Source organism: Eurosta solidaginis, chromosome X, assembly GCF_040869045.1.
Source record: "Eurosta solidaginis isolate ZX-2024a chromosome X, ASM4086904v1, whole genome shotgun sequence".
Classification (NCBI taxonomy): Eukaryota; Metazoa; Arthropoda; class Insecta; order Diptera; family Tephritidae; genus Eurosta; species Eurosta solidaginis.
Window position 1 is genome coordinate 132,363,874 of NC_090324.1, and position 72,089 is coordinate 132,435,962.

Below are 72,089 nucleotides of genomic sequence, written 5' to 3' on the forward strand. Positions count from 1 at the left end.
CCGATTGTTCAGATAAGAAACTTTTCGCAATTTCTACCCCATTTTAACAGCTATAAGCTTCAAATTTCACTGATTGCTTACGTATATAGCATATATTGTTGTCTGAAAAAATCATAGATTTCGGTTCTATATATAGTATATATCTCATACAACCGATTGTTCAGATAAGAAACTTTTCGCAATTTCTACCCCATTTTAACAGCTAGAAGCTTCAAATTTCACCAACTGCTTACGTGTATAGCATATATTGATGTCTGAAAAAATCATTGAGATCGGTGATATACATAGTATATATCTCATACAACCGATTGTTCAGATAAGAAACTTTGCGCAATTTCTGCCCCGTTTTAACAGTTAGAAGCTTCAAATTTCACAAAATGCTTTCGTATATAGCATATATTGTTGTCTGAAAAAATCATAGAGATCGGTGGTATATATATTATATACTTCATATAAACTGTCTATTGACCCCTTTTTTACGGCTAGAAGCTTCAAGATTCATCAAATTTCATCAAATAGTTACGTTTACGTCATATATTTTTGAAATACGTGATTCGTAGCCATAGTTTTTACATGCAGACCACAAAAAACGTGAAGCTTTGCATCCTCACACAGATTACCTACCTATTTTTATACCTTTCATGAAAATGAAATGGTATATTAATTTCGTCACGAAACCGAAAATTGTAAGTCCTTAAAGGAAAATTGATAGACCCACCATTAAGAATACCGAAATAATCAGGTTGAAGAGCTGAGTTGTTTTAGCCATGTCCGTCTGTCCGTCTGTCCGTCTGTCTGTTTGTATGCAAACTAGTCCCTCAATTTTTGAGATATCTTGATAAAATTTGGTGAGCAGGTGTATTTGGGTGTCCGATTAGACATTTGTCGGAACCGACCGGATCGGACCACTATAGCAATTATCCTCCATACAACCGATTTTTCAGAAAAAGAGGATTTTTGTAATATCTTACCCAATTTAACAGATTGAAGCTTCAAACTTCACCATATACTTTCGTATATTGAACATATTGTTGCCTGAAAAAATTTATGAGATCGGTCATATATATAGTATATATCCCCCACAACCGATTGTTCAGATAAGGAACTTTTCGTAATTACTGCCCTATTTTAAGAGCTAGAGGCTTCAAATTTCAGCGAATGCTTACGTATATAGCATATATTGTTGTCTGAAAAAATCATAGAGATCGGTTGTATATATAGTATATATCTCATACAACCGGTTGTTCAGATAAGAAACTTTTCGCAATTTCTACCCCATTTTAACAGCTAGAAGCTTCAAATTTCACCAACTGCTTACGTGTATAGCATATATTGATGTCTGAAAAAATCATTGAGATCGGTGATACACATAGTATATATCTCATACAACCGATTGTTCAGATAAGAAACTTTGCGCAATTTCTACCCCATTTTAACAGCTATAAGCTTCAAATTTCACCGATTGCTTACGTATATAGCATTTATTGTTGTGTGAAAAAATCATAGAGATCGGTTTTATATATAGTATATATCTCATACAACCGATTGTTCAGATAAGAAACTTTTCGCAATTTCTACCCCATTTTAACAGCTAGAAGCTTCAAATTTCACCAACTGCTTACGTGTATAGCATATATTGATGTCTGAAAAAATCATTGAGATCGGTGATACACATAGTATATATCTCATACAACCGATTGTTCAGATAAGAAACTTTGCGCAATTTCTACCCCATTTTAACAGCTATAAGCTTCAAATTTCACCGATTGCTTACGTATATAGCATTTATTGTTGTGTGAAAAAATCATAGAGATCGGTTGTATATATAGTATATATCTCATACAACCGATTGTTCAGATAAGAAACTTTTCGCAATTTCTACCCCATTTTAACAGCTATAAGCTTCAAATTTCACCGATTGCTTACGTATATATCATTTATTGTTGTGTGAAAAAATCATAGAGATCGGTTGTATATATAGTATATATCTCATACAACCGATTGTTCAGATAAGAAACTTTTCGCAATTTCTACCCCATTTTAACAGCTATAAGCTTCAAATTTCACTGATTGCTTACGTATATAGCATATATTGTTGTCTGAAAAAATCATAGAGATCGGTTCTATATATAGTATATATCTCATACAACCGATTGTTCAGATAACAAACTTTTCGCAATTTCTACCCCATTTTAACAGCTAGAAGCTTCAAATTTCACCAACTGCTTACGTGTATAGCATATATTGATGTCTGAAAAAATCATTGAGATCGGTGATACACATAGTATATATCTCATACAACCGATTGTTCAGATAAGAAACTTTGCGCAATTTCTGCCCCGTTTTAACAGTTAGAAGCTTCAAATTTCACAAAATGCTTTCGTATATAGCATATATTGTTGTCTGAAAAAATCATAGAGATCGGTGGTATATATATTATATACTTCATATAAACTGTCTATTGACCCCTTTTTTACGGCTAGAAGCTTCAAGATTCATCAAATTTCATCAAATAGTTACGTTTACGTCATATATTTTTGAAATACGTGATTCGTAGCCATAGTTTTTACATGCAGACCACAAAAAACGTGAAGCTTTGCATCCTCACACAGATTACCTACCTATTTTTATACCTTTCATGAAAATGAAATGGTATATTAATTTCGTCACGAAACCGAAAATTGTAAGTCCTTAAAGGAAAATAGATAGACCCACCATTAAGTATACCGAAATAATCAGGTTGAAGAGCTGAGTTGTTTTAGCCATGTCCGTCTGTCCGTCTGTCCGTCTGTAGGTCTGTCTGTTTGTATGCAAACTAGTCCCTCAATTTTTGAGATATCTTGATAAAATTTGGTGAGCAGGTGTATTTGGGTGTCCGATTAGACATTTGTCGGAACCGACCGGATCGGACCACTATAGCATATATCCTCCATACAACCGATTTTTCAGAAAAAGAGGATTTTTGTAATATCTTACCCAATTTAACAGATTGAAGCTTCAAACTTCACCATATACTTTCGTATATTGAACATATTGTTGCCTGAAAAAATTTATGAGATCGGTCGTATATATAGTATATATCCCCCACAACCGATTGTTCAGATAAGGAACTTTTCGTAATTACTGCCCTATTTTAAGAGCTAGAGGCTTCAAATTTCAGCGAATGCTTACGTATATAGCATATATTGTTGTCTGAAAAAATCATAAAGATCGGTGGTATATATAGTATATATATGGTGGTATATATAGTATATATATATAGTATATATATATATATTTTCGCAAATTTTAGCCCCATTTTAACAGCTAGAAGCTTCAAATTTCACCGAATATTTACTTATATAGCATATATTGTTGTCTGAAAAAATCATAGAGATCGGTTGTATATATAGTATATATCTCATACAACCGATTGTTCAGATAAGAAACTTTTCGCAATTTCTACCCCATTTTAACAGCTATAAGCTTCAAATTTCACCAATTGCTTACGTATATAGCATATATTGTTGTCTGAAAAAATCATAGAGATCGGTTGTATATATAGTATATATCTCATACAACCGATTGTTCAGATAAGAAACTTTTCGCAATTTCTGCCCCGTTTTAACAGTTAGAAGCTTCAAATTTCACAAAATGCTTTCGTATATAGCATATATTGTTGTCTGAAAAAATCATAGAGATCGGTGGTATATATATTATATACTTCATATAAACTGTCTATTGACCCCTTTTTTACGGCTAGAAGCTTCAAGATTCATCAAATTTCATCAAATAGTTACGTTTACGTCATATATTTTTGAAATACGTGATTCGTAGCCATAGTTTTTACATGCAGACCACAAAAAACGTGAAGCTTTGCATCCTCACACAGATTACCTACCTATTTTTATACCTTTCATGAAAATGAAATGGTATATTAATTTCGTCACGAAACCGAAAATTGTAAGTCCTTAAAGGAAAATAGATAGACCCACCATTAAGAATACCGAAATAATCAGGTTGAAGGGCTGAGTTGTTTTAGCCATGTCCGTCTGTCCGTCTGTCCGTCTGTCTGTTTGTATGCAAACTAGTCCCTCAATTTTTGAGATATCTTGATAAAATTTGGTGAGCAGGTGTATTTGGGTGTCCGATTAGACATTTGTCGGAACCGACCGGATCGGACCACTATAGCATATATCCTCCATACAACCGATTTTTCAGAAAAAGAGGATTTTTGTAATATCTTACCCAATTTAACAGATTGAAGCTTCAAACTTCACCATATACTTTCGTATATTGAACATATTGTTGCCTGAAAAAATTTATGAGATCGGTCGTATATATAGTATATATCCCCCACAACCGATTGTTCAGATAAGGAACTTTTCGTAATTACTGCCCTATTTTAAGAGCTAGAGGCTTCAAATTTCAGCGAATGCTTACGTATATAGCATATATTGTTGTCTGAAAAAATCATAGAGATCGGTTGTATATATAGTATATATCTCATACAACCGGTTGTTCAGATAAGAAACTTTTCGCAATTTCTACCCCATTTTAACAGCTAGAAGCTTCAAATTTCACCAACTGCTTACGTGTATAGCATATATTGATGTCTGAAAAAATCATTGAGATCGGTGATACACATAGTATATATCTCATACAACCGATTGTTCAGATAAGAAACTTTGCGCAATTTCTACCCCATTTTAACAGCTATAAGCTTCAAATTTCACCGATTGCTTACGTATATAGCATATATTGTTGTGTGAAAAAATCATAGAGATCGGTTGTATATATAGTATATATCTCATACAACCGATTGTTCAGATAAGAAACTTTTCGCAATTTCTACCCCATTTTAACAGCTATAAGCTTCAAATTTCACCGATTGCTTACGTATATAGCATACATTGTTGTGTGAAAAAATCATAGAGATCGGTTGTATATATAGTATATATCTCATACAACCGATTGTTCAGATAAGAAACTTTTCGCAATTTCTACCCCATTTTAACAGCTATAAGCTTCAAATTTCACTGATTGCTTACGTATATAGCATATATTGTTGTCTGAAAAAATCATAGAGATCGGTTCTATATATAGTATATATCTCATACAACCGATTGTTCAGATAACAAACTTTTCGCAATTTCTACCCCATTTTAACAGCTAGAAGCTTCAAATTTCACCAACTGCTTACGTGTATAGCATATATTGATGTCTGAAAAAATCATTGAGATCGGTGATACACATAGTATATATCTCATACAACCGATTGTTCAGATAAGAAACTTTGCGCAATTTCTGCCCCGTTTTAACAGTTAGAAGCTTCAAATTTCACAAAATGCTTTCGTATATAGCATATATTGTTGTCTGAAAAAATCATAGAGATCGGTGGTATATATATTATATACTTCATATAAACTGTCTATTGACCCCTTTTTTACGGCTAGAAGCTTCAAGATTCATCAAATTTCATCAAATAGTTACGTTTACGTCATATATTTTTGAAATACGTGATTCGTAGCCATAGTTTTTACATGCAGACCACAAAAAACGTGAAGCTTTGCATCCTCACACAGATTACCTACCTATTTTTATACCTTTCATGAAAATGAAATGGTATATTAATTTCGTCACGAAACCGAAAATTGTAAGTCCTTAAAGGAAAATAGATAGACCCACCATTAAGTATACCGAAATAATCAGGTTGAAGAGCTGAGTTGTTTTAGCCATGTCCGTCTGTCCGTCTGTCCGTCTGTCTGTTTGTATGCAAACTAGTCCCTCAATTTTTGAGATATCCTGATAAAATTTGGTGAGCAGGTGTAGCAGGAACCGACCGGATCGGACCACTATAGCATATATCCTCCATACAACCGATTTTTCAGAAAAAGAGGATTTTTGTAATATCTTACCCAATTTAACAGATTGAAACTTCAAACTTCACCATATACTTTCGTATATTGAACATATTGTTGCCTGAAAAAATTTATGAGATCGGTCGTATATATAGTATATATCCCCCACAACCGATTGTTCAGATAAGGAACTTTTCGTAATTACTGCCCTATTTTAAGAGCTAGAGGCTTCAAATTTCAGCGAATGCTTACGTATATAGCATATATTGTTGTCTGAAAAAATCATAAAGATCGGTGGTATATATAGTATATATATGGTGGTATATATAGTATATATATATAGTATATATATATATTTTCGCAAATTTTAGCCCCATTTTAACAGCTAGAAGCTTCAAATTTCAGCGAATGCTTACGTATATAGCATATATTGTTGTCTGAAAAAATCATAAAGATCGGTGGTATATATAGTATATATATGGTGGTATATATAGTATATATATATAGTATATATATATATATTTTCGCTAATTTTAGCCCCATTTTAACAGCTAGAAGCTTCAAATTTCACCGAATATTTACTTATATAGCATATATTGTTGTCTGAAAAAATCATAGAGATCGGTTGTATATATAGTATATATCTCATACAACCGATTGTTCAGATAAGAAACTTTTCGCAATTACTACCCCATTTTAACAGCTATAAGCTTCAAATTTCACCGATTGCTTACGTATATAGCATATATTGTTGTCTGAAAAAATCATAGAGATCGGTTCTATATATAGTATATATCTCATACAACCGATTGTTCAGATAAGAAACTTTGCGCAATTTCTGCCCCGTTTTAACAGTTAGAAGCTTCAAATTTCACAAAATGCTTTCGTATATAGCATATATTGTTGTCTGAAAAAATCATAGAGATCGGTGGTATATATATTATATACTTCATATAAACTGTCATATTGACCCCTTTTTTACGGCTAGAAGCTTCAAGATTCATCAAATTTCATCAAATAGTTACGTTTACGTCATATATTTTTGAAATACGTGATTCGTAGCCATAGTTTTTACATGCAGACCACAAAAAACGTGAAGCTTTGCATCCTCACACAGATTACCTACCTATTTTTATACCTTTCATGAAAATGAAATGGTATATTAATTTCGTCACGAAACCGAAAATTGTAAGTCCTTAAAGGAAAATAGATAGACCCACCATTAAGTATACCGAAATAATCAGGTTGAAGAGCTGAGTTGTTTTAGCCATGTCCGTCTGTCCGTCTGTCCGTCTGTCTGTTTGTATGCAAACTAGTCCCTCAGTTTTTGAGATATCTTGATAAAATTTGGTGAGCAGGTGTATTTGGGTGTCCGATTAGACATTTGTCGGAACCGACCGGATCGGACCACTATAGCATATATTCTCCATACAACCGATTTTTCAGAAAAAGAGGATTTTTGTAATATCTTACCCAATTTAACAGATTGAAGCTTCAAACTTCACCATATACTTTCGTATATTGAACATATTGTTGCCTGAAAAAATTTATGAGATCGGTCGTATATATAGTATATATCCCCCACAACCGATTGTTCAGATAAGGAACTTTTCGTAATTACTGCCCTATTTTAAGAGCTAGAGGCTTCAAATTTCAGCGAATGCTTACGTATATAGCATATATTGTTGTCTGAAAAAATCATAAAGATCGGTGGTATATATAGTATATATATGGTGGTATATATAGTATATATATATAGTATATATATATATATTTTCGCAAATTTTAGCCCCATTTTAACAGCTAGAAGCTTCAAATTTCACCGAATATTTACTTATATAGCATATATTGTTGTCTGAAAAAATCATAGAGATCGGTTGTATATATAGTATATATCTCATACAACCGATTGTTCAGATAAGAAACTTTTCGCAATTTCTACCCCATTTTAACAGTTATAAGCTTCAAATTTCACTGATTGCTTACGTATATAGCATATATTGTTGTCTGAAAAAATCATAGAGATCGGTTCTATATATAGTATATATCTCATACAACCGATTGTTCAGATAAGAAACTTTTCGCAATTTCTACCCCATTTTAACAGCTAGAAGCTTCAAATTTCACCAACTGCTTACGTGTATAGCATATATTGATGTCTGAAAAAATCATTGAGATCGGTGATATACATAGTATATATCTCATACAACCGATTGTTCAGATAAGAAACTTTGCGCAATTTCTGCCCCGTTTTAACAGTTAGAAGCTTAAAATTTCACAAAATGCTTTCGTATATAGCATATATTGTTGTCTGAAAAAATGATAGAGATCGGTGGTATATATATTATATACTTCATATAAACTGTCTATTGACCCCTTTTTTACGGCTAGAAGCTTCAAGATTCATCAAATTTCATCAAATAGTTACGTTTACGTCATATATTTTTGAAATACGTGATTCGTAGCCATAGTTTTTACATGCAGACCACAACAAACGTGAAGCTTTGCATCCTCACACAGATTACCTACCTATTTTTATACCTTTCATGAAAATGAAATGGTATATTAATTTCGTCACGAAACCGAAAATTGTAAGTCCTTAAAGGAAAATAGATAGACCCACCATTAAGTATACCGAAATAATCAGGTTGAAGAGCTGAGTTGTTTTAGCCATGTCCGTCTGTCCGTCTGTCCGTCTGTCTGTTTCTATGCAAACTAGTCCCTCAATTTTTGAGATATCTTGATAAAATTTGGTGAGCAGGTGTATTTGGGTGTCCGATTAGACATTTGTCGGAACCGACCGGATCGGACCACTATAGCATATATCCTCCATACAACCGATTTTTCAGAAAAAGAGGATTTTTGTAATATCTTACCCAATTTAACAGATTGAAGCTTCAAACTTCACCATATACTTTCGTATATTGAACATATAGTTGCCTGAAAAAATTTATGAGATCGGTCGTATATATAGTATATATCCCCCACAACCGATTGTTCAGATAAGGAACTTTTCGTAATTACTGCCCTATTTTAAGAGCTAGAGGCTTCAAATTTCAGCGAATGCTTACGTATATAGCATATATTGTTGTCTGAAAAAATCATAAAGATCGGTGGTATATATAGTATATATATGGTGGTATATATAGTATATATATATAGTATATATATATATATTTTCGCAAATTTTAGCCCCATTTTAACAGCTAGAAGCTTCAAATTTCACCGAATATTTACTTATATAGCATATATTGTTGTCTGAAAAAATCATAGAGATCGGTTCTATATATAGTATATATCTCATACAACCGATTGTTCAGATAAGAAACTTTTCGCAATTTCTACCCCATTTTAACAGCTATAAGCTTCAAATTTCACCGATTGCTTACGTATATAGCATATATTGGTGTCTGAAAAAATCATAGAGATCGGTTCTATATATAGTATATATCTCATACAACCGATTGTTCAGATAAGAAACTTTTCGCAATTTCTACCCCATTTTAACAGCTAGAAGCTTCAAATTTCACCAACTGCTTACGTGTATAGCATATATTGATGTCTGAAAAAATCATTGAGATCGGTGATATACATAGTATATATCTCATACAACCGATTATTCAGATAAGAAACTTTGCGCAATTTCTGCCCCGTTTTAACAGTTAGAAGCTTCAAATTTCACAAAATGCTTTCGTATATAGCATATATTGTTGTCTGAAAAAATCATAGAGATCGGTGGTATATATATTATATACTTCATATAAACTGTCATATTGACCCCTTTTTTACGGCTAGAAGCTTCAATATTCATCAAATTTCATCAAATAGTTACGCTTACGTCATATATTTTTGAAATACGTGATTCGTAGCCTTAGTTTTTACATGCAGACCACAAAAAACGTGAAGCTTTGCATCCTCACACAGATTACCTACCTATTTTTTATTTTATATTTATCTTAAAAATCGTTTAGATATGTTCAAATTTCACCAAATGCTTACGTGTATAGCATATATTGTTGTCTGAGAAAGTCATAGATACCGGTGGTATATATAGTATATATCCCATACAACCGATTGTTCAGATAAGAAACTTTGCGCAATTTCTTCCCCATTTTAACAGTTATAAGCTTCAAATTTCACCGATTGCTTACGTATATAGTATGTATTGTTGTGTCAAAAAATCATAGAGATCGGTGATATATATAATATATATATGATGGTATATATAGTATATATATATAGTATATATATATTTTTTTTACGATTTCGGCCCCATTTTAACAGCTAGAAGCTTCAAATTTCACCAACTGCTTACGTGTATAGCATATATTGATGTCTGAAAAAATCATTGAGATCGGTGGTACACATAGTATATATCTCATACAACCGATTGTTCAGATAAGAAACTTTGCGCAATTTCTGCCCCGTTTTAACAGTTAGAAGCTTCAAATTTCACAAAATGCTTACGTATATAGCATATATTGTTGTCTGAAAAAATCATAGAGATCGGTCGTATATATATTATATACTTCATATAAACTGTCATTTTGACCCCTTTTTTACGGCTAGAATCTTCAAAATTCATCAAATTTCATCAAATAGTTAAGTTTTCGTCATATATTTTTGAAATACGTGATTCGTAGTCATAGTTTTTACACGCAGACCACAAAAAAACCTGAAACTTTGCATCCTCACACAAAGTACCTACCTGTTTTTTATTTTATATTTATCTTAAAAATCGTTAAGGTATGTAGATCTGTTCACTATATATTTCTTATCTTATACATCCGATTATTCGGAGATTACGAACGGGATAAGATTATTGTTCAGCCCCATTCATGAAAGGTATGAAGTCTTCGGCACAGCCGAAGACAGTCCCGTTCTTACTTGTTTATTTTATGTTTATCTTAAAAATCGTTTAGATATGTTCAAATTTCACCAAATGCTTACGTGTATAGCAAATATTGTTATCTGAGAAAATCATAGATACCGGTGGTATATATAGTATATATCCCATACAACCGATTGTTCAGATAAGAAACTTTGCGCAATTTCTTCCCCATTTTAACAGTTATAAGCTTCAAATTTCACCGATTGCTTACGTATATAGTATGTATTGTTGTGTCAAAAAATCATAGAGATCGGTGATATATATAAGATATATATGATGGTATATATAGTATATATATATAGTATATATATATTTTTTTTACGATTTCGGCCCCATTTTAACAGCTAGAAGCTTCAAATTTCACCAACTGTTTACGTATATAGCATATATTATATACTTCATATAAACTGTCATTTTGACCCCTTTTTTACGGCTAGAATCTTCAAAATTCATCAAATTTCATCAAATAGTTACGTTTTCGTCATATATTTTTGAAATACGTGATTCGTAGTCATAGTTTTTACACGCAGACCACAAAAAACCTGAAACTTTGCATCCTCACACAAAGTACCTACCTGTTTTTATAACTTTCATGAAAATGAAATGGTATATTAATTTCGTCACGAAACCGAAAATTGTAAGTCCTTAAAGGAAAATAGATAGACCCACCATTAAGTATACCGAAATAATCAGGTTGAAGAGCTGAGTTGTTTTAGCCATGTCCGTCTGTCCGTCTGTCTGTTTGTATGCAAACTAGTCCCTCAATTTTTGAGATATCTTGATAAAATTTGGTGAGCAGGTGTATTTGGGTGTCCGATTAGACATTTGTCGGAACCGACCGGATCGGACCACTATAGCATATATCCTCCATACAACCGATTTTTCAGAAAAAGAGGATTTTTGTAATATCTTACCCAATTTAACAGATTGAAGCTTCAAACTTCATCATATACTTTCTTATATTGAACATATTGTTGCCTGAAAAAATTTATGAGATCGTTCGTATATATAGTATATATCCCCCACAACCGATTGTTCAGATAAGGAACTTTTCGTAATTACTGCCCTATTTTAAGAGCTAGAGGCTTCAAATTTCAGCGAATGCTTACGTATATAGCATATATTGTTGTCTGAAAAAATCATAAAGATAGGTTGTATATATAGTATATATATGGTGGTATATATAGTATATATAGTATATATATATATATATTCGCAAATTTTAGCCCCATTTTAACAGCTAGAAGCTTCAAATTTCACCGAATATTTACTTATATAGCATATATTGTTGTCTGAAAAAATCATAGAGATCGGTTGTATATATAGTATATATCTCATACAACCGATTGTTCAGATAAGAAACTTTTCGCAATTTCTACCCCATTTTAACAGCTATAAGCTTCAAATTTCACCGATTGCTTACGTATATAGCATATATTGTTGTCTGAAAAAATCATAGAGATCGGTTGTATATATAGTGTATATCTCATACAACCGATTGTTCAGATAAGAAACTTTTCGCAATTTCTACCCCATTTTAACAGCTATAAGCTTCAAATTTCACTGATTGCTTACGTATATAGCATATATTGTTGTCTGAAAAAATCATAGAGATCGGTTCTATATATAGTATATATCTCATACAACCGATTGTTCAGATAAGAAACTTTTCGCAATTTCTACCCCATTTTAACAGCTAGAAGCTTCAAATTTCACCAACTGCTTACGTGTATAGCATATATTGATGTCTGAAAAAATCATTGAGATCGGTGATATACATAGTATATATCTCATACAACCGATTGTTCAGATAAGAAACTTTGCGCAATTTCTGCCCCGTTTTAACAGTTAGAAGCTTCAAATTTCACAAAATGCTTTCGTATATAGCATATATTGTTGTCTGAAAAAATCATAGAGATCGGTGGTATATATATTATATACTTCATATAAACTGTCATATTGACCCCTTTTTTACGGCTAGAAGCTTCAAGATTCATCAAATTTCATCAAATAGTTACGTTTACGTCATATATTTTTGAAATACGTGATTCGTAGCCTTAGTTTTTACATGCAGACCACAAAAAACGTGAAGCTTTGCATCCTCACACAGATTACCTACCTATTTTTATACCTTTCATGAAAATGAAATGGTATATTAATTTCGTCACGAAACCGAAAATTGTAAGTCCTTAAAGGAAAATAGATAGACCCACCATTAAGTATACCGAAATAATCAGGTTGAAGAGCTGAGTTGTTTTAGCCATGTCCGTCTGTCCGTCTGTCCGTCTGTCTGTTTGTATGCAAACTAGTCCCTCAATTTTTGAGATATCTTGATAAAATTTGGTGAGCAGGTGTATTTGGGTGTCCGATTAGACATTTGTCGGAACCGACCGGATCAGACCACTATAGCATATATCCTCCATACAACCGATTTTTCAGAAAAAGAGGATTTTTGTAATATCTTACCCAATTTAACAGATTGAAGCTTCAAACTTCACCATATACTTTCGTATATTGAACATATTGTTGCCTGAAAAAATTTATGAGATCGGTCGTATATATAGTATATATCCCCCACAACCGATTGTTCAGATAAGGAACTTTTCGTAATTACTGCCCTATTTTAAGAGCTAGAGGCTTCAAATTTCAGCGAATGCTTACGTATATAGCATATATTGTTGTCTGAAAAAATCATAAAGATCGGTGGTATATATAGTATATATATGGTGGTATATATAGTATATATATATAGTATATATATATATATTTTCGCAAATTTTAGCCCCATTTTAACAGCTAGAAGCTTCAAATTTCACCGAATATTTACTTATATAGCATATATTGTTGTCTGAAAAACTCATAGAGATCGGTTGTATATATAGTATATATCTCATACAACCGATTGTTCAGATAAGAAACTTTTCGCAATTTCTACCCCATTTTAACAGCTATAAGCTTCAAATTTCACCAATTGCTTACATATATAGCATATATTGTTGTCTGAAAAAATCATAGAGATCGGTTGTATATATAGTATATATCTCATACAACCGATTGTTCAGATAAGAAACTTTTCGCAATTTCTACCCCATTTTAACAGCTATAAGCTTCAAATTTCACTGATTGCTTACGTATATAGCATATATTGTTGTCTGAAAAAATCATAGATTTCGGTTCTATATATAGTATATATCTCATACAACCGATTGTTCAGATAAGACACTTTTCGCAATTTCTACCCCATTTTAACAGCTAGAAGCTTCAAATTTCACCAACTGCTTACGTGTATAGCATATATTGATGTCTGAAAAAATCATTGAGATCGGTGATATACATAGTATATATCTCATACAACCGATTGTTCAGATAAGAAACTTTGCGCAATTTCTGCCCCGTTTTAACAGTTAGAAGCTTCAAATTTCACAAAATGCTTTCGTATATAGCATATATTGTTGTCTGAAAAAATCATAGAGATCGGTGGTATATATATTATATACTTCATATAAACTGTCTATTGACCCCTTTTTTACGGCTAGAAGCTTCAAGATTCATCAAATTTCATCAAATAGTTACGTTTACGTCATATATTTTTGAAATACGTGATTCGTAGCCATAGTGTTTACATGCAGACCACAAAAAACGTGAAGCTTTGCATCCTCACACAGATTACCTACCTATTTTTATACCTTTCATGAAAATGAAATGGTATATTAATTTCGTCACGAAACCGAAAATTGTAAGTCCTTAAAGGAAAATAGATAGACCCACCATTAAGAATACCGAAATAATCAGGTTGAAGAGCTGAGTTGTTTTAGCCATGTCCGTCTGTCCGTCTGTCCGTCTGTCTGTTTGTATGCAAACTAGTCCCTCAATTTTTGAGATATCTTGATAAAATTTGGTGAGCAGGTGTATTTGGGTGTCCGATTAGACATTTGTCGGAACCGACCGGATCGGACCACTATAGCATATATCCTCCATACAACCGATTTTTCAGAAAAAGAGGATTTTTGTAATATCTTACCCAATTTAACAGATTGAAGCTTCAAACTTCACCATATACTTTCGTATATTGAACATATTGTTGCCTGAAAAAATTTATGAGATCGGTCGTATATATAGTATATATCCCCCACAACCGATTGTTCAGATAAGGAACTTTTCGTAATTACTGCCCTATTTTAAGAGCTAGAGGCTTCAAATTTCAGCGAATGCTTACGTATATAGCATATATTGTTGTCTGAAAAAATCATAGAGATCGGTTGTATATATAGTATATATCTCATACAACCGGTTGTTCAGATAAGAAACTTTTCGCAATTTCTACCCCATTTTAACAGCTAGAAGCTTCAAATTTCACCAACTGCTTACGTGTATAGCATATATTGATGTCTGAAAAAATCATTGAGATCGGTGATACACATAGTATATATCTCATACAACCGATTGTTCAGATAAGAAACTTTGCGCAATTTCTACCCCATTTTAACAGCTATAAGCTTCAAATTTCACCGATTGCTTACGTATATAGCATATATTGTTGTGTGAAAAAATCATAGAGATCGGTTGTATATATAGTATATATCTCATACAACCGATTGTTCAGATAAGAAACTTTTCGCAATTTCTACCCCATTTTAACAGCTATAAGCTTCAAATTTCACCGATTGCTTACGTATATAGCATATATTGTTGTGTGATAAAATCATAGAGATCGGTTGTATATATAGTATATATCTCATACAACCGATTGTTCAGATAAGAAACTTTTCGCAATTTCTACCCCATTTTAACAGCTATAAGCTTCAAATTTCACTGATTGCTTACGTATATAGCATATATTGTTGTCTGAAAAAATCATAGAGATCGGTTCTATATATAGTATATATCTCATACAACCGATTGTTCAGATAACAAACTTTTCGCAATTTCTACCCCATTTTAACAGCTAGAAGCTTCAAATTTCACCAACTGCTTACGTGTATAGCATATATTGATGTCTGAAAAAATCATTGAGATCGGTGATACACATAGTATATATCTCATACAACCGATTGTTCAGATAAGAAACTTTGCGCAATTTCTGCCCCGTTTTAACAGTTAGAAGCTTCAAATTTCACAAAATGCTTTCGTATATAGCATATATTGTTGTCTGAAAAAATCATAGAGATCGGTGGTATATATATTATATACTTCATATAAACTGTCTATTGACCCCTTTTTTACGGCTAGAAGCTTCAAGATTCATCAAATTTCATCAAATAGTTACGTTTACGTCATATATTTTTGAAATACGTGATTCGTAGCCATAGTTTTTACATGCAGACCACAAAAAACGTGAAGCTTTGCATCCTCACACAGATTACCTACCTATTTTTATACCTTTCATGAAAATGAAATGGTATATTAATTTCGTCACGAAACCGAAAATTGTAAGTCCTTAAAGGAAAATAGATAGACCCACCATTAAGTATACCGAAATAATCAGGTTGAAGAGCTGAGTTGTTTTAGCCATGTCCGTCTGTCCGTCTGTCCGTCTGTCTGTTTGTATGCAAACTAGTCCCTCAATTTTTGAGATATCCTGATAAAATTTGGTGAGCAGGTGTAGCAGGAACCGACCGGATCGGACCACTATAGCATATATCCTCCATACAACCGATTTTTCAGAAAAAGAGGATTTTTGTAATATCTTACCCAAGTTAACAGATTGAAACTTCAAACTTCACCATATACTTTCGTATATTGAACATATTGTTGCCTGAAAAAATTTATGAGATCGGTCGTATATATAGTATATATCCCCCACAACCGATTGTTCAGATAAGGAACTTTTCGTAATTACTGCCCTATTTTAAGAGCTAGAGGCTTCAAATTTCAGCGAATGCTTACGTATATAGCATATATTGTTGTCTGAAAAAATCATAAAGATCGGTGGTATATATAGTATATATATGGTGGTATATATAGTATATATATATAGTATATATATATATTTTCGCAAATTTTAGCCCCATTTTAACAGCTAGAAGCTTCAAATTTCAGCGAATGCTTACGTATATAGCATATATTGTTGTCTGAAAAAATCATAAAGATCGGTGGTATATATAGTATATATATGGTGGTATATATAGTATATATATATAGTATATATATATATATTTTCGCTAATTTTAGCCCCATTTTAACAGCTAGAAGCTTCAAATTTCACCGAATATTTACTTATATAGCATATATTGTTGTCTGAAAAAATCATAGAGATCGGTTGTATATATAGTATATATCTCATACAACCGATTGTTCAGATAAGAAACTTTTCGCAATTACTACCCCATTTTAACAGCTATAAGCTTCAAATTTCACCGATTGCTTACGTATATAGCATATATTGTTGTCTGAAAAAATCATAGAGATCGGTTCTATATATAGTATATATCTCATACAACCGATTGTTCAGATAAGAAACTTTGCGCAATTTCTGCCCCGTTTTAACAGTTAGAAGCTTCAAATTTCACAAAATGCTTTCGTATATAGCATATATTGTTGTCTGAAAAAATCATAGAGATCGGTGGTATATATATTATATACTTCATATAAACTGTCATATTGACCCCTTTTTTATGGCTAGAAGCTTCAAGATTCATCAAATTTCATCAAATAGTTACGTTTACGTCATATATTTTTGAAATACGTGATTCGTAGCCATAGTTTTTACATGCAGACCACAAAAAACGTGAAGCTTTGCATCCTCACACAGATTACCTACCTATTTTTATACCTTTCATGAAAATGAAATGGTATATTAATTTCGTCACGAAACCGAAAATTGTAAGTCCTTAAAGGAAAATAGATAGACCCACCATTAAGTATACCGAAATAATCAGGTTGAAGAGCTGAGTTGTTTTAGCCATGTCCGTCTGTCCGTCTGTCTGTTTGTATGCAAACTAGTCCCTCAGTTTTTGAGATATCTTGATAAAATTTGGTGAGCAGGTGTATTTGGGTGTCCGATTAGACATTTGTCGGAACCGACCGGATCGGACCACTATAGCATATATTCTCCATACAACCGATTTTTCAGAAAAAGAGGATTTTTGTAATATCTTACCCAATTTAACAGATTGAAGCTTCAAACTTCACCATATACTTTCGTATATTGAACATATTGTTGCCTGAAAAAATTTATGAGATCGGTCGTATATATAGTATATATCCCCCACAACCGATTGTTCAGATAAGGAACTTTTCGTAATTACTGCCCTATTTTAAGAGCTAGAGGCTTCAAATTTCAGCGAATGCTTACGTATATAGCATATATTGTTGTCTGAAAAAATCATAAAGATCGGTGGTATATATACGTATATATATGGTGGTATATATATATATATTTTCGCAAATTTTAGCCCCATTTTAACAGCTAGAAGCTTCAAATTTCACCGAATATTTACTTATATAGCATATATTGTTGTCTGAAAAAATCATAGAGATCGGTTGTATATATAGTATATATCTCATACAACCGATTGTTCAGATAAGAAACTTTTCGCAATTTCTACCCCATTTTAACAGCTATAAGCTTCAAATTTCACTGATTGCTTACGTATATAGCATATATTGTTGTCTGAAAAAATCATAGAGATCGGTTCTATATATAGTATATATCTCATACAACCGATTGTTCAGATAAGAAACTTTTCGCAATTTCTACCCCATTTTAACAGCTAGAAGCTTCAAATTTCACCAACTGCTTACGTGTATAGCATATATTGATGTCTGAAAAAATCATTGAGATCGGTGATATACATAGTATATATCTCATACAACCGATTGTTCAGATAAGAAACTTTGCGCAATTTCTGCCCCGTTTTAACAGTTAGAAGCTTAAAATTTCACAAAATGCTTTCGTATATAGCATATATTGTTGTCTGAAAAAATGATAGAGATCGGTGGTATATATATTATATACTTCATATAAACTGTCTATTGACCCCTTTTTTACGGCTAGAAGCTTCAAGATTCATCAAATTTCATCAAATAGTTACGTTTACGTCATATATTTTTGAAATACGTGATTCCTAGCCATAGTTTTTACATGCAGACCACAAAAAACGTGAAGCTTTGCATCCTCACACAGATTACCTACCTATTTTTATACCTTTCATGAAAATGAAATGGTATATTAATTTCGTCACGAAACCGAAAATTGTAAGTCCTTAAAGGAAAATAGATAGACCCACCATTAAGTATACCGAAATAATCAGGTTGAAGAGCTGAGTTGTTTTAGCCATGTCCGTCTGTCCGTCTGTCCGTCTGTCTGTTTGTATGCAAACTAGTCCCTCAATTTTTGAGATATCTTGATAAAATTTGGTGAGCAGGTGTATTTGGGTGTCCGATTAGACATTTGTCGGAACCGACCGGATCGGACCACTATAGCATATATCCTCCATACAACCGATTTTTCAGAAAAAGAGGATTTTTGTAATATCTTACCAATTTAACAGATTGAAGCTTCAAACTTCACCATATACTTTCGTATATTGAACATATAGTTGCCTGAAAAAATTTATGAGATCGGTCGTATATATAGTATATATCCCCCACAACCGATTGTTCAGATAAGGAACTTTTCGTAATTACTGCCCTATTTTAAGAGCTAGAGGCTTCAAATTTCAGCGAATGCTTACGTATATAGCATATATTGTTGTCTGAAAAAATCATAAAGATCGGTGGTATATATAGTATATATATGGTGGTATATATAGTATATATATATAGTATATATATATATATTTTCGCAAATTTTAGCCCCATTTTAACAGCTAGAAGCTTCAAATTTCACCGAATATTTACTTATATAGCATATATTGTTGTCTGAAAAAATCATAGAGATCGGTTCTATATATAATATATATCTCATACAACCGATTGTTCAGATAAGAAACTTTTCGCAATTTCTACCCCATTTTAACAGCTATAAGCTTCAAATTTCACCGATTGCTTACGTATATAGCATATATTGTTGTCTGAAAAAATCATAGAGATCGGTTGTATATATAGTGTATATCTCATACAGCCGATTGTTCAAATAAGAAACTTTTCGCAATTTCTACCCCATTTTAACAGCTATAAGCTTCAAATTTCACTGATTGCTTACGTATATAGCATATATTGTTGTCTGAAAAAATCATAGAGATCGGTTCTATATATAGTATATATCTCATACAACCGATTGTTCAGATAAGAAACTTTTCGCAATTTCTACCCCATTTTAACAGCTAGAAGCTTCAAATTTCACCAACTGCTTATGTGTATAGCATATATTGATGTCTGAAAAAATCATTGAGATCGGTGATATACATAGTATATATCTCATACAACCGATTATTCAGATAAGAAACTTTGCGCAATTTCTGCCCCGTTTTAACAGTTAGAAGCTTCTAATTTCACAAAATGCTTTCGTATATAGCATATATTGTTGTCTGAAAAAATCATAGAGATCGGTGGTATATATATTATATACTTCATATAAACTGTTATATTGACCCCTTTTTTACGGCTAGAAGCTTCAAGATTCATCAAATTTCATCAAATAGTTACGCTTACGTCATATATTTTTGAAATACGTGATTCGTAGCCTTAGTTTTTACATGCAGACCACAAAAAAACGTGAAGCTTTGCATCCTCACACAGATTACCTATCTATTTTTTATTTTATATTTATCTTAAAAATCGTTTAGATATGTTCAAATTTCACCAAATGCTTACGTGTATAGCATATATTGTTGTCTGAGAAAGTCATAGATACCGGTGGTATATATAGTATATATCCCATACAACCGATTGTTCAGATAAGAAACTTTGCGCAATTTCTTCCCCATTTTAACAGTTATAAGCTTCAAATTTCACCGATTGCTTACGTATATAGTATGTATTGTTGTGTCAAAAAATCATAGAGATCGGTGATATATATAATATATATATGATGGTATATATAGTATATATATATAGTATATATATATTTTTTTTACGATTTCGGCCCCATTTTAACAGCTAGAAGCTTCAAATTTCACCAACTGCTTACGTGTATAGCATATATTGATGTCTGAAAAAATCATTGAGATCGGTGGTACACATAGTATATATCTCATACAACCGATTGTTCAGATAAGAAACTTTGCGCAATTTCTGCCCCGTTTTAACAGTTAGAAGCTTCAAATTTCACAAAATGCTTACGTATATAGCATATATTGTTGTCCGAAAAAATCATAGAGATCGGTCGTATATATATTATATACTTCATATAAACTGTCATTTTGACCCCTTTTTTACGGCTAGAATCTTCAAAATTCATTAAATTTCATCAAATAGTTAAGTTTTCGTCATATATTTTTGAAATACGTGATTCGTAGTCATAGTTTTTACACGCAGACCACAAAAAACCTGAAACTTTGCATCCTCACACAAAGTACCTACCTGTTTTTTATTTTATATTTATCTTAAAAATCGTTAAGGTATGTAGATCTGTTCACTATATATTTCTTATCTTATACATCCGATTATTCGGAGATTACGAACGGGATAAGATTATTGTTCAGCCCCATTCATGAAAGGTATGAAGTCTTCGGCACAGCCGAAGACAGTCCCGTTCTTACTTGTTTATTTTATATTTATCTTAAAAATCGTTTAGATATGTTCAAATTTCACCAAATGCTTACGTGTATAGCATATATTGTTATCTGAGAAAATCATAGATACCGGTGGTATATATAGTATATATCCCATACAACCGATTGTTCAGATAAGAAACTTTGCGCAATTTCTTCCCCATTTTAACAGTTATAAGCTTCAAATTTCACCGATTGCTTACGTATATAGTATGTATTGTTGTGTCAAAAAAATCATAGAGATCGGTGATATATATAAGATATATATGATGGTATATATAGTATATATATATAGTATATATATATTTTTTTACGATTTCGGCCCCATTTTAACAGCTAGAAGCTTCAAATTTCACCAACTGTTTACGTATATAGCATATATTATATACTTCATATAAACTGTCATTTTGACCCCTTTTTTACGGCTAGAATCTTCAAAATTCATCAAATTTCATCAAATAGTTACGTTTTCGTCATATATTTTTGAAATACGTGATTCGTAGTCATAGTTTTTACACGCAGACCACAAAAAACCTGAAACTTTGCATCCTCACACAAAGTACCTACCTGTTTTTATAACTTTCATGAAAATGAAATGGTATATTAATTTCGTCACGAAACCGAAAATTGTAAGTCCTTAAAGGAAAATAGATAGACCCACCATTAAGTATACCGAAATAATCAGGTTGAAGAGCTGAGTTGTTTTAGCCATGTCCGTCTGTCCGTCTGTCCGTCTGTCTGTTTGTATGCAAACTAGTCCCTCAATTTTTGAGATATCTTGATAAAATTTGGTGAGCAGGTGTATTTGGGTGTCCGATTAGACATTTGTCGGAACCGACCGGATCGGACCACTATAGCATATATCCTCCATACAACCGATTTTTCAGAAAAAGAGGATTTTTGTAATATCTTACCCAATTTAACAGATTGAAGCTTCAAACTTCATCATATACTTTCTTATATTGAACATATTGTTGCCTGAAAAAATTTATGAGATCGGTCGTATATATAGTATATATCCCCCACAACCGATTGTTCAGATAAGGAACTTTTCGTAATTACTGCCCTATTTTAAGAGCTAGAGGCTTCAAATTTCAGCGAATGCTTACGTATATAGCATATATTGTTGTCTGAAAAAATCATAAAGATAGGTTGTATATATAGTATATATATGGTGGTATATATAGTATATATAGTATATATATATATATATTCGCAAATTTTAGCCCCATTTTAACAGCTAGAAGCTTCAAATTTCACCGAATATTTACTTATATAGCATATATTGTTGTCTGAAAAAATCATAGAGATCGGTTGTATATATAGTATATATCTCATACAACCGATTGTTCAGATAAGAAACTTTTCGCAATTTCTACCCCATTTTAACAGCTATAAGCTTCAAATTTCACCGATTGCTTACGTATATAGCATATATTGTTGTCTGAAAAAATCATAGAGATCGGTTGTATATATAGTGTATATCTCATACAACCGATTGTTCAGATAAGAAACTTTTCGCAATTTCTACCCCATTTTAACAGCTATAAGCTTCAAATTTCACTGATTGCTTACGTATATAGCATATATTGTTGTCTGAAAAAATCATAGAGATCGGTTCTATATATAGTATATATCTCATACAACCGATTGTTCAGATAAGAAACTTTTCGCAATTTCTACCCCATTTTAACAGCTATAAGCTTCAAATTTCACTGATTGCTTACGTATATAGCATATATTGTTGTCTGAAAAAATCATAGAGATCGGTTCTATATATAGTATATATCTCATACAACCGATTGTTCAGATAAGAAACTTTTCGCAATTTCTACCCCATTTTAACAGCTATAAGCTTCAAATTTCACTGATTGCTTACGTATATAGCATATATTGTTGTCTGAAAAAATCATAGAGATCGGTTGTATATATAGTGTATATCTCATACAACCGATTGTTCAGATAAGAAACTTTGCGCAATTTCTGCCCCGTTTTAACAGTTAGAAGCTTCAAATTTCACAAAATGTTTTCGTATATAGCATATATTGTTGTCTGAAAAAATCATAGAGATCGGTGGTATATATATTATATACTTCATATAAACTGTCATATTGACCCCTTTTTTACGGCTAGAAGCTTCAAGATTCATCAAATTTCATCAAATAGTTACGTTTACGTCATATATTTTTGAAATACGTGATTCGTAGCCTTAGTTTTTACATGCAGACCACAAAAAACGTGAAGCTTTGCATCCTCACACAGATTACCTACCTATTTTTATACCTTTCATGAAAATGAAATGGTATATTAATTTCGTCACGAAACCGAAAATTGTAAGTCCTTAAAGGAAAATAGATAGACCCACCATTAAGTATACCGAAATAATCAGGTTGAAGAGCTGAGTTGTTTTAGCCATGTCCGTCTGTCCGTCTGTCCGTCTGTCTGTTTGTATGCAAACTAGTCCCTCAATTTTTGAGATATCTTGATAAAATTTGGTGAGCAGGTGTATTTGGGTGTCCGATTAGACATTTGTCGGAACCGACCGGATCAGACCACTATAGCATATATCCTCCATACAACCGATTTTTCAGAAAAAGAGGATTTTTGTAATATCTTACCCAATTTAACAGATTGAAGCTTCAAACTTCACCATATACTTTCGTATATTGAACATATTGTTGCCTGAAAAAATTTATGAGATCGGTCGTATATATAGTATATATTCCCCACAACCGATTGTTCAGATAAGGAACTTTTCGTAATTACTGCCCTATTTTAAGAGCTAGAGGCTTCAAATTTCAGCGAATGCTTACGTATATAGCATATATTGTTGTCTGAAAAAATCATAAAGATCGGTGGTATATATAGTATATATATGGTGGTATATATAGTATATATATATAGTATATATATATATATTTTCGCAAATTTTAGCCCCATTTTAACAGCTAGAAGCTTCAAATTTCACCGAATATTTACTTATATAGCATATATTGTTGTCTGAAAAAATCATAGAGATCGGTTGTATATATAGTATATATCTCATACAACCGATTGTTCAGATAAGAAACTTTTCGCAATTTCTACCCCATTTTAACAGCTATAAGCTTCAAATTTCACCAATTGCTTACATATATAGCATATATTGTTGTCTGAAAAAATCATAGAGATCGGTTGTATATATAGTATATATCTCATACAACCGATTGTTCAGATAAGAAACTTTTCGCAATTTCTACCCCATTTTAACAGCTATAAGCTTCAAATTTCACTGATTGCTTACGTATATAGCATATATTGTTGTCTGAAAAAATCATAGATTTCGGTTCTATATATAGTATATATCTCATACAACCGATTGTTCAGATAAGAAACTTTTCGCAATTTCTACCCCATTTTAACAGCTAGAAGCTTCAAATTTCACCAACTGCTTACGTGTATAGCATATATTGATGTCTGAAAAAATCATTGCATCCTCACACAGATTACCTACCTATTTTTATACCTTTCATGAAAATGAAATGGTATATTAATTTCGTCACGAAACCGAAAATTGTAAGTCCTTAAAGGAAAATAGATAGACCCACCATTAAGTATACCGAAATAATCAGGTTGAAGAGCTGAGTTGTTTTAGCCATGTCCGTCTGTCCGTCTGTCCGTCTGTCTGTTTGTATGCAAACTAGTCCCTCAATTTTTGAGATATCTTGATAAAATTTGGTGAGCAGGTGTATTTGGGTGTCCGATTAGACATTTGTCGGAACCGACCGGATCAGACCACTATAGCATATATCCTCCATACAACCGATTTTTCAGAAAAAGAGGATTTTTGTAATATCTTACCCAATTTAACAGATTGAAGCTTCAAACTTCACCATATACTTTCGTATATTGAACATATTGTTGCCTGAAAAAATTTATGAGATCGGTCGTATATATAGTATATATTCCCCACAACCGATTGTTCAGATAAGGAACTTTTCGTAATTACTGCCCTATTTTAAGAGCTAGAGGCTTCAAATTTCAGCGAATGCTTACGTATATAGCATATATTGTTGTCTGAAAAAATCATAAAGATCGGTGGTATATATAGTATATATATGGTGGTATATATAGTATATATATATAGTATATATATATATATTTTCGCAAATTTTAGCCCCATTTTAACAGCTAGAAGCTTCAAATTTCACCGAATATTTACTTATATAGCATATATTGTTGTCTGAAAAAATCATAGAGATCGGTTGTATATATAGTATATATCTCATACAACCGATTGTTCAGATAAGAAACTTTTCGCAATTTCTACCCCATTTTAACAGCTATAAGCTTCAAATTTCACCAATTGCTTACATATATAGCATATATTGTTGTCTGAAAAAATCATAGAGATCGGTTGTATATATAGTATATATCTCATACAACCGATTGTTCAGATAAGAAACTTTTCGCAATTTCTACCCCATTTTAACAGCTATAAGCTTCAAATTTCACTGATTGCTTACGTATATAGCATATATTGTTGTCTGAAAAAATCATAGATTTCGGTTCTATATATAGTATATATCTCATACAACCGATTGTTCAGATAAGAAACTTTTCGCAATTTCTACCCCATTTTAACAGCTAGAAGCTTCAAATTTCACCAACTGCTTACGTGTATAGCATATATTGATGTCTGAAAAAATCATTGAGATCGGTGATATACATAGTATATATCTCATACAACCGATTGTTCAGATAAGAAACTTTGCGCAATTTCTGCCCCGTTTTAACAGTTAGAAGCTTCAAATTTCACAAAATGCTTTCGTATATAGCATATATTGTTGTCTGAAAAAATCATAGAGATCGGTGGTATATATATTATATACTTCATATAAACTGTCTATTGACCCCTTTTTTACGGCTAGAAGCTTCAAGATTCATCAAATTTCATCAAATAGTTACGTTTACGTCATATATTCTTGAAATACGTGATTCGTAGCCATAGTTTTTACATGCAGACCACAAAAAACGTGAAGCTTTGCATCCTCACACAGATTACCTACCTATTTTTATACCTTTCATGAAAATGAAATGGTATATTAATTTCGTCACGAAACCGAAAATTGTAAGTCCTTAAAGGAAAATAGATAGACCCACAATTAAGAATACCGAAATAATCAGGTTGAAGAGCTGAGTTGTTTTAGCCATGTCCGTCTGTCCGTCTGTCCGTCTGTCTGTTTGTATGCAAACTAGTCCCTCAATTTTTGAGATATCTTGATAAAATTTGGTGAGCAGGTGTATTTGGGTGTCCGATTAGACATTTGTCGGAACCGACCGGATCGGACCACTATAGCATATATCCTCCATACAACCGATTTTTCAGAAAAGGAGGATTTTTGTAATATCTTACCCAATTTAACAGATTGAAGCTTCAAACTTCACCATATACTTTCGTATATTGAACATATTGTTGCCTGAAAAAATTTATGAGATCGGTCGTATATATAGTATACATCCCCCACAACCGATTGTTCAGATAAGGAACTTTTCGTAATTACTGCCCTATTTTAAGAGCTAGAGGCTTCAAATTTCAGCGAATGCTTACGTATATAGCATATATTGTTGTCTGAAAAAATCATAGAGATCGGTTGTATATATAGTATATATCTCATACAACCGGTTGTTCAGATAAGAAACTTTTCGCAATTTCTACCCCATTTTAACAGCTAGATCAAATTTCAGCGAATGCTTACGTATATAGCATATATTGTTGTCTGAAAAAATCATAAAGATCGGTGGTATATATAGTATATATATGGTGGTATATATAGTATATATATATAGTATATATATATATTTTCGCAAATTTTAGCCCCATTTTAACAGCTAGAAGCTTCAAATTTCACCGAATATTTACTTATATAGCATATATTGTTGTCTGAAAAAATCATAGAGATCGGTTGTATATATAGTATATATCTCATACAACCGATTGTTCAGATAAGAAACTTTTCGAAATTTCTACCCCATTTTAACAGCTATAAGCTTCAAATTTCACCGATTGCTTACGTATATAGCATATATTGTTGTGTGAAAAAATCATAGAGATCGGTTGTATATATAGTATATATCTCATACAACCGATTTTTCAGATAAGAAACTTTTCGCAATTTCTACCCCATTTTAACAGCTATAAGCTTCAAATTTCACTGATTGCTTACGTATATAGCATATATTGTTGTCTGAAAAAATCATAGAGATCGGTTCTATATATAGTATATATCTCATACAACCGATTGTTCAGATAACAAACTTTTCGCAATTTCTACCCCATTTTAACAGCTAGAAGCTTCAAATTTCACCAACTGCTTACGTGTATAGCATATATTGATGTCTGAAAAAATCATTGAGATCGGTGATATACATAGCATATATCTCATACAACCGATTGTTCAGATAAGAAACTTTGCGCAATTTCTGCCCCGTTTTAACAGTTAGAAGCTTCAAATTTCGCAAAATGCTTTCGTATATAGCATATATTGTTGTCTGAAAAAATCATAGAGATCGGTGGTATATATATTATATACTTCATATAAACTGTCTATTGACCCCTTTTTTACGGCTAGAAGCTTCAAGATTCATCAAATTTCATCAAATAGTTACGTTTACGTCATATATTTTTGAAATACGTGATTCGTAGCCATAGTTTTTACATGCAGACCACAAAAAACGTGAAGCTTTGCATCCTCACACAGATTACCTACCTATTTTTATAACTTTCATGAAAATGAAATGGTATATTAATTTCGTCACGAAACCGAAAATTGTAAGTCCTTAAAGGAAAATAGATAGACCCACCATTAAGTATACCGAAATAATCAGGTTGAAGAGCTGAGTTGTTTTAGCCATGTCCGTCTGTCCGTCTGTAGGTCTGTCTGTTTGTATGCAAACTAGTCCCTCAATTTTTGAGATATCTTGATAAAATTTGGTGAGCAGGTGTATTTGGGTGTCCGATTAGACATTTGTCGGAACCGACCGGATCGGACCACTATAGCATATATCCTCCATACAACCGATTTTTCAGAAAAAGAGGATTTTTGTAATATCTTACCCAATTTAACAGATTGAAGCTTCAAACTTCACCATATACTTTCGTATATTGAACATATTGTTGCCTGAAAAAATTTATGAGATCGGTCGTATATATAGTATATATCCCCCACAACCGATTGTTCAGATAAGGAACTTTTCGTAATTACTGCCCTATTTTAAGAGCTAGAGGCTTCAAATTTCAGCGAATGCTTACGTATATAGCATATATTGTTGTCTGAAAAAATCATAAAGATCGGTGGTATATATAGTATATATACATAGTATATATATATATATTTTCGCAAATTTTAGCCCCATTTTAACAGCTAGAAGCTTCAAATTTCACCGAATATTTACTTATATAGCATATATTGTTGTCTGAAAAAATCATAGAGATCGGTTGTATATATAGTATATATCTCATACAACCGATTGTTCAGATAAGAAACTTTTCGCAATTACTACCCCATTTTAACAGCTATAAGCTTCAAATTTCACCGATTGCTTACGTATATAGCATATATTGTTGTCTGAAAAAATCATAGAGATCGGTTGTATATATAGTATATATCTCATACAACCGATTGTTCAGATAAGAAACTTTTCGCAATTTCTACCCCATTTTAACAGCTATAAGCTTCAAATTTCACTAATTGCTTACATATATAGCATATATTGTTGTCTGAAAAAATCATAGAGATCGGTTCTATATATAGTATATATCTCATACAACCGATTGTTCAGATAAGAAACTTTTCGCAATTTCTACCCCATTTTAACAGCTAGAAGCTTCAAATTTCACCAACTGCTTACGTGTATAGCATATATTGATGTCTGAAAAAATCATTGAGATCGGTGATATACATAGTATATATCTCATACAACCGATTGTTCAGATAAGAAACTTTGCGCAATTTCTGCCCCGTTTTAACAGTTAGAAGCTTCAAATTTCACAAAATGCTTTCGTATATAGCATATATTGTTGTCTGAAAAAATCATAGAGATGGGTGGTATATATATTATATACTTCATATAAACTGTCATATTGACCCCTTTTTTACGGCTAGAAGCTTCAAGATTCATCAAATTTCATCAAATAGTTACGTTTACGTCATATATTTTTGAAATACGTGATTCGTAGCCATAGTTTTTACATACAGACCACAAAAAACGTGAAGCTTTGCATCCTCACACAGATTACCTACCTATTTTTATACCTTTCATGAAAATGAAATGGTATATTAATTTCGTCACGAAACCGAAAATTGTAAGTCCTTAAAGGAAAATAGATAGACCCACCATTAAGTATACCGAAATAATCAGGTTGAAGAGCTGAGTTGTTTTAGCCATGTCCGTCTGTCCGTCTGTCCGTCTGTCTGTTTGTATGCAAACTAGTCCCTCAATTTGTGAGATATCTTGATAAAATTTGGTGAGCAGGTGTAGCAGGAACCGACCGGATCGGACCACTATAGCATATATCCTCCATACAACCGATTTTTCAGAAAAAGAGGATTTTTTAATATCTTACCCAATTTAACAGATTGAAACTACAAACTTCACCATATACTTTCGTATATTGAACATATTGTTGCCTGAAAAAATTTATGAGATCGGTCGTATATATAGTATATATCCCCCACAACCGATTGTTCAGATAAGGAACTTTTCGTAATTACTGCCCTATTTTAAGAGCTAGATGCTTCAAATTTCAGCGAATGCTTACGTATATAGCATATATTGTTGTCTGAAAAAATCATAAAGATCGGTGGTATATATAGTATATATATGGTGGTATATATAGTATATATATATATATTTTCGCAAATTTTAGCCCCATTTTAACAGCTAGAAGCTTCAAATTTCACCGAATATTTACTTATATAGCATATATTGTTGTCTGAAAAAATCATAGAGATCGGTTGTATATATAGTATATATCTCATACAACCGATTGTTCAGATAAGAAACTTTTCGCAATTTCTACCCCATTTTAACAGCTATAAGCTTCAAATTTCACCAATTGCTTACGTATATAGCATATATTGTTGTCTGAAAAAATCATAGAGATCGGTTGTATATATAGTATATATCTCATACAACCGATTGTTCAGATAAGAAACTTTTCGCAATTTCTGCCCCGTTTTAACAGTTAGAAGCTTCAAATTTCACAAAATGCTTTCGTATATAGCATATATTGTTGTCTGAAAAAATCATAGAGATCGGTGGTATATATATTATATACTTCATATAAACTGTCTATTGACCCCTTTTTTACGGCTAGAAGCTTCAAGATTCATCAAATTTCATCAAATAGTTACGTTTACGTCATATATTTTTGAAATACGTGATTCGTAGCCATAGTTTTTACATGCAGACCACAAAAAACGTGAAGCTTTGCATCCTCACACAGATTACCTACCTATTTTTATACCTTTCATGAAAATGAAATGGTATATTAATTTCGTCACGAAACCGAAAATTGTAAGTCCTTAAAGGAAAATAGATAGACCCACCATTAAGTATACCGAAATAATCAGGTTGAAGAGCTGAGTTGTTTTAGCCATGTCCGTCTGTCCGTCTGTCTGTTTGTATGCAAACTAGTCCCTCAATTTTTGAGATATCCTGATAAAATTTGGTGAGCAGGTGTAGCAGGAACCGACCGGATCGGACCACTATAGCATATATCCTCCATACAACCGATTTTTCAGAAAAAGAGGATTTTTGTAATATCTTACCCAATTTAACAGATTGAAACTTCAAACTTCACCATATACTTTCGTATATTGAACATATTGTTGCCTGAAAAAATTTATGAGATCGGTCGTATATATAGTATATATCCCCCACAACCGATTGTTCAGATAAGGAACTTTTCGTAATTACTGCCCTATTTTAAGAGCTAGAGGCTTCAAATTTCAGCGAATGCTTACGTATATAGCATATATTGTTGTCTGAAAAAATCATAAAGATCGGTGGTATATATAGTATATATATGGTGGTATATATAGTATATATATATATAGTATATATATATATTTTCGCAAATTTTAGCCCCATTTTAACAGCTAGAAGCTTCAAATTTCAGCGAATGCTTACGTATATAGCATATATTGTTGTCTGAAAAAATCATAAAGATCGGTGGTATATATAGTATATATATGGTGGTATATATAGTATATATATATAGTATATATATATATATTTTCGCAAATTTTAGCCCCATTTTAACAGCTAGAAGCTTCAAATTTCACCGAATATTTACTTATATAGCATATATTGTTGTCTGAAAAAATCATAGAGATCGGTTGTATATATAGTATATATCTCATACAACCGATTGTTCAGATAAGAAACTTTTCGCAATTACTACCCCATTTTAACAGCTATAAGCTTCAAATTTCACCGATTGCTTACGTATATAGCATATATTGTTGTCTGAAAAAATCATAGAGATCGGTTCTATATATAGTATATATCTCATACAACCGATTGTTCAGATAAGAAACTTTGCGCAATTTCTGCCCCGTTTTAACAGTTAGAAGCTTCAAATTTCACAAAATGCTTTCGTATATAGCATATATTGTTGTCTGAAAAAATCATAGAGATCGGTGGTATATATATTATATACTTCATATAAACTGTCATATTGACCCCTTTTTTACGGCTAGAAGCTTCAAGATTCATCAAATTTCATCAAATAGTTACGTTTACGTCATATATTTTTGAAATACGTGATTCGTAGCCATAGTTTTTACATGCAGACCACAAAAAACGTGAAGCTTTGCATCCTCACACAGATTACCTACCTATTTTTATACCTTTCATGAAAATGAAATGGTATATTAATTTCGTCACGAAACCGAAAATTGTAAGTCCTTAAAGGAAAATAGATAGACCCACCATTAAGTATACCGAAATAATCAGGTTGAAGAGCTGAGTTGTTTTAGCCATGTCCGTCTGTCCGTCTGTCCGTCTGTCTGTTTGTATGCAAACTAGTCCCTCAGTTTTTGAGATATCTTGATAAAATTTGGTGAGCAGGTGTATTTGGGTGTCCGATTAGACATTTGTCGGAACCGACCGGATCGGACCACTATAGCATATATTCTCCATACAACCGATTTTTCAGAAAAAGAGGATTTTTGTAATATCTTACCCAATTTAACAGATTGAAGCTTCAAACTTCACCATATACTTTCGTATATTGAACATATTGTTGCCTGAAAAAATTTATGAGATCGGTCGTATATATAGTATATATCCCCCACAACCGATTGTTCAGATAAGGAACTTTTCGTAATTACTGCCCTATTTTAAGAGCTAGAGGCTTCAAATTTCAGCGAATGCTTACGTATATAGCATATATTGTTGTCTGAAAAAATCATAAAGATCGGTGGTATATATAGTATATATATGGTGATATATATAATATATATATATAGTATATATATATATATTTTCGCAAATTTTAGCCCCATTTTAACAGCTAGAAGCTTCAAATTTCACCGAATATTTACTTATATAGCATATATTGTTGTCTGAAAAAATCATAGAGATCGGTTGTATATATAGTATATATCTCATACAACCGATTGTTCAGATAAGAAACTTTTCGCAATTTCTACCCCATTTTAACAGCTATAAGCTTCAAATTTCACTGATTGCTTACGTATATAGCATATATTGTTGTCTGAAAAAATCATAGAGATCGGTTCTATATATAGTATATATCTCATACAACCGATTGTTCAGATAAGAAACTTTTCGCAATTTCTACCCAATTTTAACAGCTAGAAGCTTCAAATTTCACCAACTGCTTACGTGTATAGCATATATTGATGTCTGAAAAAATCATTGAGATCGGTGATATACATAGTATATATCTCATACAACCGATTGTTCAGATAAGAAACTTTGCGCAATTTCTGCCCCGTTTTAACAGTTAAAAGCTTATAATTTCACAAAATGCTTTCGTATATAACATATATTGTTGTCTGAAAAAATGATAGAGATCGGTGGTATATATATTATATACTTCATATAAACTGTCTATTGACCCCTTTTTTACGGCTAGAAGCTTCAAGATTCATCAAATTTCATCAAATAGTTACGTTTACGTCATATATTTTTGAAATACGTGATTCGTAGCCATAGTTTTTACATGCAGACCACAAAAAACGTGAAGCTTTGCATCCTCACACAGATTACCTACCTATTTTTATACCTTTCATGAAAATGAAATGGTATATTAATTTCGTCACGAAACCGAAAATTGTAAGTCCTTAAAGGAAAATAGATAGACCCACCATTAAGTATACCGAAATAATCAGGTTGAAGAGCTGAGTTGTTTTAGCCATGTCCGTCTGTCCGTCTGTCCGTCTGTCTGTTTGTATGCCAACTAGTCCCTCAATTTTTGAGATATCTTGATAAAATTTGGTGAGCAGGTGTATTTGGGTGTCCGATTAGACATTTGTCCGAACCGACCGGATCGGACCACTATAGCATATATCCTCCATACAACCGATTTTTCAGAAAAAGAGGATTTTTGTAATATCTTACCCAATTTAACAGATTGAAGCTTCAAACTTCACCATATACTTTCGTATATTGAACATATTGTTGCCTGAAAAAATTTATGAGATCGGTCGTATATATAGTATATATCCCCCACAACCGATTGTTCAGATAAGGAACTTTTCGTAATTACTGCCCTATTTTAAGAGCTAGAGGCTTCAAATTTCAGCGAATGCTTACGTATATAGCATATATTGTTGTCTGAAAAAATCATAAAGAGCGGTGGTATATATAGTATATATATGGTGGTATATATAGTATATATATATAGTATATATATATATATTTTCGCAAATTTTAGCACCATTTTAACAGCTAGAAGCTTCAAATTTCACCGAATATTTACTTATATAGCATATATTGTTGTCTGAAAAAATCATAGAGATCGGTTGTATATATAGTATATATCTCATACAGCCGATTGTTCAGATAAGAAACTTTTCGCAATTACTACCCCATTTTAACAGCTATAAGCTTCAAATTTCACCGATTGCTTACGTATATAGCATATATTGTTGTCTGAAAAATCATAGAGATCGGTTGTATATATAGTATATATCTCATACAACCGATTGTTCAGATAAGAAACTTTTCGCAATTTCTACCCCATTTTAACAGCTATAAGCTTCAAATTTCACTAATTGCTTACGTATATAGCATATATTGTTGTCTGAAAAAATCATAGAGATCGGTTCTATATATAGTATATATCTCATACAACCGATTGTTCAGATAAGAAACTTTCCGCAATTTCTACCCCATTTTAACAGCTAGAAGCTTCAAATTTCACCAACTGCTTACGTTTATAGCATATATTGATGTCTGAAAAAATCATTGAGATCGGTGATATACATAGTATATATCTCATACAACCGATTGTTCAGATAAGAAACTTTGCGCAATTTCTGCCCCGTTTTAACAGTTAGAAGCTTCAAATTTCACAAAATGCTTTCGTATATAGCATATATTCTTGTCTGAAAAAATCATAGAGATCGGTGGTATATATATTATATACTTCATATAAACTGTCATATTGACCCCTTTTTTACGGCTAGAAGCTTCAAGATTCATCAAATTTCATCAAATAGTTACGTTTACGTCATATATTTTTGAAATACGTGATTCGTAGCCATAGTTTTTACATGCAGACCACAAAAAACGTGAAGCTTTGCATCCTCACACAGATTACCTACCTATTTTTATACCTTTCATGAAAATGAAATGGTATATTAATTTCGTCACGAAACCGAAAATTGTAAGTCCTTAAAGGAAAATAGATAGATCCACCATTAAGTATACCGAAATAATCAGGTTGAAGAGCTGAGTTGTTTTAGCCATGTCCGTCTGTCCGTCTATCCGTCTGTAGGTCTGTCTGTTTGTATGCAAACTAGTCCCTCAATTTTTGAGATATCTTGATAAAATTTGGTGAGCAGGTGTATTTGGGTGTCCGATTAGACATTTGTCGGAACCGACCGGATCGGACCACTATAGCATATATCCTCCATACAACCGATTTTTCAGAAAAAGAGGATTTTTGTAATATCTTACCCAATTTAACAGATTGAAGCTTCAAACTTCACCATATACTTTCGTATATTGAACATATTGTTGCCTGAAAAAATTTATGAGATCGGTCGTATATATAGTATATATCCCCCACAACCGATTGTTCAGATAAGGAACTTTTCGTAATTACTGCCCTATTTTAAGAGCTAGAGGCTTCAAATTTCAGCGAATGCTTACGTATATAGCATATATTGTTGTCTGAAAAAATCATAAAGATCGGTGGTATATATAGTATATATATATAGTATATATATATATATTTTCGCAAATTTTAGCCCCATTTTAACAGCTAGAAGCTTCAAATTTCACCGAATATTTACTTATATAGCATATATTGTTGTCTGAAAAAATCATAGAGATCGGTTGTATATATAGTATATATCTCATACAACCGATTGTTCAGATAAGAAACTTTTCGCAATTACTACCCCATTTTAACAGCTATAAGCTTCAAATTTCACCGATTGCTTACGTATATAGCATATATTGTTGTCTGAAAAAATCATAGAGATCGGTTGTATATATAGTATATATCTCATACAACCGATTGTTCAGATAAGAAACTTTTCGCAATTTCTACCCCATTTTAACAGCTATAAGCTTCAAATTTCACTAATTGCTTACATATATAGCATATATTGTTGTCTGAAAAAATCATAGAGATCGGTTCTATATATAGTATATATCTCATACAACCGATTGTTCAGATAAGAAACTTTTCGCAATTTCTACCCCATTTTAACAGCTAGAAGCTTCAAATTTCACCAACTGCTTACGTGTATAGCATATATTGATGTCTGAAAAAATCATTGAGATCGGTGATATACATAGTATATATCTCATACAACCGATTGTTCAGATAAGAAACTTTGCGCAATTTCTGCCCCGTTTTAACAGTTAGAAGCTTCAAATTTCACAAAATGCTTTCGTATATAGCATATATTGTTGTCTGAAAAAATCATAGAGATGGGTGGTATATATATTATATACTTCATATAAACTGTCATATTGACCCCTTTTTTACGGCTAGAAGCTTCAAGATTCATCAAATTTCATCAAATAGTTACGTTTACGTCATATATTTTTGAAATACGTGATTCGTAGCCATAGTTTTACATGCAGACCACAAAAAACGTGAAGCTTTGCATCCTCACACAGATTACCTACCTATTTTTATACCTTTCATGAAAATGAAATGGTATATTAATTTCGTCACGAAACCGAAAATTGTAAGTCCTTAAAGGAAAATAGATAGACCCACCATTAAGTATACCGAAATAATCAGGTTGAAGAGCTGAGTTGTTTTAGCCATGTCCGTCTGTCCGTCTGTCTGTTTGTATGCAAACTAGTCCCTCAATTTGTGAGATATCTTGATAAAATTTGGTGAGCAGGTGTAGCAGGAACAGACCGGATCGGACCACTATAGCATATATCCTCCATACAACCGATTTTTCAGAAAAAGAGGATTTTTTAATATCTTACCCAATTTAACAGATTGAAACTACAAACTTCACCATATATTTTCGTATATTGAACATATTGTTGCCTGAAAAAATTTATGAGATCGGTCGTATATATAGTATATATCCCCCACAACCGATTGTTCAGATAAGGAACTTTTCGTAATTACTGCCTTATTTTAAGAGCTAGATGCTTCAAATTTCAGCGAATGCTTACGTATATAGCATATATTGTTGTCTGAAAAAATCATAAAGATCGGTGGTATATATAGTATATATATGGTGGTATATATAGTATATATATATATATTTTCGCAAATTTTAGCCCCATTTTAACAGCTAGAAGCTTCAAATTTCACCGAATATTTACTTATATAGCATATATTGTTGTCTGAAAAAATCATAGAGATCGGTTGTATATATAGTATATATCTCATACAACCGATTGTTCAGATAAGAAACTTTTCGCAATTTCTACCCCATTTTAACAGCTATAAGCTTCAAATTTCACCAATTGCTTACGTATATAGCATATATTGTTGTCTGAAAAATCATAGAGATCGGTTGTATATATAGTATATATCTCATACAACCGATTGTTCAGATAAGAAACTTTTCGCAATTTCTGCCCCGTTTTAACAGTTAGAAGCTTCAAATTTCACAAAATGCTTTCGTATATAGCATATATTGTTGTCTGAAAAAATCATAGAGATCGGTGGTATATATATTATATACTTCATATAAACTGTCTATTGACCCCTTTTTTACGGCTAGAAGCTTCAAGATTCATCAAATTTCATCAAATAGTTACGTTTACGTCATATATTTTTGAAATACGTGATTCGTAGCCATAGTTTTTACATGCAGACCACAAAAAACGTGAAGCTTTGCATCCTCACACAGATTACCTACCTATTTTTGTACCTTTCATGAAAATGAAATGGTATATTAATTTCGTCACGAAACCGAAAATTGTAAGTCCTTAAAGGAAAATAGATAGACCCACCATTAAGTATACCGAAATAATCAGGTTGAAGAGCTGAGTTGTTTTAGCCATGTCCGTCTGTCCGTCTGTCCGTCTGTCTGTTTGTATGCAAACTAGTCCCTCAGTTTTTGAGATATCTTGATAAAATTTGGTGAGCAGGTGTATTTGGGTGTCCGATTAGACATTTGTCGGAACCGACCGGATCGGACCACTATAGCATATATTCTCCATACAACCGATTTTTCAGAAAAAGAGGATTTTTGTAATATCTTACCCAATTTAACAGATTGAAGCTTCAAACTTCACCATATACTTTCGTATATTGAACATATTGTTGCCTGAAAAAATTTATGAGATCGGTCGTATATATAGTATATATCCCCCACAACCGATTGTTCAGATAAGGAACTTTTCGTAATTACTGCCCTATTTTAAGAGCTAGAGGCTTCAAATTTCAGCGAATGCTTACGTATATAGCATATATTGTTGTCTGAAAAAATCATAAAGATCGGTGGTATATATAGTATATATATGGTGGTATATATAGTATATATATATAGTATATATATATATATTTTCGCAAATTTTAGCCCCATTTTAACAGCTAGAAGCTTCAAATTTCACCGAATATTTACTTATATAGCATATATTGTTGTCTGAAAAAATCATAGAGATCGGTTGTATATATAGTATATATCTCATACAACCGATTGTTCAGATAAGAAACTTTTCGCAATTTCTACCCCATTTTAACAGCTATAAGCTTCAAATTTCACTGATTGCTTACGTATATAGCATATATTGTTGTCTGAAAAAATCATAGAGATCGGTTCTATATATAGTATATATCTCATACAACCGATTGTTCAGATAAGAAACTTTTCGCAATTTCTACCCCATTTTAACAGCTAGAAGCTTCAAATTTCACCAACTGCTTACGTGTATAGCATATATTGATGTCTGAAAAAATCATTGAGATCGGTGATATACATAGTATATATCTCATACAACCGATTGTTCAGATAAGAAACTTTGCGCAATTTCTGCCCCGTTTTAACAGTTAGAAGCTTAAAATTTCACAAAATGCTTTCGTATATAGCATATATTGTTGTCTGAAAAAATGATAGAGATCGGTGGTATATATATTATATACTTCATATAAACTGTCTATTGACCCCTTTTTTACGGCTAGAAGCTTCAAGATTCATCAAATTTCATCAAATAGTTACGTTTACGTCATATATTTTTGAAATACGTGATTCGTAGCCATAGTTTTTACATGCAGACCACAAAAAACGTGAAGCTTTGCATCCTCACACAGATTACCTACCTATTTTTATACCTTTCATGAAAATGAAATGGTATATTAATTTCGTCACGAAACCGAAAATTGTAAGTCCTTAAAGGAAAATAGATAGACCCACCATTAAGTATACCGAAATAATCAGGTTGAAGAGCTGAGTTGTTTTAGCCATGTCCGTCTGTCCGTCTGTCCGTCTGTCTGTTTGTATGCAAACTAGTCCCTCAATTTTTGAGATATCTTGATAAAATTTGGTGAGCAGGTGTATTTGGGTGTCCGATTAGACATTTGTCGGAACCGACCGGATCGGACCACTATAGCATATATCCTCCATACAACCGATTTTTCAGAAAAAGAGGATTTTTGTAATATCTTACCCAATTTAACAGATTGAAGCTTCAAACTTCACCATATACTTTCGTATATTGAACATATTGTTGCCTGAAAAAATTTATGAGATCGGTCGTATATATAGTATATATCCCCCACAACCGATTGTTCAGATAAGGAACTTTTCGTAATTACTGCCCTATTTTAAGAGCTAGAGGCTTCAAATTTCAGCGAATGCTTACGTATATAGCATATATTGTTGTCTGAAAAAATCATAAAGAGCGGTGGTATATATAGTATATATATGGTGGTATATATAGTATATATATATAGTATATATATATATATTTTCGCAAATTTTAGCCCCATTTTAACAGCTAGAAGCTTCAAATTTCATCGAATATTTACTTATATAGCATATATTGTTGTCTGAAAAAATCATAGAGATCGGTTGTATATATAGTATATATCTCATACAGCCGATTGTTCAGATAAGAAACTTTTCGCAATTACTACCCCATTTTAACAGCTATAAGCTTCAAATTTCACCGATTGCTTACGTATATAGCATATATTGTTGTCTGAAAAAATCATAGAGATCGGTTGTATATATAGTATATATCTCATACAACCGATTGTTCAGATAAGAAACTTTTCGCAATTTCTACCCCATTTTAACAGCTATAAGCTTCAAATTTCACTAATTTCTTACGTATATAGCATATATTGTTGTCTGAAAAAATCATAGAGATCGGTTCTATATATAGTATATATCTCATACAACCGATTGTTCAGATAAGAAACTTTCCGCAATTTCTACCCCATTTTAACAGCTAGAAGCTTCAAATTTCACCAACTGCTTACGTGTATAGCATATATTGATGTCTGAAAAAATCATTGAGATCGGTGATATACATAGTATATATCTCATACAACCGATTGTTCAGATAAGAAACTTTGCGCAATTTCTGCCCCGTTTTAACAGTTAGAAGCTTCAAATTTCACAAAATGCTTTCGTATATAGCATATATTGTTGTCTGAAAAAATCATAGAGATCGGTGGTATATATATTATATACTTCATATAAACTGCCATATTGACCCCTTTTTTACGGCTAGAAGCTTCAAGATTCATCAAATTTCATCAAATAGTTACGTTTACGTCATATATTTTTGAAATACGTGATTCGTAGCCATAGTTTTTACATGCAGACCACAAAAAACGTGAAGCTTTGCATCCTCACACAGATTACCTACCTATTTTTTATTTTATATTTATCTTAAAAATCGTTTAGATATGTTCAAATTTCACCAAATGCTTACGTGTATAGCATATATTGTTATCTGAGAAAATCATAGATACCGGTGGTATATATAGTATATATCCCATACAACCGATTGTTCAGATAAGAAACTTTGCGCAATTTCTTCCCCATTTTAACAGTTATAAGCTTCAAATTTCACCGATTGCTTACGTATATAGTATGTATTGTTGTGTCAAAAAATCATAGAGATCGGTGATATATATAATATATATATGATGGTATATATAGTATATATATATAGTATATATATATTTTTTTTACGATTTCGGCCCCATTTTAACAGCTAGAAGCTTCAAATTTCACCAACTGTTTACGTGTATAGCATATATTGATGTCTGAAAAAATCATTGAGATCGGTGGTACACATAGTATATATCTCATACAACCGATTGTTCAGATAAGAAACTTTGCGCAATTTCTGCCCCGTTTTAACAGTTAGAAGCTTCAAATTTCACAAAATGCTTACGTATATAGCATATATTATATACTTCATATAAACTGTCATTTTGACCCCATTTTTACGGCTAGAATCTTCAAAATTCATCAAATTTCATCAAATAGTTACGTTTTTGTCATATATTTTTGAAATACGTGATTCGTAGTCATAGTTTTTACACGCAGACCACAAAAAACCTGAAACTTTGCATCCTCACACAAAGTACCTACCTGTTTTTATACCTTTCATGAAAATGAAATGGTATATTAATTTCGTCACGAAACCGAAAATTGTAAGTCCTTAAAGGAAAATAGATAGACCCACCATTAAGTATACCGAAATAATCAGGTTGAAGAGCTGAGTTGTTTTAGCCATGTCCGTCTGTCCGTCTGTCCGTCTGTCTGTTTGTATGCAAACTAGTCCCTCAATTTTTGAGATATCTTGTTAAAATTTGGTGAGCAGGTGTATTTGGGTGTCCGATTAGACATTTGTCGGAACCGACCGGATCAGACCACTATAGCATATATCCTCCATACAACCGATTTTTCAGAAAAAGAGGATTTTTGTAATATCTTACCCAATTTAACAGATTGAAGCTTCAAACTTCACCATAGACTTTCGTATATTGAACATATTGTTGCCTGAAAAAATTTATGAGATCGGTCGTATATATAGTATATATCGCCCACAACCGGTTGTTCAGATAAGGAACTTTTCGTAATTACTGCCCTATTTTAAGAGCTAGAGGCTTCAAATTTCAGCGAATGCTTACGTATATAGCATATATTGTTGTCTGAAAAAATCATAAAGATCGGTGGTATATATAGTATATATATGGTGGTATATATAGTATATATATATAGTATATATATATATATTTTCGCAAATTTTAGCCCATTTTAACAGCTAGAAGCTTCAAATTTCACCGAATATTTACTTATATAGCATATATTGTTGTCTGAAAAAATCATAGAGATCGGTTGTATATATAGTATATATCTCATACAACCGATTGTTCAGATAAGAAACTTTTCGCAATTTCTACCCCATTTTAATAGCTATAAGCTTCAAATTTCACCGATTGCTTACGTATATAGCATATATTGTTGTCTGAAAAAATCATAGAGATCGGTTGTATATATAGTGTATATCTCATACAACCGATTGTTCAGATAAGAAACTTTTCGCAATTTCTACCCCATTTTAACAGCTATAAGCTTCAAATTTCACTGATTGCTTACGTATATAGCATATATTGTTATCTGAAAAAATCATAGAGATCGGTTCTATATATAGTATATATCTCATACAACCGATTGTTCAGATAAGAAACTTTTCGCAATTTCTACCCCATTTTAACAGCTAGAAGCTTCAAATTTCACCAACTGCTTACGTGTATAGCATATATTGATGTCTGAAAAAATCATTGAGATCGGTGATATACATAGTATATATCTCATACAACCGATTGTTCAGATAAGAAACTTTGCGCAATTTCTGCCCCGTTTTAACAGTTAGAAGCTTCAAATTTCACAAAATGCTTTCGTATATAGCATATATTGTTGTCTGAAAAATCATAGAGATCGGTGGTATATATATTATATACTTCATATAAACTGTCATATTGACCCCTTTTTTACGGCTAGAAGCTTCAAGATTCATCAAATTTCATCAAATAGTTACGTTTACGTCATATATTTTTGAAATACGTGATTCGTAGCCTTAGTTTTTACATGCAGACCACAAAAAACGTGAAGCTTTGCATCCTCACACAGATTACCTACCTATTTTTATACTCAGTTGAGCAGAGCTCACAGAGTATATTAAGTTTGATTGGATAACGGTTGGTTGTACATATATAAAGGAATCGAGATAGATATAGACTTCCATATATCAAAATAATCAGAATCGAAAAAAAATTTGATTGAGCCATGTCCGTCCGTCCGTCCGTCCGTCCGTCCGTCCGTTAACACGATAACTTGAGTAAATTTTGAGTTATCTTGATGAAATTTGGTATGTAGGTTCGTGAGCACTCATCTCAGATCGCTATTTAAAATGAACGATATCGGACTATAACCACGCCCACTTTTTCGATATCGAAAATTTCGAAAAACCGAAAAAGTGCGATAACTCATTACAAAAGACAGATAAAGCGACGAAACTTGGTAGATAGGTTGACGTTATGACGCAGAATACAAAATTAGTAAGATTTTGGACAACGGGCGTGGCCCCGCCCACTTTTACAAGAAGGTAATTTAAAAGTTTTGCAAGCTGTAATTTGGCAGTCGTTGAAGATATCATGATGAAATTTGGCAGGAACGTTACTACTATTACTCTATATGTGCTAAATAAAAATTAGCAAAATTGGATTAAGAACACGCCCACTTTTAAAAAAAAAATTTTTTTAAATTCAAATTTTAACAAAAAATTTAATATCTTTACTGTATATAAGTAAATTAAGTCAAAATTCAACTCCAGTAATGATATGATGCAACAAAATACAAAAATTAAAGAAAATTTCAAAATGGGCGTGGCTCCGCCCATTTTCATTTAGTTTGTCTAGAATACTTTTATTGCCATAAGTCGAACAAAAATTTACCAATCCTTCTCAAATTTGGTAGGAGCATAGATTCTATGACGGTAACTGTTCTCTGTGAAAATGGGCGAAATCGATGGAAGCCACGCCCAGTTTTTATACGCAGTCCACCGTCTGTCCTTCCGCTCGGCCATTAACACAATAACTTGAGCAAAATCCGATATATCTTTACTAAACTTAGCCCACGTACTTACCTGAGCTCACTTTTTCTTGGTATAAAAAATGGGCGAAATCTGACCATAACCACGCCCACTTTATCGATATCGAAAATTACGAAAAATGAAAAAAATGCCATAATTCTATACCAAATACGAAAAAAGGGATGAAACATGGTAACTGGATTGGTTTGTTGACGCAAAATATAACTTTGGAAAAATCTTTGTAAAATGGGTGTGACACCTACCATATTAAGTAGAAGAAAATGAAAAAGTTCTACAAGGCGAAATCAACAGCCCTTGGAATCTCGAAAGGAATACTGTTAGTGGTATTGCATATATAAATAAATTAGCAGTACCCGACAGATGATTTTCTGGATTACCTGGTCCACATTTTGGTGGATATCACGAGAACGCCTTCACATATACATCTAAGGGCCACTCGCTTTTAAAACCCTCATTAATACCTTTAATTTGATATCCATATCGTACAAAAACATACCAGAGTCACCCCTGTCCCACCCTAATGGCGATATCTCGAAAAGGCGTCCACCTATAGAACTAATGCCCCCTCTCTCTTAAAATGCTCAGTAACACCTTTCGTTTGATACCCATATCGTACAAACATTCTAGAGTAACCCCTGGCCCACCCTAATGGCGATATCTCGAAAAGGCGTCCACCTATAGACCTAGTGTCCACTCCCTCTTAAAATGCTCAGTAACACCTTTCGTTTGATACCCATATCGTACAAACATTCTAGAGTCACCCCTGGCCCACCCTAATGGCAATATCTCGAAAAGGCGTCCACCTATAGACCTAATGCCCACTCCCTCTTAAAATGCTCAGTAACAGCTTTCGTTTGATACCCATATCGTACAAACATTCTAGAGTCACACCTGGCCCACCCTAATGGCGATATTTCGAAAAGGCGTCCACCTATAGAACTAAGGATTACTCCCTTTTAAAATACTCATTACCACCTTTCATTTGATACCCATATCGTACAAACACATTCTAGAGTCACCCTGGCCCACCCTAATGGAGATATCTCGAAAAGGCGTCCACCTATAGACCTAATGTCCACTCCCTCTTAAAATGCTCAGTAACACCTTTCGTTTGATACCCATATCGTACAAACATTCTAGAGTCACCCCTGGCCCACCCTAATGACGATATCTCGAAAAGGCGTCCACCTATAGACCTAATGTACACTCCCTCTTAAAATGCTCAGTAACACCTTTCGTTTGATACCCATATCATACAAACATTCTAGAGTCACCCCTGTCCCACCCTAATGGCGATATCTCGAAAAGGCGTCCACCTATAGACCTAATGCCCACTCCCTCTTAAAATGCTCAGTAACACCTTTCGTTTGATACCCATATCGTACAAACATTCTAGAGTCACACCTGGCCCACCCTAATGGCGATATCTCGAAAAGGCGTCCACCTATAGAACTAAGGATTACTCCCTTTTAAAATACTCATTACCACCTTTCATTTGATACCCATATCGTACAAACACATTCTAGAGTCACCCTGGCCCACCCTAATGGCGATATCTCGAAAAGGCGTCCACCTATAGACCTAATGCCCACTCCCTCTTAAAATGCTCAGTAACACCTTTCGTTTGATACCCATACCGTACAAACATTCTAGAGTCACCCTTGGTCCAGCTTTATGGCGAGATCTCGAAAAGGCGTCCACCTATAGAACTAAGGATTACTCCCTTTTAAAATACTCATTACCACCTTTCATTTGATACCCATATCGTACAAACACATTCTAGAGTCACCCTGGCCCACCCTAAACCCTAATGGCGATATCTCGAAAAGGCATCCACCTATAGACCTAATGCCCACTCCCTCTTAAAATGCTCAGTAACACCTTTCGTTTGATACCCATATCGTACAAACATTCTAGAGTCACCCTTGGTCCACCTTTATGGCGATATCTCGAAAAGGCAACCACCTATAGAACTAAGGATTACTCCCTTTTAAAATACTCCTTACCACCTTTCATTTGATACCCATATCGTACAAACACATTCTAGAGTCACCCCTGGCCCACCCTAATGGCGATATCTCGAAAAGGCGTCCACCTATAGACCTAATGCCCACTCCCTCTTAAAATGCTCAGTAACACCTTTCGTTTGATACCCATATCGTACAAACATTCTAGAGTCACCCCTGGCCCACCCTAATGGCGATATCTCGAAAGGGCGTCCACCTATAGACCTAATGCCCACTCCCTCTTAAAATGCTTAGTAACACCTTTCGTTTGATGCACATATCGTACAAACACATTCTAGAGTCACCCCTGGCCCACCCTAATGACGATATCTCGAAAAGGCGTCCACCTATAGACCTCATGCCCACTCCCTCTTAAAATGCTCAGTAACACCTTTCGTTTGATACCCATACCGTACAAACATTCTAGAGTCACCCCTGGCCCACCCTAATGGCGATATCTCGAAAAGGCGTCCACCTATAGACCTAATGCCCACTCCCTCTTAAAATGCTCAGTAACACCTTTCATTTGATTCCCATATCGTACAAACACATTCTAGAGACACCCCTGGTCCACCTTTATGGCGATATCTCGAAACGGCGTCCACCTATGGAAGTAAGGATCACTCCTTTTCAAAATACTCATTAACAGCTTTCATTTGATACCCATATCGTACAAACACATTATAGAATCACCCCTGGTCCACTTTAATGGGGACATCTCGAAAAGGCGTCCACCGATAGACCTAAGGCCCACTCCCTCTTAAAATGCTCAGTAACACCTTTCATTTGATACCCATATCGTACAAACCAATTCTAGAGTCAGCCCTGGTCTACCTTTACGGCGATATCCCTAAATGGCGTTCATCCATAGAACTATGGCCTATTCTCTCTTAAAATACTCTTTAATACCTTTCATTTGATACACATGTTATACAACCACATTCCAGGGTTACCCCAGATTGATTTTCCTTATTTTGTCTCCATAGCTCTCAACTGAGTATGTTATGTTCGGTTACACCCGAACTTAGCCTTCCTTACTTGTTTATTTTATATTTATCTTAAAAATCGTTTAGATATGTTCAAATTTCACCAAATGCTTACGTGTATAGCATATATTGTTGTCTGAGAAAGTCATAGATACCGGTGGTATATATAGTATATATCCCACACAACCGATTGTTCAGATAAGAAACTTTGCGCAATTTCTTCCCCATTTTAACAGTTATAAGCTTCAAATTTCACCGATTGCTTACGTATATAGTATGTATTGTTGTGTCAAAATATCATAGAGATCGGTGATATATATAATATATATATGATGGTATATATTGTATATATATATAGTATATATATATTTTTTTTACGATTTCGGCCCCATTTTAACAGCTAGAAGCTTCAAATTTCACCAACTGCTTACGTGTATAGCATATATTGATGTCTGAAAAAATCATTGAGATCGGTGGTACACATAGTATATATCTCATACAACCGATTGTTCAGATAAGAAACTTTGCGCAATTTCTGCCCCGTTTTAACAGTTAGAAGCTTCAAATTTCACAAAATGCTTACGTATATAGCATATATTGTTGTCTGAAAAAATCATAGAGATCGGTCGTATATATATTATATACTTCATATAAACTGTCATTTTGACCCCTTTTTTACGGCTAGAATCTTCAAAATTCATCAAATTTCATCAAATAGTTAAATTTTCGTCATATATTTTTGAAATACGTGATTCGTAGTCATAGTTTTTACACGCAGACCACAAAAAACCTGAAACTTTGCATCCTCACACAAAGTACCTTCCGGTTTTTTATTTTATATTTATCTTAAAAATCGTTAAGGTATGTAGATCTGTTCACTATATATTTCTTATCTTATACATCCGATTATTCGGAGATTACGAACGGGATAAGATTATTGTTCAGCCCCATTCATGAAAGGTATGAAGTCTTCGGCACAGCCGAAGACAGTCCCGTTCTTACTTGTTTATTTTATATTTATCTTAAAAATCGTTTAGATATGTTCAAATTTCTCCAAATGCTTACGTGTATAGCATATATTGTTATCTGAGAAAATCATAGATACCGGTGGTATATATAGTATATATCCCATACAACCGATTGTTCAGATAAGAAACTTTGCGCAATTTCTTCCCCATTTTAACAGTTATAAGCTTCAAATTTCACCGATTGCTTACGTATATAGTATGTATTGTTGTGTCAAAAAATCATAGAGATCGGTGATATATATAATATATATATGATGGTATATATAGTATATATATATAGTATATATATATTTTTTACGATTTCGGCCCCATTTTAACAGCTAGAAGCTTCAACTTTCACCAACTGTTTACGTGTATAGCATATATTGATGTCTGAAAAAATCATTGAGATCGGTGGTACACATAGTATATATCTCATACAACCGATTGTTCAGATAAGAAACTTTGCGCAATTTCTGCCCCGTTTTAACAGTTAGAAGCTTCAAATTTCACAAAATGCTTACGTATATAGCATATATTATATACTTCATATAAACTGTCATTTTGACCCCTTTTTTACGGCTAGAATCTTCAAAATTCATCAAATTTCATCAAATAGTTACGTTTTCGTCATATATTTTTGAAATACGTGCTTCGTAGTCATAGTTTTTACACGCAGACCACAAAAAACCTGAAACTTTGCATCCTCACACAAAGTACCTTCCTGTTTTTTATTTTATATTTATCTTAAAAATCGTTAAGGTATGTAGATCTGTTCACTATATATTTCTTATCTTATACATCCGATTATTCGGAGATTACGAACGGGATAAGATTATTGTTCAGCCCCATTCATGAAAGGTATGAAGTCTTCGGCACAGCCGAAGACAGTCCCGTTCTTACTTGTTTATTTTATATTTATCTTAAAAATCGTTTAGATATGTTCAAATTTCTCCAAATGCTTACGTGTATAGCATATATTGTTATCTGAGAAAATCATAGATACCGGTGGTATATATAGTATATATCCCATACAACCGATTGTTCAGATAAGAAACTTTGCGCAATTTCTTCCCCATTTTAACAGTTATAAGCTTCAAATTTCACCGATTGCTTACGTATATAGTATGTATTGTTGTGTCAAAAAATCATAGAGATCGGTGATATATATAATATATATGATGGTATATATAGTATATATATATAGTATATATATATATTTTTTACGATTTCGGCCCCATTTTAACAGCTAGAAGCTTCAAATTTCACCAACTGCTTACGTGTATAGCATATATTGATGTCTGAAAAAATCATTGAGATCGGTGATATACATAGTATATATCTCATACAACCGATTGTTCAGATAAGAAACTTTGCGCAATTTCTGCCCCGGTTTAACAGTTAGAAGCTTCAAATTTCACAAAATGCTTTCGCATATAGCATATATTGTTGTCTGAAAAAATCATAGAGATCGGTGATATACATAGTATATATCTCATACAACCGATTGTTCAGATAAGAGACTTTGCGCAATTTCTGCCCCGTTTTAACAGTTAGAAGCTTAAAATTTCACAAAATGCTTTCGTATATAGCATATATTGTTGTCTGAAAAAATCATAGAGATCGGTGGTATATATATTATATACTTCATATAAACTGTCTATTGACCCCTTTTTTACGGCTAGAAGCTTCAAGATTCATCAAATTTCATCAAATAGTTACGTTTACGTCATATATTTTTGAAATACGTGATTCGTAGCCATAGTTTTTACATGCAGACCACAAAAAACGTGAAGCTTTGCATCCTCACACAGATTACCTACCTATTTTTATACCTTTCATGAAAATGAAATGGTATATAAATTTCGTCACGAAACCGAAAATTGTAAGTCCTTAAAGGAAAATAGATAGACCCACCATTAAGTATACCGAAATAATCAGGTTGAAAAGCTGAGTTGTTTTAGCCATGTCCGTCTGTCCGTCTGTCCGTCTGTCTGTTTGTATGCAAATTTTTGAGATATCTGGATAAAATTTGGTGAGCAGGTGTATTTGGGTGTCCGATTAGACATTTGTCGGAACCGATCGGATGGGACCACTATAGCATATATCCTCCATACAACCGATTTTTCAGAAAAAGAGGATTTTTGTAATATCTTACCCAATTTAACAGATTGAAGCTTCAAACTTCACCATATACTTTCGTATATTGAACATATTGTTGCCTGAAAAAATTTATGAGATCGGTCGTATATATAGTATATATCCCCCACAACCGATTGTTCAGATAAGGAACTTTTCGTAATTACTGCCCTATTTTAAGAGCTAGAGGCTTCAAATTTCAGCGAATGCTTACGTATATAGCATATATTGTTGTCTGAAAAAATCATAAAGATCGGTGGTATATATAGTATATATATGGTGGTATATATAGTATATATATATGTAAGAGAGCGAGTACAGTTCAGTTCGCCTTAGGTTGTCGGTGAGTTAAGTTGCCTAATTCAGTCTTTGCGTACAGCTGCTAATCGAAAGTCGTTCTTTTCAGTTGTCGAACCGTCGCGCCATATTCAACCGTTATTACTTGGACTTTTTAATTACATATACGCTAAGTGTAAATTTAAATACTAAATTTCTTATATTATATTATTTTATTAACCGGGAATAAATATTCAAATACATTCCCCTTTACATCTGGGGGCTCACCCATTGCGAATTAAGTTGGCCAAAATTGTTGTTCAAGTTGTAGAGACACATTTTGGGAAAGCTGACAATTCCGCGTCGTGTTGTTGCCGTCGCGTACAAAGTTGACCAAAATTGTTGTTTAGGTAAGTTGCAGAAACACATTTTGGAAAAGGGAAGTTGGATTTGCACAATAATTCGAAAGCTGTAAAAAGTCACATATTTGGAGCATAATCCAAAACACCAAACGGTAAATTTATGTCCACGCAGAAAAGCGCAGTGAACTTGCAAGTAAAAGCAGCAAAAGCCCGTGAAGAGCGAGCAAAAGCAAGGGCAAAAAGGTCAGCAACAGAAGAGATCGATTTACTTGAAGGAAATACAGTAGAGAAGCTGGAGGGTGACGACGAAGTTTTTGTCGACGCAAAGAACGAACAAACAGAAGATAATAAAATAAGAGCCGAGATGAGCGAAATCAGCGAGTTAATCAAACTCTTGACGTTAAAATTCCAGAAGGAAGAAGAGCAGCAAAAATCCACTCAAGCAACAATATCCACAGAAAACGTCGACAGCGTAATTGGCGACTTCGATGGACAATCACCTATTCGTGTAGAGAGCTGGTTTGCAAATTTTGAGAAATGCGCAGAGGCTCTCAAATGGAGCGAAAATCAAAAATACGTTTTCGCGCGTAGGAAGATGACAAAAACAGCTAAATTGTTCGTCGAATCAATTTGTGTGTTCGATTATAGTACTCTTAAAAGAGAAGTCGAATTGGAATTTCGACGAGACTTTGTTAGTGCGGACATACACAAACAATTGCAAGACAGACGTAAAAAGAGCACCGAAAGTATGCACGAGTATATATTACATATGCGCCGGTTGGGAGCGTACGGCAAAGTTGATGATACATCCATAATCAGGTACATTGTAGATGGAATAAACGAGAAAGCAGAGAACAAATTTTTTTTATATGCTGCTAAAAATTTTGACGATTTGAAAGTCGTGCTCGAAGCATACGAAAAACAAGTAGAAGCAAAAGTGAACAATAGTCGAAAGCCTGGTGCAACGGATAACAACAAAAACAAGAGAGGAAAACGGGATCATTGCTTCAATTGCGGGTCGGTTGATCACAAAAGAAACGAGTGTAAAGAACAAACTAAATGTTTTGGGTGTAATAAAACAGGGCATATTGCGAAAAATTGCCCATCAAATACACAAAAGAATGGTGAAGTCAAAACGGTGAATACAGTTGAACAACTTAAAAACATGCAAAAAACAATACAAATTAACAAAATAAGCGTACAGTGCCTAGTTGACAGCGGTGCGGAAATCTCAATTATTGAGCAAACGTTCGCAAAAAAATTGAATTGTATTCTAATCAAGTGTAGCGACAGTTTATCGGGTTATGGTAATAAAAAAGTTAATGCTATCGGCAGATTTGAAGCAGATATCAATGTCGATGGTCTCGTATGCAAACACAATTTTTTGAGTTGTACCAGACAATTTATCTAAATATGAAGTGATTCAAGGTTTTGATTTTGTTGGCAAATGCGAATACATCCATGATAAAGACGGCTATAAGTTTGTAAAATTTATTACGGAAAGTGAGTTTGAGATAAATAACATTTCGGTTGAAAATAACGAAATAGAAGCGCCAATAAAATACAAAGAGCAAATTGAAAACATTATAAAGGAATATTCACCTAAAATTGATGTGACAAGCCCGATAAGTATGAAAATTGTGTTGTGTGAAGATAAAGTCATACGACATTTACCAAGAAGGCTACCATTGCCAGAACAAAAAGCTGTAAGTGAGCAAGTTGAAGACTGGCTACAAAAGAAAATAATACGTCCGTCGAGTTCAGAATATTGCAGCCGGGTTGTTGTGGTCGACAAAAAAGATGGAAAAAAACGTTTATGTGTAGATTTCCGTGATCTTAATAATATCGTTCAAAAAGACCGTTTTCCAGTTCCTCTGATGGAGGAAGTAATTGAAGCGCTAGAAAGCGCATGTGTATTTACAACTTTGGACCTTGAAAACGCCTTTTTTCATGTACCAATAGAAGAAAGTTCCAAAAAGTACACTGCGTTTGTGACACGAGATGGCATTTATGAATTCAACAGAGCTCCGTTTGGGTTCTGTAACTCACCAGCTATGTTTTTACGTTTTGTCAACCACATTTTTCATAGTTTGATTAGGCAAAATGTCATGCAGTTATACATGGACGACGTTATTATACCTTCAAAGGATGAAGAAGAGGGCATGGAAAATTTGAAAAAAGCATTAAGCTTGGCTGAACAGTACGGCCTTAATATTAAGTGGCAAAAATGCAAATTTCTTAAGCCAGATGTCGTTTATTTGGGGTTATTAATTAAAAACGGATGCGTTTCACCCGATGCTGAGAAGTGTGTTGCCATACGAAAGTTCCCAGTACCTCAAAATGTGAAGCAGTTACAACGAATGTTAGGTCTGTTTGGGTATTTTCGCAAATTCGTTCCGAATTACGCTATGGTCACGAAGTCACTTACAGACCTTTTAAAAAGGAAGCTAAATTCGTCATTGGTACCACAGAGATGTCAGCAATAGAGAAAGTTAAAGGTATACTTACCAATCAACCAGTTTTGCGTATTTTTTGTCCTTCTGCACCAACAGAATTACACACGGATGCCTCGAAAGATGGTCTTGGAGGTATTCTGTTCCAAATATTCGATGGAAAACTACACCCGATATACTACTGGAGCAGAAAAAATTCACCAGAAGAGAGCAGACTACATAGTTTCTACCTTGAAATAAAAGCCGCGTACTACGCTGTCCAGAAATTCCGCCATTACCTACTTGGACGAGAGTTTAAATTGGTTACTGATTGCCAAGCATTTAAAAGCACGACAACGAAAAAAGAGTTGCCACCGGCTGTAACACGTTGGATACTTTATCTTGAAGACTACAAATACGTTATAGAGCATCGCAAAGGCACCTCGATGAAACACGTGGACGCACTAAGTAGAGCACCAGCAAGTATTTTGGTACTTAATGAAGAAATTAGTGCTAGACTACGGCAAGCTCAAATAAATGATGAACATTTTAAAGCAATAAAGCAAATTCTGCAGACACAAGATTATGAGGATTACGTAGTTAAGAATGGTATTTTGTTTAAGAACCAAAATGGTCTACTGCTGTTTGCAGTGCCGCGTTTAATGGAGCATCAAATCATCAAAGATGAACAAGAAAAAGGGCATTTTGCGGTAGAAAAAACAGTTAATGCGGTTAAACAGCGTTATTTTATACCACATTTACGACAAAAAGTCGAAAAGAGCATTAATAACTGTATAAAGTGCATTTTATTCAACAAAAAGCTAGGCAAAAAAGAAGGAAAAATGTATATAATCGATAAGGGAGACGCGCCACTGCTAACTATCCACGTAGATCACCTTGGGCCATTAGATGCGACAACAAAACTGTATAAACACATTTTCATTATTGTTGACGGCTTCAGTAAGTTTACATGGCTCTACCCCACCAAATCAATATCGGCAGAGGAAGAAATCAAGAAAATGTGCGAATAGGTTAATATATTTGGAGCACCACATCGAATAATTAGTGATAGAGGACCAGCTTTTACATCGACGGCATTCCAAGACTGGTGCCAGACGGAAAGAGTGGAACACGTTCTGACCACAACTGGCGTACCAAAAGGCAATGGACAAGTCGAACGCTTGAACCGAGTTGTCATAAATGTCATATCGAAGTTGTCAGCAGATCGCACAGAAGCCTGGTACAAATATGTTGGAAAAGTGCAGAAATTAATCATCAGCACCATCAATAGTTCAATAAAGTACACACCCTTCGAAATTATGTTCGGCGTAAAAATGAAAACGCCAATAGATGTGAATCTCAACGAAATGATAGAAGCGGAAATAGTTGACATCGCTATGGCAGAGCGTGGAAAAATAAGAGAAAAAGCAAAAGAAGAAATCGTAGCCGCTCAGAAAGAATACAAAAAAAAACTTTGACAAGCGCCGTAAATGTGCAAAGGCTTACGAGATAGGAGACTTAGTGGCTATCAAACGGTCGCAATTCGTCGCAGGGAAGAAGTTGGCCAGCGAGTATGTGGGACCTTATGAAGTAACCAAGATTAAACGAAACGATCGATACGAAGTTAAGAAGGCAGCAAATTTTGAAGGCTCTAATGTTACATCAACGAGCATTGACTTTATGAAGCCGTGGAAACGAGAAGAAAGCGATCTATCCGGGACGGAAGACGATGTCGAATGGCCGGATGTAAGAGAGCGAGTACAGTTCAGTTCGCCTTAGGTTGTCGGTGAGTTAAGTTGCCTAATTCAGTTTTTGCGTACAGCTGCTAATCGAAAGTCATTCTTTTCAGTTGTCGAACCGTCGCGCCATATTCAACCGTTATTACTTGGACTTTTTAATTACATATACGCTAAGTGTAAACTTAAATACTAAATTTCTTATATTATATTATTTTATTAACCGGGAATAAATATTCAAATACATTCCCCTTTACATATATAGTATATATATATATATTTTCGCAAATTTTAGCCCCATTTTAACAGCTAGAAGCTCCAAATTTCACCGAATATTTACTTATATAGCATATATTGTTGTCTGAAAAAACCATAGAGATCGGTTGTATATATAGTATATATCTCATACAACCGATTGTTCAGATAAGAAACTTTTCGCAATTTCTACCCCATTTTAACAGCTATAAGCTTCAAATTTCACCAATTGCTTACGTATATAGCATATATTGTTGTCTGAAAAAATCATAGAGATCGGTTGTATATATAGTATATATCTCATACAACCGATTGTTCAGATAAGAAACTTTTCGCAATTTCTACCCCATTTTAACAGCTATAAGCTTCAAATTTCACTGATTGCTTACGTATATAGCATATATTGTTGTCTGAAAAAATCATAGAGATCGGTTCTATATATAGTATATATCTCATACAACCGATTGTTCAGATAAGAAACTTTTCGCAATTTCTACCCCATTTTAACAGCTATAAGCTTCAAATTTCACCAATTGCTTACGTATATAGCATATATTGTTGTCTGAAAAAATCATAGAGATCGGTTCTATATATAGTATATATCTCATACAACCGATTGTTCAGATAAGAAACTTTTCGCAATTTCTACCCCATTTTAACAGCTAGAAGCTTCAAATTTCACCAACTGCTTACGTGTATAGCATATATTGATGACTGAAAAAATCATTGAGATCGGTGATATACATAGTATATATCTCATACAACCGATTGTTCAGATAAGAAACTTTGCGCAATTTCTGCCCCGTTTTAACAGTTAGAAGCTTCAAATTTCACAAAATGCTTTCGTATATAGCATATATTGTTGTCTGAAAAAATCATAGAGATCGGTGGTATATATATTATATACTTCATATAAACTGTCATATTGACCCCTTTTTTACGGCTAGAAGCTTCAAGATTCATCAAATTTCATCAAATAGTTACGTTTACGTCATATATTTTTGAAATACGTGATTCGTAGCCTTAGTTTTTCCATGCAGACCACAAAAAACGTGAAGCTTTGCATCCTCACACAGATTACCTACCTATTTTTTATTTTATATTTATCTTAAAAATCGTTTAGATATGTTCAAATTTCACCAAATGCTTACGTGTATAGCATATATTGTTGTCTGAGAAAATCATAGATACCGGTGGTATATATAGTATATATCCCATACAACCGATTGTTCAGATAAGAAACTTTGCGCAATTACTTCCCCATTTTAACAGTTATAAGCTTCAAATTTCACCGATTGCTTACGTATATACTATGTATTGTTGTGTCAAAAAATCATAGAGATCGGTGATATATATAATATATATATGATGGTATATATAGTATATATATATAGTATATATATATTTTTTTTACGATTTCGGCCCCATTTTAACAGCTAGAAGCTTCAAATTTCACCAACTGCTTACGTGTATAGCATATATTGATGTCTGAAAAAATCATTGAGATCGGTGGTACACATAGTATATATCTCATACAACCGATTGTTCAGATAAGAAACTTTGCGCAATTTCTGCCCCGTTTTAACAGTTAGAAGCTTCAAATTTCACAAAATGCTTACGTATATAGCATATATTGTTGTCTGAAAAAATCATAGAGATCGGTCGTATATATATTATATACTTCATATAAACTGTCATTTTGACCCCTTTTTTACGGCTAGAATCTTCAAAATTCATCAAATTTCATCAAATAGTTAAGTTTTCGTCATATATTTTTGAAATACGTGATTCGTAGTCATAGTTTTTACACGCAGACCACAAAAAACCTGAAATTTTGCATCCTCACACAAAGTACCTACCTGTTTTTTATTTTATATTTATCTTAAAAATCGTTAAGGTATGTAGATCTGTTCACTATATATTTCTTATCTTATACATCCGATTATTCGGAGATTACGAACGGGATAAGATTATTGTTCAGCCCCATTCATGAAAGGTATGAAGTCTTCGGCACAGCCGAAGACAGTCCCGTTCTTACTTGTTTATTTTATATTTATCTTAAAAATCGTTTAGATATGTTCAAATTTCACCAAATGCTTACGTGTATAGCATATATTGTTGTCTGAGAAAATCATAGATACCGGTGGTATATATAGTATATATCCCATACAACCGATTGTTCAGATAAGAAACTTTGCGCAATTTCTTCCCCATTTTAACAGTTATAAGCTTCAAATTTCACCGATTGCTTACGTATATAGTATGTATTGTTGTGTCAAAAAATCATAGAGATCGGTGATATATATAATATATATATGATGGTATATATAGTATATATATATTTTTTTTACGATTTCGGCCCCATTTTAACAGCTAGAAGCTTCAAATTTCACCAACTGCTTACGTGTATAGCATATATTGATGTCTGAAAAAATCATTGAGATCGGTGGTACACATAGTATATATCTCATACAACCGATTGTTCCGATAAGAAACTTTGCGCAATTTCTGCCCCGTTTTAACAGTTAGAAGCTTCAAATTTCACAAAATGCTTACGTATATAGCATATATTGTTGTCTGAAAAAATCATAGAGATCGGTCGTATATATATTATATACTTCATATAAACTGTCATTTTGACCCCTTTTTTACGGCTAGAATCTTCAAACGTCATCAAATTTCATCAAATAGTTAAGTTTTCGTCCTATATTTTTGAAATACGTGATTCGTAGTCATAGTTTTTACACGCAGACCACAAAAAACCTGAAACTTTGCATCCTCACTCAAAGTACCTACCTGTTTTTTATTTTATATTTATCTTAAAAATCGTTAAGGTATGTAGATCTGTTCACTATATATTTCTTATCTTATACATCCGATTATTCGGAGATTACGAACGGGATAAGATTATTGTTCAGCCCCATTCATGAAAGGTATGAAGTCTTCGGCACAGCCGAAGACAGTCCCGTTCTTACTTGTTTATTTTATATTTATCTTAAAAATCGTTAAGGTATGTAGATTTGTTCACTATATATTTCTTATCTTATACATCCGATTATTCGGAGATTACGAATGGGATAAGATTATTGTTCAGTCCCATTCATGAAAGGTATGAAGTCTTCGGCACAGCCGAAGACAGTCCCGTCCTTACTTGTTTATTTTATATTTATCTTAAAAATCGTTTAGATATGTTCAAATTTCACCAAATGCTTACGTGTATAGCATATATTGTTGTCTGAGAAAATCATAGATACCGGTGGTATATATAGTATATTTCCCATACAACCGATTGTTCAGATAAGAAACTTTGCGCAATTTCTTCCCCATTTGTACAGTTATAAGCTTCAAATTTCACCGATTGCTTACGTATATAGTATGTATTGTTGTGTCAAAAAATCATAGAGATCGGTGATATATATAATTTATATATGATGGTATATATAGTATATATATATAGTATATATATATTTTTTTTACGATTTCGGCCCCATTTCAACAGCTAGAAGCTTCAAATTTCACCAACTGTTTACGTGTATAGCATATATTGATGTCTGAAAAAATCATTGAGATCGGTGGTACACATAGTATATATCTCATACAACCGATTGTTCAGATAAGAAACTTTGCGCAATTTCTGCCCCGTTTTAACAGTTAGAAGCTTCAAATTTCACAAAATGCTTACGTATATAGCATATATTATATACTTCATATAAACTGTCATTTTGACCCCTTTTTTACGGCTAGAATCTTCAAAATTCATCAAATTTCATCAAATAGTTACGTTTTCGTCATATATTTTTGAAATACGTGATTCGTAGTCATAGTTTTTACACGCAGACCACAAAAAACCTGAAACTTTGCATCCTCACACAAAGTACCTACCTGTTTTTATAACTTTCATGAAAATGAAATGGTATATTAATTTCGTCACGAAACCGAAAATTGTAAGTCCTTAAAGGAAAATAGATAGACCCACCATTAAGTATACCGAAATAATCAGGTTGAAGAGCTGAGTTGTTTTAGCCATGTCCGTCTGTCCGTCTGTCCGTCTGTCAGTTTGTATGCAAACTAGTCCCTCAATTTTTGAGATATCTTGATAAAATTTGGTGAGCAGGTGTATTTGGGTGTCCGATTAGACATTTGTCGGAACCGACCGGATCGGACCACTATAGCATATATCCTCCATACAACCGATTTTTCAGAAAAAGAGGATTTTTGTAATATCTTACCCAATTCAACAGATTGAAGCTTCAAACTTCACCATATACTTTCGTATATTGAACATATTGTTGCCTGAAAAAATTTATGAGATCGGTCGTATATATAGTATATATCCCCCACAACCGATTGTTCAGATAAGGAACTTTTCGTAATTACTGCCCTATTTTAAGAGCTAGAGGCTTCAAATTTCAGCGAATGCTTACGTATATAGCATATATTGTTGTCTGAAAAAATCATAAAGATCGGTGGTATATATAGTATATATATGGTGGTATATATAGTATATATATATAGTATATATATATATTTTCGCAAATTTTAGCCCCATTTTAACAGCTAGAAGCTTCAAATTTCACCGAATATTTACTTATATAGCATATATTGTTGTCTGAAAAAATCATAGAGATCGGTTGTATATATAGTATATATCTCATACAACCGATTGTTCAGATAAGAAACTTTTCGCAATTTCTACCCCATTTTAACAGCTATAAGCTTCAAATTTCACCGATTGCTTACGTATATAGCATATATTGTTGTCTGAAAAAATCATAGAGATCGGTTGTATATATAGTGTATATCTCATACAACCGATTGTTCAGATAAGAAACTTTCGCAATTTCTACCCCATTTTAACAGCTATAAGCTTCAACTTTCACTGATTGCTTACGTATATAGCATATATTGTTGTCTGAAAAAATCATAGAGATCGGTTCTATATATAGTATATATCTCATACAACCGATTGTTCAGATAAGAAACTTTTCGCAATTTCTACCCCATTTTAACAGCTAGAAGCTTCAAATTTCACCAACTGCTTACGTGTATAGCATATATTGATGTCTGAAAAAATCATTGAGATCGGTGATATACATAGTATATATCTCATACAACCGATTGTTCAGATAAGAAACTTTGCGCAATTTCTGCCCCGTTTTAACAGTTAGAAGCTTCAAATTTCACAAAATGCTTTCGTATATAGTATATATTGTTGTCTAAAAAAATCATAGAGATCGGTGGTATATATATTATATACTTCATATAAACTGTCATATTGACCCCTTTTTTACGGCTAGAAGCTTCAAGATTCATCAAATTTCATCAAATAGTTACGTTTACGTCATATATTTTTGAAATACGTTATTCGTAGCCTTAGTTTTTACATGCAGACCACAAAAAACGTGAAGCTTTGCATCCTCACACAGATTACCTACCTATTTTTATACCTTTCATGAAAATGAAATGGTATATTAATTTCGTCACGAAACCGAAAATTGTAAGTCCTTAAAGGAAAATAGATAGACCCACCATTAAGTATACCGAAATAATCAGGTTGAAGAGCTGAGTTGTTTTAGCCATGTCCGTCTGTCCGTCTGTCCGTCTGTCCGTCTGTCTGTTTGTATGCAAACTAGTCCCTCAATTTTTGAGATATCTTGATAAAATTTGGTGAGCAGGTGTATTTGGGTGTCCGATTAGACATTTGTCGGAACCGACCGGATCGGACCACTATAGCATATATCCTCCATACAACCGATTTTTCAGAAAAAGAGGATTTTTGTAATATCTTACCCAATTTAACAGATTGAAGCTTCAAACTTCACCATATACTTTCGTATATTGAACATATTGTTGCCTGAAAAAATTTATGAGATCGGTCGTATATATAGTATATATCCCCCACAACCGATTGTTCAGATAAGGAACTTTTCGTAATTACTGCCCTATTTTAAGAGCTAGAGGCTTCAAATTTCAGCGAATGCTTACGTATATAGCATATATTGTTGTCTGAAAAAATCATAAAGATCGGTGGTATATATAGTATATATATGGTGGTATATATAGTATATATATATAGTATATATATATATATTTTCGCAAATTTTAGCCCCATTTTAACAGCTAGAAGCTTCAAATTTCACCGAATATTTACTTATATAGCATATATTGTTGTCTGAAAAAATCATAGAGATCGGTTGTATATATAGTATATATCTCATACAACCGATTGTTCAGATAAGAAACTTTTCGCAATTTCTACCCCATTTTAACAGCTATAAGCTTCAAGTTTCACCGATTGCTTACGTATATAGCATATATTGTTGTCTGAAAAAATCATAGAGATCGGTTGTATATATAGTGTATATCTCATACAACCGATTGTTCAGATAAGAAACTTTCGCAATTTCTACCCCATTTTAACAGCTATAAGCTTCAATTTTCACTGATTGCTTACGTATATAGCATATATTGTTGTCTGAAAAAATCATAGAGATCGGTTCTATATATAGTATATATCTCATACAACCGATTGTTCAGATAAGAAACTTTTCGCAATTTCTACCCCATTTTAACAGCTAGAAGCTTCAAATTTCACCAACTGCTTACGTGTATAGCATATATTGATGTCTGAAAAAATCATTGAGATCGGTGATATACATAGTATATATCTCATACAACGGATTGTTCAGATAAGAAACTTTGCGCAATTTCTGCCCCGTTTTAACAGTTAGAAGCTTCAAATTTCACAAAATGCTTTCGTATATAGTATATATTGTTGTCTGAAAAAATCATAGAGATCGGTGGTATATATATTATATACTTCATATAAACTGTCATATTGACCCCTTTTTTACGGCTAGAAGCTTCAAGATTCATCAAATTTCATCAAATAGTTACGTTTGCGTCATATATTTTTGAAATACGTTATTCGTAGCCTTAGTTTTTACATGCAGACCACAAAAAACGTGAAGCTTTGCATCCTCACACAGATTACCTACCTATTTTTATACCTTTCATGAAAATGAAATGGTATATTAATTTCGTCACGAAACCGAACATTGTAAGTCCTTAAAGGAAAATAGATAGACCCACCATTAAGTATACCGAAATAATCAGGTTGAAGAGCTGAGTTGTTTTAGCCATGTCCGTCTGTCCGTCTGTCTGTTTGTATGCAAACTAGTCCCTCAATTTTTGAGATATCTTGATAAAATTTGGCGAGCAGGTGTATTTGGGTGTCCGATTAGACATTTGTCGGAACTGACCGGATCGGACCACTATAGCATATATCCTCCATACAACCGATTTTTCAGAAAAAGAGGATTTTTGTAATATCTTACCCAATTTAACAGATTGAAGCTTCAAACTTCACCATATACTTTCGTATATTGAACATATTGTTGCCTGAAAAAATTTATGAGATCGGTCGTATATATAGTATATATCCCCCACAATCGATTGTTCAGATAAGGAACTTTTCGTAATTACTGCCCTATTTTAAGAACTAGAGGCTTCAAATTTCAGCGAATGCTTACGTATATAGCATATATTGTTGTCTGAAAAAATCATAAAGATCGGTGGTATATATAGTATATATATGGTGGTATATATAGTATATATATATAGTATATATATATATATTTTCGCAAATTTTAGCCCCATTTTAACAGCTAGAAGCTTCAAATTTCACCGAATATTTACTAATATAGCATATATTGTTGTCTGAAAAAATCATAGAGATCGGTTGTATATATAGTATATATCTCATACAACCGATTGTTCAGATAAGAAACTTTTCGCAATTTCTACCCCATTTTAACTGCTATAAGCTTCAAATTTCACCAACTGCTTACGTGTATAGCATATATTGATGTCTGAAAAAATCATTGAGATCGGTGATATACATAGTATATATCTCATACAACCGATTGTTCAGATAAGAAACTTTGCGCAATTTCTGCCCCGTTTTAACAGTTAGAAGCTTCAAATTTCACAAAATGCTTTCGTATATAGCATGTATTGTTGTCTGAAAAAATCATAGAGATCGGTGGTATATATATTATATACTTCATATAAACTGTCATATTGACCCCTTTTTTACGGCTAGAAGCTTCAAGATTCATCAAATTTCATCAAATAGTTACGTTTACGTCATATATTTTTGAAATACGTGATTCGTAGCCATAGTTTTTACATGCAGACCACAAAAAACGTGAAGCTTTGCATCCTCACACAGATTACCTACCTATTTGTATACCTTTCATGAAAATGAAATGGTATATTAGTTTCGTCACGAAACCGAAAATTGTAAGTCCTTAAAGGAAAATAGATAGACCCACCATTAAGCATACCGAAATAATCAGGTTGAAGAGCTGAGTTGTTTTAGCCATGTCCGTCTGTCCGTCTGTCTGTTTGTATGCAAACTAGTCTCTCAATTTTTGAGATATCTTGATAAAATTTGGTGAGCAGGTGTATTTGGGTGTCCGATTAGACATTTGTCGGAACCGACCGGATCGGACCACTATAGCATATATCCTTCATACAACGGATTTTTCAGAAAAAGAGGATTTTTGTAATATCTTACCCAATTTAACAGATTGAAGCTTCAAACTTCACCATATACTTTCGTATATTGAACATATTGTTGCCTGAAAAAATTTATGAGATCGGTCGTATATATGGTATATATCCCCCACAACCGATTGTTCAGATAAGGAACTTTTCGTAATTACTGCCCTATTTTAAGAGCTAGAGGCTTCAAATTTCAGCGAATGCTTACGTATATAGCATATATTGTTGTCTGAAAAAATCATAAAGATCGGTGGTATATATAGTATATATATGGTGGTATATATAGTATATATATATAGTATATATATATATATTTTCGCAAATTTTAGCCCCATTTTAACAGCGAGAAGCTTCAAATTTCACCGAATATTTACTTATATAGCATATATTGTTGTCTGAAAAAATCATAGAGATCGGTTGTATATATAGTATATATCTCATACAACCGATTGTTCAGATAAGAAACTTTTCGCAATTTCTACCCCATTTTAACAGCTATAAGCTTCAAATTTCACCGATTGCTTACGTATATAGCATATATTGTTGTCTGAAAAAATCATAGAGATCGGTTGTATATATAGTATATATCTCATACAACCGATTGTTCAGATAAGAAACTTTTCGCAATTTCTACCCCATTTTAACAGCTATAAGCTTCAAATTTCACTGATTGCTTACGTATATAGCATATATTGTTGTCTGAAAAAATCATAGAGATCGGTTCTATATATAGTATATATCTCATACAACCGATTGTTCAGATAAGAAACTTTTCGCAATTTCTACCCCATTTTAACAGCTAGAAGCTTCAAATTTCACCAACTGCTTACGTGTATAGCATATATTGATGTCTGAAAAAATCATTGAGATCGGTGATATACATAGTATATATCTCATACAACCGATTGTTCAGATAAGAAACTTTGCGCAATTTCTGCCCCGTTTTAACAGTTAGAAGCTTCACATTTCACAAAATGCTTTCGTATATAGCATATATTGTTGTCTGAAAAAATCATAGAGATCGGTGGTATATATATTATATACTTCATATAAACTGTCTATTGACCCCTTTTTTACGGCTAGAAGCTTCAAGATTCATCAAATTTCATCAAATAGTTACGTTTACGTCATATATTTTTGAAATACGTGATTCGTAGCCATAGTTTTTACATGCAGACCACAAAAAACGTGAAGCTTTGCATCCTCACACAGATTACCTACCTATTTTTTATTTTATATTTATCTTAAAAATCGTTTAGATATGTTCAAATTTCACCAAATGCTTACGTGTATAGCATATATTGTTGTCTGAGAAAATCATAGATACCGGTGGTATATATAGTATATATCCCATACAACCGATTGTTCAGATAAGAAACTTTGCGCAATTTCTTCCCCATTTTAACAGTTATAAGCTTCAAATTTCACCGATTGCTTACGTATATAGTATGTATTGTTGTGTCAAAAAATCATAGAGATCGGTGATATATATAATATATATATGATGGTATATATAGTATATATATATAGTATAGATATATTTTTGTTACGATTTCGGCCCCATTTTAACAGCTAGAAGCTTCAAATTTCACCAACTGCTTACGTGTATAGCATATATTGATGTCTGAAAAAATCATTGAGAACGGTGGTACACATAGTATATATCTCATACAACAGATTGTTCAGATAAGAAACTTTGCGCAATTTCTGTCCCGTTTTAACAGTTAGAAGCTTCAAATTTCACAAAATGCTTACGTATATAGCATATATTGTTGTCTGAAAAAATCATAGAGATCGGTCGTATATATATTATATACTTCATATAAACTGTCATTTTGACCCCTTTTTTACGGCTAGAATCTTCAAAATTCATCAAATTTCATCAAATAGTTAAGCTTTCGTCATATATTTTTGAAATACGTGATTCGTAGTCATAGTTTTTACACGCAGACCACAAAAAACCTGAAACTTTGCATCCTCACACAAAGTACCTACCTGTTTTTATACCTTTCATGAAAATGAAATGGTATATTAATTTCGTCACGAAACCGAAAATTGTAAGTCCTTAAAGGAAAATAGATAGACCCACCATTAAGTATACCGAAATAATCAGGTTGAAGAGCTGAGTTGTTTTAGCCATGTCCGTCTGTCCGTCTGTCCGTCTGTCTGTTTGTATGCAAACTAGTCCCTCAATTTTTGAGATATCTTGATAAAATTTGGTGAGCAGGTGTATTTGGGTGTCCGATTAGACATTTGTTGGAACCGACCGGATCGGACCACTATAGCATATATCCTCCATACAACCGATTTTTCAGAAAAAGAGGATTTTTGTAATATCTTACCCAATTTAACAGATTGAAGCTTCAAACTTCACCATATACTTTCGTATATTGAACATATTGTTGCCTGAAAAAATTTATGAGATCGGTCGTATATATAGTATATATCGCCCACAACCGATTGTTCAGATAAGGAACTTTTCGTAATTACTGCCCTATTTTAAGAGCTAGAGGCTTCAAATTTCAGCGAATGCTTACGTATATAGCATATATTGTTGTCTGAAAAAATCATAAAGATCGGTGGTATATATAGTATATATATGGTGGTATATATAGTATATATATATAGTATATATATATATATTTTCGCAAATTTTAGCCCCATTTTAACAGCTAGAAGCTTCAAATTTCACCGAATATTTACTTATATAGCATATATTGTTGTCTGAAAAAATCATAGAGAGCGGTTGTATATATAGTATATATCTCATACAACCGATTGTTCAGATAAGAAACTTTTCGCAATTTCTACCCCATTTTAACAGCTATAAGCTTCAAATTTCACTGATTGCTTACGTATATAGCATATATTTTTGTCTGAAAAAATCATAGAGATCGGTTCTATATATAGTATATATCTCATACAACCGATTGTTCAGATAAGAAACTTTTCGCAATTTCTACCCCATTTTAACAGCTAGAAGCTTCAAATTTCACCAACTGCTTACGTGTATAGCATATATTGATGTCTGAAAAAATCATTGAGATCGGTGATATACATAGTATATATCTCATACAACCGATTGTTCAGATAAGAAACTTTGCGCAATTTCTGCCCCGTTTTAACAGTTAGAAGCTTCAAATTTCACAAAATGCTTTCGTATATAGCATATATTGTTGTCTGAAAAAATCATAGAGATCGGTGGTATATATATTATATACTTCATATAAACTGCCTATTGACCCCTTTTTTACGGCTAGAAGCTTCAAGATTCATCAAATTTCATCAAATAGTTACGTTTACGTCATATATTTTTGAAATACGTGATTCGTAGCCATAGCTTTTACATGCAGACCACAAAAAACGTGAAGCTTTGCATCCTCACACAGATTACCTACCTATTTTTATACCTTTCATGAAAATGAAATGGTATATTAATTTCGTCACGAAACCGAAAATTGTAAGTCCTTAAAGGAAAATGGATAGACCCACCATTAAGTATACCGAAATAATCAGGTTGAAGAGCTGAGTTGTTTTAGCCATGTCCGTCTGTCCGTCTGTCCGCCTGTCCGTCTGTCTGTTTGTATGCAAACTAGTCCCTCAATTTTTGAGATATCTTGATAAAATTTGGTGAGCAGGTGTATTTGGGTGTCCGATTAGACATTTGTCGGAACCGACCGGATCGGACCACTATAGCATATATCCTCCATACAACCGATTTTTCAGAAAAAGAGGATTTTTGTAATATCTTACCCAATTTAACAGATTGAAGCTTCAAACTTCACCATATACTTTCGTATATTGAACATATTGTTGCCTGAAAAAATTTATGAGATCGGTCGTATATATAGTATATATCCCCCACAACCGATTGTTCAGATAAGGAACTTTTCGTTATTACTGCCCTATTTTAAGAGCTAGAGGCTTCAAATTTCAGCGAATGCTTACGTATATAGCATATATTGTTGTCTGAAAAAATCATAAAGATCGGTGGTATATATAGTATATATATGGTGGTATATATAGTATATATATATAGTATATATATAAATATTTTCGCAAATTTTAGCCCCATTTTAACAGCTAGAAGCTTCAAATTTCACCGAATATTTACTTATATAGCATATATTGTTGTCTGAAAAAATCATAGAGATCGGTTGTATATATAGTATATATCTCATACAACCGATTGTTCAGATAAGAAACTTTTCGCAATTACTACCCCATTTTAACAGCTATAAGCTTCAAATTTCACCGATTGCTTACGTATATAGCATATATTGTTGTCTGAAAAAATCATAGAGATCGGATGTATATATAGTATATATCTCATACAACCGATTGTTCAGATAAGAAACTTTTCGCAATTTCTACCCCATTTTAACAGCTATAAGCTTCAAATTTCACTGATTGCTTACGTATATAGCATATATTGTTGTCTGAAAAAATCATAGAGATCGGTTCTATATATAGTATATATCTCATACAACCGATTCTTCAGATAAGAAACTTTTCGCAATTTCTACCCCATTTTAACAGCCAGAAGCTTCAAATTTCACCAACTGCTTACGTGTATAGCATATATTGATGTCTGAAAAAATCATTGAGATCGGTGATATACATAGTATATATCTCATACAACCGATTGTTCAGATAAGAAACTTTGCGCAATTTCTGCCCCGTTTTAACAGTTAGAAGCTTCAAATTTCACAAAATGCTTTCGTATATAGCATATATTGTTGTCTGAAAAAATCATAGAGATCGGTGGTATATATATTATATACTTCATATAAACTGTCATATTGACCCCTTTTTTACGGCTAGAAGCTTCAAGATTCATCAAATTTCATCAAATAGTTACGTTTACGTCATATATTTTTGAAATACGTGATTCGTAGCCTTAGTTTTTACATGCAGACCACAAAAAACGTGAAGCTTTGCATCCTCACACAGATTACCTACCTATTTTTATACCTTTCATGAAAATGAAATGGTATATTAATTTCGTCACGAAACCGAAAATTGTAAGTCCTTAAAGGAAAATAGATAGACCCACCATTAAGTATACCGAAATAATCAGGTTGAAGAGCTGAGTTGTTTTAGCCATGTCCGTCTGTCCGTCTGTCTGTTTGTATGCAAACTAGTCCCTAAATTTTTGAGATATCTTGATAAAATTTGGTGAGCAGGTGTATTTGGGTGTCTGTCGGAACCGACCGGATCGGACCACTATAGCATATATCCTCCATACAACCGATTTTTCAGAAAAAGAGGATTTTTGTAATATCTTACCCAATTTAACAGATTGAAGCTTCAAACTTCACCATATACTTTCGTATATTGAACATATTGTTGCCTGCTCGGTCGTATATATAGTATATATCCCCCACAACCGATTGTTCAGATAAGGAACTTTTCGTAATTACTGCCCTATTTTAAGAGCTAGAGGCTTCAAATTTCAGCGAATGCTTACGTATATAGCATATATTGTTGTCTGAAAAAATCATAAAGATCGGTGGTATATATAGTATATATATGGTGGTATATATAGTATATATATATAGTATATATATATATATTTTCGCAAATTTTAGCCCCATTTTAACAGCTAGAAGCTTCAAATTTCACCGAATATTTACTTATATAGCATATATTGTTGTCTGAAAAAATCATAGAGATCGGTTGTATACATAGTATATATCTCATACAACCGATTGTTCAGATAAGAAACTTTTCGCAATTTCTACCCCATTTTAACAGCTATAAGCTTCAAATTTCACCGATTGCTTACGTATATAGCATATATTGTTGTCTGAAAAAATCATAGAGATCGGTTGTATATATAGTATATATCTCATACAACCGATTGTTCAGATAAGAAACTTTTCGCAATTTCTACCCAATTTTAACAGCTATAAGCTTCAAATTTCACTGATTGCTTACGTATATAGCATATATTGTTGTCTGAAAAAATCATAGGGATCGGTTCTATATATAGTATATATCTCATACAACCGATTGTTCAGATAAGAAACTTTTCGCAATTTCTACCCCATTTTAACAGCTAGAAGCTTCAAATTTCAACAACTTCTCATACAACCGATTGTTCAGATAAGAAACTTTGCGCAATTTCTGCCCCGTTTTAACAGTTAGAAGCTTCAAATTTCACAAAATGCTTTCGTATATAGCATATATTGTTGTCTGAAAAAATCATAGAGATCGGTGGTATATATATTATATACTTCATATAAACTGTCTATTGACCCCTTTTTTACGGTTAGAAGCTTCAAGATTCCTCAAATTTCATCAAATAGTTACGCTTACGTCATATATTTTTGAAATACGTGATTCGTAGCCATAGTTTTTACATGCAGACCACAAAAAACGTGAAGCTTTGCATCCTCACACAGATTACCTACCTATTTTTATACCTTTCATGAAAATGAAATGGTATAATAATTTCGTCACGAAACCGAAAATTGTAAGTCCTTAAAGGAAAATAGATAGACCCACCATTAAGTATACCGAAATAATCAGGTTGAAGAGCTGAGTTGTTTTAGCCATGTCCGTCTGTCCGTCTGTCCGTCTGTCTGTTTGTATGCAAACTAGTCCCTCAATTTTTGAGATATCTTGATAAAATTTGGTGAGCAGATGTATTTGGGTGTCCGATTAGACATTTGTCGGAACCGACCGGATCGGACCACTATAGCATATATCCTCCATACAACCGATTTTTCAGAAAAAGAGGATTTTTGTAATATCTTACCCAATTTAACAGATTGAAGCTTCAAACTTCACCATATACTTTCGTATATTGAACATATTGTTGCCTGAAAAAATTTATGACATCGGTCGTATATATAGTATATATCCCCCACAACCGATTGTTCAGATAAGGAACTTTTCGTAATTACTGCCCTATTTTAAGAGCTAGAAGCTTCAAATTTCAGCGAATGCTTACGTATATAACATATATTGTTGTCTGAAAAAATCATAAAGATCGGTGGTATATATAGTATATATATGGTGGTATATATAGTATATATATATAGTATATATATATATATTTTCGCAAATTTTAGCCCCATTTTAACAGCTAGAAGCTTCAAATTTCACCGAATATTTACTCATATAGCATATATTGTTGTCTGAAAAAATCATAGGGATCGGTTGTATATATAGTATATATCTCATACAACCGATTGTTCAGATAAGAAACTTTTCGCAATTACTACCCCATTTTAACAGCTATAAGCTTCAAATTTCACCGATTGCTTACGTATATAGCATATATTGTTGTCTGAAAAAATCATAGAGATCGGTTGTATATATAGTATATATCTCATACAACCGATTGTTCAGATAAGAAACTTTTCGCAATTTCTACCCCATTTTAACAGCTATAAGCTTCAAATTTCACTGATTACTTACGTATACAGCATATATTGTTGTCTAAAAAAATCATAGAGATCGGTTCTATATATAGTATATATCTCATACAACCGATTGTTCAGATAAGAAACTTTTCGCAATTTCTACCCCATTTTAACAGCTAGAAGCTTCAAATTTCACCAACTGCTTACGTGTATAGCATATATTGATGTCTGAAAAAATCATTGAGATCGGTGATATACATAGTATATATCTCATACAACCGATTGTTCAGATAAGAAACTTTGCGCAATTTCTGCCCCGTTTTAACAGTTAGAAGCTTCAAATTTCACAAAATGCTTTCGTATATAGCATATATTGTTGTCTGAAAAAATCATAGAGATCGGTGGTATATATATTATATACTTCATATAAACTGTCATATTGACCCCTTTTTTACGGCTAGAAGCTTCAAGATTCATAAAATTTCATCAAATAGTTACGTTTACGTCATATATTTTTGAAATACGTGATTCGTAGCCATAGTTTTTACATGCAGACCACAAAAAACGTGAAGCTTTGCATCCTCACACAGATTACCTACCTATTTTTATACCTTTCATGAAAATGAAATGGTATATTAATTTCGTCACGAAACCGAAAATTGTAAGTCCTTAAAGGAAAATGGATAGCCCACCATTAAGTATACCGAAATAATCAGGTTGAAGAGCTGAGTTGTTTTAGCCATGTCCGTCTGTCCGT